General features: G+C 38.9%; 2 protein-coding genes and 2 long non-coding RNA genes across 5 annotated transcripts; 2 read left to right on the forward strand and 2 right to left on the reverse strand.

Moving 5' to 3' along the window:
• Positions 1–6,409: 6,409 nt before the first annotated feature.
• LOC148879638 (putative protein phosphatase 2C 76) lies at positions 6,410–26,157 on the forward strand. The gene is made up of 9 exons (XM_088961238.1): positions 6,410–6,768; positions 6,930–7,256; positions 11,386–11,513; positions 11,929–12,027; positions 12,842–13,000; positions 19,356–19,442; positions 22,137–22,228; positions 25,464–25,538; positions 25,764–26,157. The coding sequence occupies exons 2-9, from the start codon at positions 6,988–6,990 to the stop codon at positions 25,923–25,925; spliced, it is 1,071 nt and encodes a 356-aa protein (XP_088817364.1). The 5' UTR covers positions 6,410–6,768; positions 6,930–6,987; the 3' UTR covers positions 25,926–26,157.
• Positions 26,158–26,924: 767 nt separating this feature from the next.
• Positions 26,925–41,729, reverse strand: LOC148879639 (uncharacterized). 2 transcript variants are annotated; one of them, XM_088961237.1, is made up of 10 exons: positions 41,550–41,729; positions 41,328–41,371; positions 39,573–39,686; positions 38,793–38,957; positions 38,565–38,670; positions 30,576–30,758; positions 29,852–30,017; positions 28,356–28,675; positions 27,956–28,045; positions 26,925–27,222 (listed from the first exon to the last, which is right to left on the reverse strand). In XM_088961237.1, the coding sequence occupies exons 3-10, from the start codon at positions 39,585–39,587 to the stop codon at positions 27,152–27,154; spliced, it is 1,116 nt and encodes a 371-aa protein (XP_088817363.1). In that variant the 5' UTR covers positions 39,588–39,686; positions 41,328–41,371; positions 41,550–41,729; the 3' UTR covers positions 26,925–27,151. The 2 variants fall into 2 exon arrangements, with proteins under 2 accessions (XP_088817363.1, XP_088817362.1); XM_088961236.1 differs by lacking the exon at positions 41,550–41,729 and adding an exon at positions 41,448–41,548.
• Positions 41,730–50,264: 8,535 nt separating this feature from the next.
• Positions 50,265–51,842, forward strand: LOC148879640 (uncharacterized). The gene is made up of 2 exons (XR_016105714.1): positions 50,265–51,258; positions 51,549–51,842. It is a non-coding gene; the product is annotated as an uncharacterized LOC148879640 (long non-coding RNA).
• A 1,301-nt stretch (positions 51,843–53,143) lies between these two features.
• LOC148879641 (uncharacterized) lies at positions 53,144–55,142 on the reverse strand. Its single transcript, XR_016105715.1, has 2 exons — positions 54,873–55,142; positions 53,144–54,790 (listed from the first exon to the last, which is right to left on the reverse strand). It is a non-coding gene; the product is annotated as an uncharacterized LOC148879641 (long non-coding RNA).
• Positions 55,143–72,089: the final 16,947 nt, after the last annotated feature.

Here is a 72,089-nt window from a genome sequence, read left to right on the forward strand (position 1 = left end):
AGCCGCCTTGCATTATGGTTGTCTGATGAACTTACAATTTATCTATAATTTTTGAGGACTTTAGCATGGATTTTTATGCCGCTTTTATTAATTTTTGCCTTAATTTAGCTTAATGCTAAGAATAAGTTCAGGGATAATCAATCCAAGAAAAGGAAGGAAAAAGGCAAGAAAAGAAGGTTCAAAAAGACCAATTTCAGTCCAGCCCGATCGTGGAAACAAGAGAGAGCACTTCAGCCCAAAAAGAGCAAGTGAATTCCTTGAGAAAACCCAAGAAAATAAAGCCTAAGCTATGAGGAGAATTCGGCCCAGCAAGGAAGGCCCATTTTTAGCCCAAATAACAGCCTAGAGTGTAGCCCACATGAGCTCAAAAGCAAGCTAAGTTGTAGCCCAAATAACAGCCCAAAGGGAGCTAGGGGCGGCAACTCCTAGATGTTTCTTGAAGAGAAGGAGGGAGCACTCTAGAAGGTTCATGAGGGGTGTAATACACCCCATTCTAGAGGCTTCAAGAAGGGGCTAGAGCCCCCTTGAAAAACTATATAAGGAGGCCTCTAGGAGGGGAGAAAGTTGTTCAATTGCTTGAGAGGAAGGCTCTCTCACTCTTAGAGGTTCAGCCACCTTGAGAGAAGAGAAGAGAAGAAGGCTAGGCGCAAGGAAGAAGAAGAAGAAGGGCTGAAGGAAGTTCAAGACAAGCAAGCTAGAAGAATAGGTGAGTTCGAATTGAGGGTTTGTGATTCAAAGATCTTTTGTAATAAATCATTTGTAGTTTCATTCTCCTTTGATTTGAATTCAGTTTCTTAGTTACATTTTCTTTCTTCTTTCTCCTTGTTTCCATTCTTCCTTGATGTATTTCAGCTTGTAAAATTTCAGTTCAGCAATCTAATTCTTTTTTATTCATTCAAATGGTCATGCATTGTATTTGAAGTTTCTTGAATAAGGGTGTGATTGTAGAGTAATTCGGCCAACTAACCTTCAAAACTCAGATCTGAATTCTCAGATCTGAGATTGCAAGATCTGAATTGCTTGAAAGAGAATTCAGATCTGCAATTTTCAGATTGGGCGAATTAATCTACAGCTTGGAATTCCTAGAGTGCTTGAGAGAGACTCTAGGAATTCAGATCTACTATTCAAGAACTGAATTGAGTGCAAGGTTAGAGATAACTTGCACAATTCAGTTGGTGATCAATTCAGATTTGAATTGATGCCTTAGAAGTGTTTGAAGAAATGCATGCATGGGGATTAGATTCTTGCTAGAGATAGAAGAACCGTCACTCATGCATAGGATGAACATGCGCTTGAGAGAGGCTGTTCATGACCTTGGGGTTTCACCAAACCAAGGCTCAATCATGATTTATTCGAATGATCCAAATTGATAGATTGCTGAATTCTGAGATTGACATTTACTGCTTACTCTTCTAACCTGATTTGAAGGCAATTGGACCAATGATTTAGATAGATTTTAATTTAGGATTTTTTAGCTTTCATTAGAGTTTTGATTTATTTGTTGATCAGATAAGAAGTGCTCAATTTAGTATTGGTAATTGTTTCCTAAATCCTCGTGGGAACGATACTTCACTCACTACTTTATTACTTGAACGGCTAGTGCACTTGCTAGTGTCACAATGAGCCACACATCATTGTCCCCCTTTAGCACATAAACAACGCCTTCCATTGAGTGGTCTGAGCCAGGAGAGTGCCCCGACCACTGGACTTGAGGTCATGATCCAGTGCTATAGACTTTTGTGGAGCTATCTCATCGGGCAACTCCTAGCTTCTAAGCGCATCAAGGCTTGTCTTGGCCTACCTTGGCCTGGATGCCACACGGGTTTCATCCGCAGTAGAACTACGCCCGTGACAACTAGGCAGCTTGCCACCAGGCAGCTCGGCACTAGGCAACTCACCACTAGGCAGTTCACCACCAGGGAGCTCACCACCAGGCAGTTCACCACCAGAGAGCTCACCATTAAGTTGTTCGCTACAAGGGATCTCACCTCCAGGCAGCACATCAAGGTAGATCACCTCCAGGCAGTTCATCAAGGTAGATCACCACCAAACAACTCATCAAAGTAGCTCACCTCCAGGCAACTCGCCACCAGGGAGCTCCACTTCAGCCTCTGAGTCACCGACCACATGGGAGCAGACGAGATGACGAGGTACTTAGCCAAAAAATTGACACATCACGAAAAAATTGATACGTGACCAGAAACGGTTACGTCATTTGGTGTCGTCTGTGGGAACGCTACAAAAAGCTACGTTCTCCTCCTCTAAAAAGCTAAGTCCTTTTCTTCCAGAAAGCTTAGTCCTCATTTCTTAGAAACTAAAAGCTCTCGCTTTATACTTTCCATTTTTTATGAACAGAAAGACTATGCAAGGAGCTGACTGACTAAGCAACTCTACCAACTTTACTTTCAATTCAGATAAAACCTCATCAGTCCTATTCATGAGGTCCCCTCTACAAAGATGAGCTCTTCATGGCTTTCGTTGGTGTTTCCAACAGACTACATGGGTGCCATTGCTGGTTGAGCCTTCTAATTCTCCCGTGTGATTACCTCGAAGGTCGAGCTCACAGTAGTTTCTTGTAGGAGGGGTGATCGGCATTACGAGGCTGATGTAGCACAATCATAGCTCTAAGGTGCCCATCCGGCGGCCTGTCGCGGCCTTGCGGCTGGGCAGTCTGGCACATGTGCCGACCTTGCACGACCTGGCACAGGCATCGACCTAGCGGCCTAGCCAGGCATGAACTGACGAACTGATAAGAGGCTTCCTTGGCACAAGATCCAGTCGCCTCTTCGACATAGGCAAAATCAAAGTCAAGGAGAGTGGACTACGAGTCAGCCCTAGAGCCTATGGGCTAAAATATTCCATAAGACCCAGTTGCCTCTTCGGCATGGGCAAAATCAAATACCAAGGAAAGTGGACTACGAGTCGCTCCCAGAGCCTAAGGGCCAAAATACCGGACTAGCGAAGAAATCCTCACCATATAAGACCCAGTCGCCTCTTTGGCATGGGCAAAATCAAATACCAAGGAGAGTGGACTACGAGTCGCTCCCAGAGCCTAAGGGTCAAAATACTGAACTAGCGAAGAACTCCTCACCATATAAAACCTAGTCGCCTTTTCGGCATGGGCAAAATCAAGGAGTGGATTGCGAGTTGCTCCCAGAACCTACGGAATTGAATCGACGTTTACGAGCTCATCGAATTATTCATTGCAAGCCAAAAGGAGAAATCTACTCCTTCGTCGAGTTACTTTCGACTCGGCAGTGGGGGGCAAATGATGAGGGCGGATTTGGCCCTCAAATGATATTGTGACACATGGCACCTCAAAACAACTAGGTGACACCCGAAACCACTTTGGCAACAACTTGCCTTTGCCAAGTTGATGGTGTCCCACCTGGCAGCCTTGCGGCCTAGCACAGGCGTGACCTAACCCTGGCGCGAGCTGGCAGCTTGGTACAGGCGCGAGCTGGCAGCCTGGTACAGGCGCGACTTGGCAGCCTGGCACAAGCGTGACCTGGCGGCTTGGCCCAGGTGCAACCCAGCGGCCTACAAGACATGCTCATTGACAAATTTGACATGCATATCCTAACACTCTCATGATCCTTGGAAGTTGGCCCATGTGCCGAACGATCTGGAGGGTGGTCAACGTGCATGGTGGTTACATCCAGAAATCTTGACCCACTTAGACGACTTGACAAAAATCTCGGATATGGTGCGTGAAGCCCATGCCAAACAATGCCTATATAAAGGCACCAACCCCAATGACATGGGGGGCAAGTAAGCATATTCTAGCTCTCATACTTTATGATTTTTGGCTCATAGTCTACTATGAGAGTACTGACTTAAGCATCGAAGCGACCTCACCGGGTTAGCCACCCCGACCTCGTCACCAAGTAGCTCGACACCATGCAACTCACCACTAGGCAGCTCGGCACTAGGCAGTTCACCACTAGAGAGCTCACCACCAGGCAGTTCACCACAAGGTAGCTCACCTCTAGGCAGCTCATCAAGGTAGCTCACCTCCAGGCAACTAGCCACCAAGGAGCTCCACTTCAGCCTCTGAGTCACCGACCACATGGGAGCTGACGAGATGATGAGGTACTTAGCAAAAAAATTGAGACATCACGAAAAAATTGATACGTGACCAGAAACGATTACATCATTTGGTGCTGTCAATGGGGACGCTACAAAATGCTAAGTTCTCCTCCTCTAAAAAGCTAAGTCCTCTTCTTCTAGAATGCTAAGTCCTCATTTGTTAGAAACTAAAAGCTCTCGCTTTATACTTTCCATTTTTTTATGAACTCAAAGATTATGTAGGGAGCTAACAGACTAAACAACTCTACCAACTTTACTTTCAATTCAGATAAAACCTCATCAGTCCTATTAATGAGGTCCCCTCTACAAAGATGAGCTATTCGTGGCTTGCGTGGGAATTGGCAGTCAACAGGCTACATGGGCGCCCTTTCTGGTCGAGCCTTCCAAGGCTCCCGCGTGAGCTGGCAACCCAAAGTTAGTAGTGCTGCCCCTGGAGGTCGAACTCCTAGTAGCTTTTTGTAGGAGTGGGTGACCGGCATTACGAGGCTGATGCAACACAATCATAGCTCTAAGGCGCCCACCCGGTGGCCTAGCGCTGCCTACGTACGGCCTAGCAGCTTGGCACATGCGCCGACCTAGCGGCTTGGCCAGGCGCAAACTAACAAGCTGATAAGAGGCTTCCTCGTCACAAGACCTAGTCTTCTCTTCGGCATGGGCAAAATCAAAGTCAAGGAGAGTGGACTACGAATCGCTCCTAGAGCCTAAGGGCTAAAATATTACATAAGACCCAGTCGCCTCTTCGGCATGGGCAAAATCAAATACCAAGGAAGCTCGTCAATCTAGCTCATCACTAGGCAGCTCGCCACCAAGCATCTCGGCACTAGGTTGTTCGCCAGTAGGCAGTTCACCACCAGGGAACTCACCACCAGGCAGTTCGCCACAAGATAATTCGCCATTAGACAGTTCACCACCAGGAGTTCATCACCAGGCAATTCGCCACAAGGTAGCTCACATACAGGCAACTCATCATGGTAGCTCACCACGAGGCAGCGCATCAAGGTAGCTCACCCCCAAGCAGCTCATCAAGGTAGCTCACCACCAGACAACTCATCAAGGTAGCTCACCTCTAGGCAGATCGCCACTAGGGAGCTCCACTTCAGCCTCTGAGTCACCGACCACATGGGAGCAGAGGAGACGACGAGGTACTTAGCCAAACAATTGACACATCTCGAAAAAATTGATTTGTGACCATAAGCGGTTACATCAGTTACCATCCTCATTTTTATTATAGAAATTGTAGAAATATATAATGGTTATAGAAAAACTAGGGTACAGGGGTTAAGGATGGAGAATAATAAAATTATAAAATATTATATATAATATTATAAAATACAATTAAAAAAACAGTAACTAACGGGGCAATAATAGAAATAGATATATAATTAAAATAATAATGACTAAAGAGGGATAATAATGAAAATAGATGATCGAATTACTCAATAATAAGTGATGCACAATAATGAAAATAGAAAAATCAGGTATTTTGACATAACCATTCTCATTTTTATAAATGGGTACAGACAAATACAGATATTCTTTTTACCTTATACGTACATAACATTTGATGAGTGCTCTGAAGCCAAATCAGCATATACTTCTACGGAATCTATTTTTTTTATGAATTTTGTCGATGATCACATATTGAGATTTGAAAGACGACACAGCAGTGACAGCACCGAACACTATCAAGGTATCAAGTTGAGCTAGATCGGGATCCGGTGGCCATTATTCATTTACGGCTGGAGTGGGGTTGACCGCATTATGTATGGAACGGAGACGGATCGCATATACGTAATTGTGAGATTTGAATGACAAACATTCCATGGAATGGAATGGCGATAAAATCAACAAAAAATCGTATGGTCACGGCGACATGGTCAAAGTTAATAATATATGTCATGTTATATTTTTGGAGCTCCCAACTCGTACATGACACATCTGGGGATATCATAAGAAACGTGCATGCAAAATTAAGGCCGTTCATCATACTTTTCCTGGCCCCACTAACTATCCTCCGGTCGCTTCAATGCTGAATTATTGATGATGATGACGCGAGATCTACCAGGCACCAGCGATTGTTTGGATGTACACGTGAGATAGTTCACGTGAGAATGGAGGGAAGCTCAAACTGGGTGCATGAGCAGTGCCACGTTGCCGTTCTTTTCTAGAGCCAGACAGCTCCCACCCCACAAGAACCAGCGGTGTCTCACTCTTGGCTGTTCATAAATAATGCAGGAGTGACGATCGCATTCTGTTTATTAGGGTTTCGATACCCATTCGATTTTGGTGGTAGGGAGGGCTTTCCCGTTAAATTATGGCTTGTTGGGGCTGATCTGACGGACGATTCCTTGTTTTCGGAGTTCAGATTTCCATCACTTTACTTGAATGCTCGGAGTTCAGATTTCCATCACTTTACTTGAATGCTCGAATTGCGAGAGAGAAGATTCAATGTCTATGGATTCTGACACGGTTATGATTCCCGTTAAATATTGAAGATGTCAGGGGCCGTAGTCGTACGACGATTTTCAGCATTTTAAGAGATCTGATCTGATTCGCTTGTTGAATCGCTGAGTGGCTACATCGGGAACTTATCTGGGAGAATTAGCTCTTAAGATAGATTTCTAAGAAATCGAAGAGTTTTGGAGGGAGGATCCATTCATTTTGTTGTAATCGAACCTGGTAGATCATCTGTATCCATCCATTCAAGTTATTTATCCATTGTTATTATTTTTTACTTTTTTTATTTTCTTTTTCCTTCTAGAGGACTCTTTCTTCTAGGTTTAGCGATTGCTTTACTAGATCGGTTGCTCATGTGGAGGATCTGCGATGTTTTCGTGCAGCTTTAGTGGTTGATGAACACAAAGTTCTGGCATTTTAAGCCAGTGTCATTTGGTTTAGATGTTATGCAACGCTAGCTTAAGGAATATAGTCTTTCAAGGTGGGCATATTCGGAGTTTTTCCAAGGAAGGAGTGAAATTGAAGAGGCATCTTTGGAGGGATTTGCATGCCAACCTGGGAATAACTTATCCTTCTAATCGCAATTTTAGGGGAATTGTAAAGATGATGGTGGATACAGGTGCACCTGCAGAACCAGGATCTGTTGTTGATGTTCTTCCGGAGAAAGAAGGCGTGGAAAACAGTGGCTATGCTAGTGGTGGATGGAGAAGGTACTTCTGATTTATTTTTCCTCCTTTGCTGTAATCTGCATTTTGTGTATTTTTGTGGCTGAGTTGCTTCTGATTCCTCCGTTTTTTTGGGTATTGTTGACATTGTTTCTCATTGTAATATTGTATTGTCATTGTCGTGGAGAATGCAGATGCTTGTAATTTTGGTTCTACTGGTTCTCTTTTCCAGATGCTCAACGGCGCATACTTCCTTCGATTGATGAACGTTGTGTTTGTGTCTCATGATTAAAATAACAATGTTGTCAAATCATTAAGTTTCCATAAAAGGATACACATTATCATCATCATCATCTAAGCCTTGTCTCAACTATATGGGGTCGGCTACATGAATCATGTTTCGCCATTCCCTAATGGTCAGTGCAATATTCATGTTAAATTATGAGTCCTTAATCATTTCTTACTACTTAAAAATGTATGGTCTACCCTTAGCTCTTCTTGTCCCTTCAACTCGTAGCGTTCTAACAGTCTTTAATAATTTGTAACCTGTTTTCCATGAATTTAGCTAAATTTTGTTAAGGGAAAGTAGCTAACATTTTATCTGAAATTGCAATCCAGGTAGTGTGGAAAATTAGAAATCCTTATTGGAACTAATACATGGTTGATGACACTTACTGCAACATTTAAAACACATAATTTTGTTTTTGATCACTTAATCTCTAAGAAGACCGGCCTATTAATAAGCATTATGAGTGTTATACCTCACCTTGAGGCAACTCCCAAGGAAAATGTGATGCGGCTTATACCTGAAAGAGTGAAAGTAGAAGGCACAGTCCGTACAACTTGAGATGTCTCAATTTGTGTGTGTATAATAGAGAACTGGTTATAGTTTAATTTATCTGAATTGCAGGAATGGTATAAATTGTAGGATTTATGAGTCAAATCATAGGATTCAAATAAAAATTGTAAAATTTTTGCAGAAAAGGATTTGGACATAAGATTCAAATTGCAACCCTTGGGATTTGTGATTCAAATCCTGAATTTATCGTATATCATAAGATTTTGACATGCTGTGTATATGAATTTTAATTATATTATATCATGCTATTGAATATGATGAACAACTTACATAAGGTTGGGTTTAGAAACAACAAAAGTGAAGACTTTGGAAGAGTCTAGGGGAAGAGACAAAAATACTCTTTTATTGAGAAGATAAAAAAGATCATAGTTCATTTAAAAAAGCAAATTGACATGCGTATCACCTAGTAATGGATATGCTCTCGAATAAGGCTTTTGAAAGTTCTTGAGTATCACCCAATGACTTGAAAGGCATGCCTAGGCACATAGGTGAGGCCCATTTTAGGGTATGTGCCTTAGGTCCTAGGCACAACACTTTCAAAAGACGCACGCCTAATGTGCCTCAGTCTCTGCCTAGGTGTGCGCCTTTTTAAACTTTTATGTTTTTTTTTCGAACCTAGCGGCTGGGAACCCCTATTTGCTAATGTTGTTCATTCATTCATTCATCACAATAAAATATATTCTTGAAAGGCAATTAAAATTATAAAATCATTATTTTTTGTGCAAGAAGTAAGAATTTAAGACCTTAATGTGGACTTGTTTGGGCTTGCCTCGAGGGGCTTGCTATAAAGGCAGCTCATAGAATTAGGAATGCAATATGTTTTACATCACATTAGTTACTTGAAGTAATGCAATTGAAGAAAAAAGAGATTGTGTGTTTTACATGCTTGAAAATGTTTTATATGTTTGATTTTATTTTTAAATTTTCATTTGAATACATTCATGTTATGTTTATGTATTTTAATTTTAGATAATAGGTTTTTTAAAACATTTATTTTAAATTTTAAGTCTATATTTTTAATAATATTATGTGTTTTTTTATTCTTTTGCATTTTTTGATTTTTTGGCATTTTTTGTATTTTTGCGCCTTGCTTCAAAAAGTTGTGCACCTCGGGTGCAAATTGCCCCTTGCGCTTTTAAAACACTAGTCTCACCTAGTATGCATCGCATAGGATGTTGTCAATTGTCATAGGTTTTAGGTATTTACTTAAGTTAATAGTGAAGGTAGTTTTGCACGTCCTTAACTACCACAAACTCTAGCTATCTAATAGCATATTTTCAAAAACTGAGGTGGAATGTTATCAAAATATGTTGGGTTATTTAAATGTTTGGCAAGAAACCTAAGGTCCTCTTTAGATGCTTAATTAGTATTAGACATTCTTTAGCATATATGGATTTTCTGCAGGGAAATCTGAAGCCACTTTCCCCCTTAAGATAATTAGCATGCATCATGGAACAATCAACTTAGGTTGAAAGTATCAGTATGATTGGACACCACCAGCTAAGGTGTGTTTGAAGCTGAATTTTGATGGTGGTAGTATGGGTAACCCAGGACCACCTGGAATTGAGGGAGTAATAAGGGGTGAAAATGGGGGCTTGCAATGTATTCAGGTCTAACTCTAATAGGGGAAGGAAATACCATTCTTGCAGAGCTATTGGCAGCAGTGTTTGGGGTGCAAAAGGCCAAGGAAATCATAGTTGATAGATTGGCTATTGAGGGTGATTCTAACAAGTAATTATCAGCTGGCTAATGAAGAACAGCAAAGCGAATTGGAACTACAGAAATGAAATCAGATGCCTTAACTGGTTCTCTAGAGATATGCAATTAAAAGTTAAATTACCAAAACCAGCCAACAACTTGGCTGATGGGCTAGCAAAACAAGGGGCTAGTAGGCGATGGTTGTTTTGGGCTCAATTGTAAAAAGGTTGTGTTGGGGTCAGATAGCAGGGGATGTTCTCTAAAAATCCTTTTGAAATGTAACGTTACAACCTCTTGTTGTAGTTAGTTTTTGATTAATTAATGAATCTTTTGCCTTTTGTTAATAATCCAAAAAAGTATCGATATGATACTTCCGATATAGAGCGTATTATATCTTTCAAGGTCACCGATATAATCTATCCTTATGGTTATATTATTTTAATGTTTTTAAATGATAAAAGACATTGTATGACATAAATTGACAAATTGTTAGATCAAAGTAATAAAAATACAGAAGAGTTTCCATTGTTTGAAACTCTTGATACACAATTTTTTCATATCAAGAGTCTCAATACTTTGATCCTTGCAATCAACCAGAGGCAGTCCGGTCAAGTAGTTGCAGTACATATTGGCAGAAGCGGGGAGGGTTGGAACCATTGTTTGAGCTTGATAGTATCCTTGGCATGTGGTCAAGTTGAGACTATTATTTGATTGGTTTGACCTTAAAGAGTGCCTACATGAGCAGGATACCTGGTCTTCTGCCCAATGACTCCTTACCGAACTGGATTTAGTATCATGCTGTTCCTCTTCTTCTTCTGGAAACTAGTACATCTTCAGTTGAGATTCAACTTTTAAATTCATAAAAGCATTTAGAAATATAATAAGAAATTCATAATAGTATAAGTTTGAATTCATTATTATTAATGGAGTTATTAATTATTACTGATCAATATAATCCAAGTGCTTAAAATATTCAGGATTGAGGCTGAGTTAAGGAACATAATAATAAAAGATCCTGTCTGTAATTATAAAAAAAAAGATCCTGTCTGTAGGATGGGTAATGACTAAATGAATGGGGGCCTTGGAGCATGCCTCTTAAGGTTTTTCATGCCCTGCCTTGAATATTAATACTGATAACTTGCACATTTTGTGTTAATTCATGATGTCAAACTGATTGTGATAGGCGTACCATTGCCCAAGGACTTTGCAGATCAGTTGAACCTAGAATTCCAATTGGGTGCTCTCTTCTCTTTCTCTCCTCTCTTTTCTCTTCTTTCCTTTCTTTTTCTTGGGTATGTTAATTTTCTGCTGGTATCTATGTAGCTGTCAGAGCCCAGAGGCATGGGAACATTTTTGAAAGGAAGTCCCTGCTTCGACAGGACAATGATCTAGACTATCTTGCTGGACTAGGTGACAGTACTTGCATGCATTCATATGAAGCATATTCAAGCTATATTTATTTTTATTTCATGACTAGTGTTGGACAGTATTATCTTATGAAGCATGAATCTACTTTGACTCTTACTGAATAATTAAATTTTACCATTCCTACAATGTGCTTTCTCAAATGGAAGGTCAATACGTGGTTGGTCATTCATATTTTGATTGATATGACAGTGAAGATGGAAGGCTCAGCTATGGCTATTCAAGTTTTAGGGGGAAGAGAGCTAGCATGGAGGACTTCTATGATGTCAAAATGTTGAAGATTGATGGTCGAACAGTCTGTCTATTCGGGATATTTGATGGTTAGATATTCTCTTGCTATTAAATTCTGGTTAAATTAGTCTCAAGATTAATTTAATGGTATAGTAATTACATTTTGTACACAGAATAATGGGATACATGGTGCAGACATAAGGATTTTAGCTTGCTATGAGTATGCAATGAGTCTCATATAAACGCTAGAAAATGTGTGTAAGTTACTTAAAAGGAACAAAAAAAAAAAAAGAACCAACCCATAACTAAACCAAGAAGGAAAGACAATTGTTAGTAGATCAAAATCCTCTTGGTGTAACCCTGTATCCTGATATTCTGGGTAATGGTGGTTGCCTTCTCTCTTAAGTGTTAATGGTAATTACCTTTAATCATGCTAATACTATAAATTTTAACTTCAACCTACTAAAAGTAGGGTTTAAGATTGATTATGATATGTCATGACAGGTCATGGTGGTTCTCGTGCTGCTGAGTTTTTGAAGGAACACCTCTTTGAGAATCTCATGAAGCATCCACAGTTTATATCTGATACAAAATTGGCTATAAGTGCGTTCACAATTTTCCAATACCCATCTCTACTAGTTGCTGGATTATACACCTGTTGAAAATCTGGCAATGAGAATGATTTTGTGCAGGGCCCAACACATTTGCCTTGGGATCATATACAGATTTGGAAATTAGATAAGGCAACTTAGAAAAAGTTGGAAAATGGAATTAGAGGAAAAAATCATGTTACTTGTCATACAAAAAAAGTGATGGAAACTAATTAATTGTGTACAAATCTGCTTCATTGCGTGTTTACTGATAATATATTGTCTGTTTATGCAGTGGGCTGTAATCCTTAGGGCCTAGCTCAAAATATGACATTATTAAAAAGATTCTTCTTTGAATTTCTAAAGGTTAATTACTTAATTCTTGAGAAGCTTCCAACAATCTGTCACATTATTAAAAAGATTCTTCTTTGAATTTCTAAAGGTTAATTACTTAATTCTTGAGAAGCTTCCAACAAGCTGTCAGAGAACTTCACTGAAATCTTGATACCAAGCAACATACATTTTGTAGTTATCTCTTTCCTTCATCCTAGAAAGGTTTGAAATTCTTCATAGTTTGCACAAGACTTAGTGCAGCATAGAACATTTTGTTCCATCATCAAAGTTTATAAGCCATGGTCTGAGTGATGGCTTCAGTGCTATGAGGTGGTAAGAGTAGCTGTCAATGGCAGTCTTGCTCATATTTTCTTAACAAATTGATCAGGGAAGTTTTTGGGGCAGATGGTGTGGGCTACTGCACAAAACAGTTTTTAACCCATGAATATGCCTCCGTTCTCATTTTTATTTGGTGACACTGGGCAAACCTGCAGGTGAAACATATCAACAAACTGATAGGGACTTCCTGGAAGCTGAAAGCAATACTTTTAGGGATGATGGTTCTACAGCATCAACAGCGGTTATGGTTGGTAATCGTTTATATGTTGCAAATGTTGGAGATTCACGTACAATAATATCAAAAGCAGGAAAAGGTGCTCCTCACATCTTATTTTTTCATTCCACTAATGGTTTTGATAAAATTTACCTAGAACCTGCTAACAATATAGAATGTCTTGTCATTGAATCAATTACAAGATGGTTTTGATCAGAACTTTAAATGTCTGTTTAGTTCATATTATTGAAAAGATGACGTGGATGAGTAATATCGAAACAAAAATGTTATTTTGATAGGCTTTTGTTTTTTCTTGAGGTATATCATTAGGTGTTATATTTCTTCCAAGAGTCACAACCTATAACAGTAGTAATAGTAATGGAATCATTTCATGACCTTAACTTTTTTGACAAAGTGAAATTTGTTTTGGTTTGACCATGATAATTAATGGGTCAAAAACTCAAAATCAACATAAGGTCCGTTCTTTGGTGGTTTGGTTCTTGCAATGATTTACAATTTCCTTTTAATCATGGTTCACAATTTCCCTGGAATATAGCAAAAATTTCCCTTTCCCAAGGGATGGACTAATAACTTCTCCTGTTAAAGAGCTGGTTTGTCGAGGAAAGGTATGATTGTTTGTAAGGTAGTGCCAGCAGCAGTGGTGTGGTCAATTTGGATGCAAAGAAACAGGAGGCTATTTGAAGTCAAGTTCAGTTCAGAAGAGGTAGTTTTAAAGGGCATATGGGTGGCGACTGGCGACACATAAGTTATTCAAGAATTGTCCTTATAGCTCTTTTTTTGAGCACTGTATTCTTTTTGTATGATTTTGGAACAGAGGTTTTTTGGGATGCACAGAGTTTTTCCTGCCTAGTCCAGTGCCTTACTGGGCAAGCTTTGCATACATTCTCAGCTTTCTTAATGAAATACTTTACCTTTTTTTTCCCCTCTCTAAAAAAAAACTAATAAATGTTATTTGAAAAAAGTTAAGTATTTCAGGAACATTTTCAATATTTATGTGCAAATATTCGAAGTTTTAACAAAAAATATTGGGGAGTATCACTGGTTTATTGAAGATTAAATGAAAACAAATTGGAGCATAGAAAATGAGTTAAATGAAAACAAATTGGAGCATGTCACAGATATGCTGCAATTTTGCGTAAAATAAAAAAGGGTATTTGGAGATGTTGATTCTAAACCTTCCAATCAAATGACTCCACTAAGATACATGGCAAGTTATTGGTCTAACCTTTAACCCCCATAAAGAAGAATCAAATTTCAAGCCTAGACCTAATCTAGATTATTAAAAAAAAAACTCACAATAGGATAGATTAGCAAGACATTTTTATGCATTATTTTACCTCCTATATCATTTGCATATTGATATTTATACTAGTCAAAATATATTCATGTAAGTTATAACATCTAAATATTGTTCTTGATTGCCTTGTTAAAAAGTTTAAGGATTACAAAGAAAAATTATTTTAAATTAAGATACTGTACAAAATAAGGTGTAGACATATTATCATAAGCTATTTTGCTTATAATTTTATTGAGCAGTGAAGGACTTTTATACACCTCAGAGAAGTTTTTGTGGTAATCAAGGATATGAAAGGTATCTATCACATACTAAACACATGGACCCCAAAATACACCAACATCACTTAGGCAGCTATGCAACAATGTGCCCCCTACCATCTAACCTTACCTTGGTCCCTTAAAAGTTAAAACTATGGGTAATTATTTTTTTGAAATTCCAGAGCATGAGTTTCCCTTTAGATCTCTTAAACCTTCTTCACCATTTTCCTTTTCTTTTTGATGGAATTAGATGGGAGATGGGTGAGGAGTTTTTGGAGGTCTAGAGGTTTAGGTTGGAGCTCGACTCCTTCCTGGGGAGCCTCGGGGAGGGGGATTGTAACACTGTGGAGGGAGGATGTGGTGGAAGTAGTGGAAGAATTGATAGGCAGATTCTCAGTTTCCATTAAGTGCAAGAATGTAGAGAATGGGTGTGTATGGGTTTTAACCAATGTTTATGGCCCTAATTCCTATAGAGGGAGGAATGGGATGTGGGAGGAACTATATGCAATCAAGGGGCTATGGGATGGTCCTTGGTGTCTGGGCGGGGATTTTGACGTCATTAGATTCTCTAATGAAACCAGTAATCCCCAATAGGTAATCTCAACAAGCATGAGGAAATTTAATGGTTTTATTGAAGATTGTGATATGAAGGAAATACCTCTGCTGCAAGCCAGGTACACTTGGTCCAACCTTCAGGAAACCCCTTTGTGCTCGAAGTTGGATAGATTCCTATTTAACCTTGCCTGGGAGAATAGTTTGGAAAACTTGGTTGTTAGGGCGTTACCCAGGGTCACCTCCGATCACTGTCCTATCCAAATAGGTATCGAGTCTTTTCCTATAGGACCCAAACCTTTTAGATTTGAAAATATGTGGCTTACCCATCTAGTTTTTGTGAAAAAAGTGAAGAAGTAGTGGGGTGAGGAGGAGAGGGGGGTAAGATGGAAGGGGATCAAGTTCCACAAGAAATTAAAAAGGTTGAGAGCCAAAATAAAAGAGTGGAATAGAGATCAGTTTGGTAGAATTGGGGAGCAAAGATTGTGCCTAATCTCTCGAATAGAGAACTTGGATGTAAAGGAATCTCACAATGGGCTGATCGAGGAGGATAGAGTGTTAAGGAGACAATTAAAAAAGGATTTGGAAGAGGTGTTATTGAGGGAGAAAATAAGTTGGAGACAAAAATCTAGGCACAAGTGGATTAAGGCAGGCGATGGGAACACTAGATTCTTCCATGATTTGGCAAATGGGAGACGAAGAAAGAATTTTGTGACCAAGCTAGAGATAGGAGAGGAGGTGGTTACTAACCATGTTGACATAGCTAGAAAATTTGTGGACCACTTCAAATCGATTCATAGAAGGCCTTTGAGAGAGAGGACAATCATGGAAAGGGTGGATTGGTCAAGAATTGATGGAGTGGCCAGGTGGCTGGAAAGGGATTTCGAGGAAGAAGAGATTAAGAAAGCTGCTTTTATAATGGATAGATCCAAGGCTTCGGGTCCAGATGGCTTTACAATGGGTTTTTATCAAGACTGTTGGGAGGTGTTGAAAGAGGATGTAGCTGAAGTCTTTAAGGAATTTGCAGACAATCACACTATAAGCCCTGGAATTAATGCCACCTTTTTGGCCTTGATACCTAAGAAGAATGATGCCAACCACCCAAAAGATTATAGGCCTATTAGTCTAGTGACAAGCATCTTTAAAATTCTGGCTAAAGTGCTCTCATTGAGAATCAAAACAGTCCTCCCTACCATCATTAGTGAAACCCAGGGGGCTTTCATTCAAGGGCGACAAATAACAGATCCGATCTTAATTGCGAATGAGTGTGTGGAGAAAATGAAAAGGTCTAGTAAGAGAGGATTCATTTGTAAATTGGATCTTGAAAAGGCCTTTGATTTGGTGGACTGGAAGTTTCTATTGGAGGTTATGCAAAACTGTGGACTTGGGGACAAGTGGTGTAGTTGGATCTTTGGGTGTATTAGTACTTGTCACTACTTTATTCTGGTAAATGGTACGGTGAGAGACTTTTTTCTAGCTTGCAGGGGTGTCAGGCAAGGGGGTCCACTTTCACCCTTCCTTTTTACCTTAGTAGCTGATGTGATTAGTAGGATCATTACTAAGACTGACAGCGAAGATGCCATTAGGGGTTGGAGAATAGGGAGACACCAAGTCCCCGTCACCCGCCTTCAGTTTGCAGATGACCTAATGATTTTTTGTGAAGGAGGTATTAGTGAAAAGGTAGCAAACCTAAAGGAGATAATAAAAGAATTTGAAAGTGTCTCTAATTTGAGAATAAATCTGGAAAAGAGCTGCATAGCAGGTATAAATTTGGAGGTAGGGGAGGTCAAGGCTATTGCCGAGTGTCTTGAGTGTTCCACCTCTGCTTGGCCTATGCCATATTTAGGGCTTCCTTTAGGGGCAAATCCTAGGGAGAGTAGATTTTGGACCCCAGTGATAGAAAAGTTTGAGAAGAGATTAGCCTCATGGAAGAGGAACTATATCTCTTTAGGAGGGAGAATTACCCTAATAAGAGCTACCTTTGGCTAACTTACCTACCTATTATTTGTCTGTCTTTAGGATACCAGTTAAGGAAGCCAGGAAACTAGAGAAGTTGATGAGAGACTTCTTATGGGAGCCGGGACAAGAAAAAAAGGATCACTTGGTTAATTGGGAAATTGTGTGCAGAAGTAAAGAAGAGGGCGGCTTGGGAATTGGGAGGGTAATTAGAAAAAATCAAGCTCTGTTAGGGAAATGGTTGTGGAGATGGCCTTTGGAAAGAGAGAGATTGTGGCATGAGGTGGTGGGAAGCATTCATGAGAGGTCAAAGAACGGATGGGATGCTGGTGTATCGAGGCAAGCTAACTTAGCAGCACCGTGGAAGGCTATTCACAACACCCTTCCTCAATTCCTCAATTTTATTAGGTATGAAGTTTGTTCTGGCAACTTTGTTCTTTTTCGGGAGGATATTTAGGTAGGAGACTCACCGTTAAAGGACTTGTTCCCTTCGCTTTTTTCTATTTCTTTGTACAAAAAAGAGGTGGTCTCAAAATTTGTTTCACCTTTGGGAACACCCTTAAATCCTACTAGGGATTTTGGGTTTCGTAGAGGATTTAGGGATGCTGAAATTGAGTCTCTTTCTATTTTGCTTGGTTGTCTTAATCAGGTTTGTTTGGATCCCTCCAAGCCAGATAAGAGAGTTTGGACTCCTAGACCCATTGGAACCTTGTCTTGTGCTTCTTTCTTCAAGTCTATCTCTCAACTTTCTTCTCACCAACCCTTTTGGTCTAAAGAAATTTGGTGCAGGCCAGTCCCCCCAAAAATTATGGCTTTTTGTTGGGAAGTATTCCATGGGAAAGTAAACACTTTAGACAACCTACAAAAGAGAAGACCTTTTCTCTATATTTCTCCTAATTGGTGTATCCTCTGTAGAACTCATGGTGAGGATTGTTACCATCTACTAGTATCTTGTCCCTTTTCTGTAGACCTTTGGGCTTGGCTACTTCCGTTGTTTGGGGGTAGTTGGAGTCTACCAGCAGAAGTTCACATGCTCTTCAACCATTCTACCTTTTATTGGCCTACAAAAATAGGGAGAATTATGTGGAGATGTGCTCGTGCTGCTTTGACTTGGACTCTTTGGGAAGAAAGGAATCTCAGAATTTTTCAAGACAAGGAAAGGAACAACCAAGATTTGAAAGACTGTGTGTTAAACAGGGCAATACATTGGCTGAAGACCTTGGAAATCTTCCATCAATTCTCCTTTAATGACCTTTGGAGAAATTGGTCAGCAATAGCAAGGTGCTCATCTTTAAATGACAAATCAATTACAAGCTGGTCTCCTCCACCCGAATGCTCAGTAAAGTTGAACTTCGATGGAAGCAGCATGGGTAATCCAGGGTTATCCGGAGAGGGGGGTGCTTTGAGAAATGAGAAGGGAGAGATTTTGTTGCTCTACTCAGGTCCCTTGGGAATTGGGAACTCCATCAGGGCAGAACTCTTAGCTGCTGTACAAGGGGTGCAATTTGCAAACCAGCTGGGGGTACAACACCTAATAATCAAGGGGGATTCCAAAGCGGTGGTGGGTTGGTTAAAAAATTCTGAAGAGGCTATGTGGCGATACAAGAATGAAATGAAGAAATTTAGTTGGTTGACAAGGAATATGTTGGTCACTGTATAGTGGGTGGGGAGATCAGCAAATACTTTGTCAGATGTGTTAGCTAAGCAAGGGGTAAATAGGGAAGAATTATTTTGGTCTCAGTTGTGATTATTGTTTTTCTTTCCTAGTTTACTTGTAAGACTCAAGGAGGGGCTGCAGCTTGTGCCTCTCGTTGGGATGATGTATGAACTCACTCTAAAGTTGCTTTTGAATCAATAAATTTATTCTTATTCATAAAAAAAAACAAAATAAAGTTTCTCAAAAAGATAGCTTGGCCATCTTTTTTTATCAATTCTAAAGATCTACTGTAGTCATTAATACATTATCTACTCCTAGCTATTAGAAATGGGTAAAACAATACCAGTTTTGATGTATATGTTAATGTTTAATTGTATAAGGTAGAGGAAGAGGTCTTGCTAGCCTACCGTTGTGAATTGATAGGAAATGTAGTAATGTACTCATAAAATGAAATTCATGGAGTGTGAGTTGGAGATGGATATAAACCAAGTGAGGAAATGTAGGAATAGATTGTAGTAGTTCATTGATTCACTCATCTAAGATGATTATACTTTTAGCAGATATATCTCCCTTGTCCTTTTGCTTTATCTAACTGATTATTGATGAATGATGATTGCTGTTATATGCTCTATTAAAAAAATATTATGTACACTATTAAGGAATATTAAATTTTGACTAAAATTAGTAATGATAGTTTTTATTTCTTGCTTGATAGCCATACCTTTATCCGAAGATCATAAGCCTAATCGAAGTGATGAGAGGAAGAGAATTGAAAGTGCTGGAGGGGTTGTTATGTGGGCAGGTAAACTTCTGGCTTGGACTATTGAAACTTTACCTTTAGCTGAATTGAATGTGTTGAGGCTTGTACTTGCAATGTTACTGTGAAGACATGTACAGAACACCAATAGAAACTGAATCATGTGTGTGCTTACAGTAGTTATGTGATGACTTTTAGCTTGAGATTCTGTGTCTGAAACTTCAACCATTTTTTGTATCTTTTCAGTGTGTGAATTCTGGATTCATTTTCTCCAGAGAAGAGACTTAAGTATGGATACTTGACAACCAAAAAAAAATGTAATAAACCAAAATTCAAGTGTTGTCAAGCTTAAAATGTCACATTTGGATCCAGGAATTCATTGTTGTAGTCTGAGGAGAATAGTATTGGAAAGCTCATTATTTGCTTCATTGCTTATATAGAATAACCTCTGTTTCTTTCAGCCTAAATTGTTCCCAGAACAGCTGCTGGGAACCGTCTTCCAAACACATTTTTCTCTGCTTAGTAGCAGCACCCAAGAAGACAACAGATCATGCACTGAGGCAGGTATGGCCCAGTAAAGGCTTGATGGCTTGATGAAATGGCTCTCTACAGAGCTGCAGCCACTGCACAATGGATGCAGAGATGGTCAGTGTGTTCCTCTCCCTGTCCACACAGATCAAACATCTTGGGTCTTGAATCTGCAAACCCCTTCTCAGCAGGTGGTCTTAGTCAAACATTTTCCTAGAGAAGTCGCCCATAGCAAGAAGTTCAGCTTGGGGGGAGCACTTGACTTACAAATCTGCTTAACTGAGAACTCCCCAGTCCCCATTCTTGTTGCACTACCATCCCCACCCATCCAGATGTCCCTCCCTGACTGTTTTATCATTTTAAAACCTGCAGAAGTTCACAAACAAAGCCCAGGTACTGATCAAAGAAATTCCTATTAAATATATGAACCTACACAATACTTCCAGCCTCATTCACTGCACAATCAGCCACAGAACAATTCTTTTTATCAGCCAGCTGAAAAGTTGAGGAAAAAGAATTTCAAGAGGCCTTTCCGAACACCATGGATCTTTCCAAAAAGAAATATTCAACCATCACCTACCTTATAGCAGATTCCTTCTAAAAACTTGTTATAAAATTTCATGATACCTTTCCACAAGGAAAAGCCATAAAATGAAGTATTTTCAGATGTGCCCACCCGCCCCTTCCTAGGCTATTTTTTTTTGCTGCAATTAAGCCCCTTCACTATCCTTCTTACTCCACCCCAAATCTCCACAACCATTTACCCAGCCGAGCCAAGTTGAAGTTCTTGATTCTTCTTATGCTTAAGCCTCCTTTCCCCATTGGGGCACAAACTTGTTCCCAACTGGCTAAATGAATTTTCTTCTCCTTTCATCCTTTCCACAAGAACTCTCTTTGATATTCAAGGTCATTTACTAAAACACTCCTTGTAGTTTCATGGAATTACTAAAACCTACCTTATAGTTTGAGTTTTACTAAAACACCCCCTATAGTTTGCAACCAATTTACTAAATCGACCTTCCATTAGATGGAAGTGGAAAATTAGAGTTTGACCTTAACATTCCTTCAAACAAATTTAATCTACAGAAAACAAAAATGAAAATGTCATTCTTGTCCCTAGTAAAATGTGGGCAACACTATTCGGTAAAATTTGTTCTGTTTCAAGAAGACACATTGCTGACAAAGAATCCTGGATGCCATTATTCTCTCTTCTTCATTCTGCTGAAGCCAAACATTCTTTGATAGATCTGGAAATCAAACCTTGTTTCTTTCTAGAAGTTTGGTATGCAATTTTAGGGGTACTTTTGGAATAAAAAAGCATGGCCCATGCCCTTAAAACATTTTTTGCTCTGTTTTTATGGTAAGGGCTCATGCCCTTACCATATTTAGACAGAAATACAAAGGATTCTTAACAGAAGGTTGATTAGGTAAATTGGTTGCAAACTATAGGGACTGTTTTGTAAAACGTAAACCATAGGGTGGGTTTTAGTAAATTTGTAAAACTCATGGGGTGTTTCAGTAAATGATCCTATATTCAATTTCTTTGCCACCTTCACTGGAATAGGGAACAAGGAAAAGTAATAGGTTGGGAGGCTAGAAAGAGTGCTTTTTATGAGAGTGGTCCCCCCACACCAATAATGATAACAGCTGATATTATTAAAATATGTCCATGGAATGTAAGTTATAATAATTGATTGTGTAATTTTTTTAAAACATTGGAACAAATGGTGGATCTCCTTGCTTCACACATTGCGGATGTCTATTCTCTAGGCCATTGATTTTTGTGTTTCTTCTAAAGGATGGTTGAACTCTGTTCTTTTTTGTTTCCTTTGACATTATGATGCTGAGAGTTAGGTTAATTGTGATTTTGATGTTGTAATGTTATCATCCTCTCACCAAAGGATAAAGGAGAAGAAACAGAGAAGAAGCTTTCATGATTGCACCATCTCTGATTGAATGAAGTGTGGGATAGGGGATTATTTGTTTCATCGATTCCAAAAAAGGCAGAAAAGTCCACCAGAAATCTTAGGATAGGTTTCTATGAATATCTAAAGGAAACTAAGGTCTGTTAGTTAGATATAACTCATAATATGGGGTTTCAAGTCCTAAAGTTCTCCAATGAGTATTCTATTATTCCTCTTACATTGAAAGGATTAACTTAGGCATTTTGTTTAAAACTTAAATTGATATATTTTTGTTGTGGCTTTTCAGGAACTTGGAGAGTGGGAGGCGTTTTGGCAATGTCCCGTGCTTTTGGCAACCGTTTACTAAAGCAATTTGTAGTGGCAGAACCTGAGATTCAGGTATTTTGGTGGTCCTTGACCCTTGAATAGATCTTGATATTTCTTTCTGTTTGGAGAAACTGCTTTATTTGGTTTCCATGTCCCATTTATGTAATTATTCAATGGCTCCCAAAAGAGAAGAATTGATATATATATATATATATATATCAAAGAATACTAGGAAAATGCAATTAGATGGTGCCAAGGTGTAGGGAGCAGCCTTTGGCACTTTTTTTAAATGAGATTAGAGAGTTCTTTGGTGGACTGATAGTTGATTGGTTGAGGTAAGATGAATGCTTGTTTAGCTTGGCTCTCAGGGTGATGAGTGTTTATGCATTAGTATGCCCTCTTTACTTGAGGTGGTGAATGTTTTTTATTCAGCAGTGTATACCATCTCATGTACTCTCAGCTTTTGAGGTAGTACTACAATTCATTAGCTTTTTCCCCCTAAAAGGAATTCTCTTATAGGCAATCCAAAAACAGGAAATGAGTTCTCTTACAGGGCAATGATGGGCCAGGACATGGACAAATGATATCATCTCTTTCATGTTTGCCCTTTGAAAGGGATATGAGGGAAGGTTGCCTCTTCTTTTTATTAGAGCTCTAAAAATATAAAAATTAGTGGTGAATAGAAAATCAAATTTCGAAGAGATTATTGATGCAGAAGATTCATGGAGATTTCTCCAGTCCTATTTGGTGCTTTTTAAGATTGTTGGTACTGCAGAACTATGAAGTAAAAACCAAGTAGTCATTTGGAAGTTGGTTTAAATCTGAATCAGTGGTATGTTGATGGGCTGCTATTATAAGAAAATTGTATGAGGACCATCCTGTAGTAAACCGAGTTGTCTCTAGTTGATATATAGTATATCTTATTGATAGTGTATAGTTAATTCATTTGTCAAGCTGTAAAGGTGGATTTTGGATGTCATCTGAGTTTGAATCCAACGATTTTGGATGTCATCTGAATTTGATTGGCCTAAACAGGTGGATTTGCTCTTTTTTTTTGGTGAAAGAAATAGATTTCATTAAGAAGAAAAAGCAAACATAGCAGCCTCTTAGCAGAGAAAACAAAAAGGATTTCATTAAGGATTATAAAAAGGAGATTTCAATATCAGAGAAAACAAACACTGATAAAAAAATATATCAGAGAAAACAAACTAAGAAGACTGCAAAAGCAATCAAAATACATCAAATCATGGTTTTTCAATCCAAACACCAGTCTTGATACTTTTGTTTTGAGAAAACAATTTAGCAAAGTCCTTCTGGCATTAAGTTCAACAAATGGCAAGGGAGTTGGGACTTTAGGAAATAGAAGATGACTGATGGTAGTTGATGGCAGACAAACAACAATTGGTGGCACAAATTCAAACTTGAGATGATTCACGGCTTCACTTGGGAACTTGAGATGGGAGATGGCAAACAATGACATGGCAGTTGGTGGTAGATGCTAAAACGGTGAGATGGTGAGACCTTCATGTCGGCAGTAGGTGGTGGCAAATGCAGAGATGTTGAGAGTGGTAAAGCCCTTGAACCTTCATGGTAATAGCGGTAAAGACCGAGTTGCAAGAGGGGAAGGGGCTTTGCACGCGGGTTTGGGACAATGTTTCAAAATGAGGCGTGACGTGAGGTGTAGTTCAGAATGCAAGAGGCATAAGCCTCCTTAAGAGGGGGGGGGGGGGAGGGGTTAGGAAGAGGAAGGGGGGATCCCATTTTTTCTTTATTTTTAATAAAAGTCAAGCCCCCCCCAGCTAAAGAGGCAGGGGGCAAACCACTTTCTTTCTCCTTATCTTTTCTTCCCTTCCCTTTCCTTTTCTTTTATTTCATTCTCTTTTTTTTTTTTTTTTCTTCTCTTCTCTTCTCTTTTCTTTTCTTTTCCTTTTCTTTTTTCTTTGTCTTTTTATATGAGATGTGCATGAGGCGTACACCTCTAGCACGCCTCATGAAAAAAGCGCATAAGGCGTATGCCTCATAGGTGTCAGCACCTCTGGCATACACCTCAGGGCGTTTTGTGAGCAGTGCGCCTCCAGGTGTACGCCTCCCACGCCTTCTAAAACACTGGTTTGGGATAAGGAGCATCTCATATTTAATTGATACTAGTAACTAGGTTGCATGAAGTTAGGGTTAGGGATTGGTTAAGGGTTAATGATGTGATGTCTCAATTGTTGGGGAATGGGAAAAGACTGTTAATTATCCATATAGCCTTTAACTTTCAATAGTATGGAGCATTAAAGAAAATATAAAATTATATTATGTGATTTTAGTAAATGATTGTAAATATATAATATACTTTAATAATGTTATATTCATATATGATCTAATAAATTAATAATATTGTATATAATTATGGAATTGGATTTTTATTGGATCAGGCTGGGGTACTTCCGAATCTTTTTTTTTGTTAAGTTGCTAAAAAACAGAAGACTCTACACCACCAGTGAGAAGAAGTGATTTGTTACAAGTTGAAGAGTCTAGATAAAGCTAGGAGCAGACCACAAAGGGAGCATGGATTGAAGTAGTAATAAATGATTTAACGGTCCATAAATTGACAATGGATATGGCACTGAACAGTGTAATGGCAGTGCAAGATTCATGTAGGAGCCAGACCATAAAGGGCATGGGTTGAAGTAGTTAAGACAAGGCTTAGTTAAGTTGAGGCTCTGCTTCAGTAAGAAAATATTCAATTATGTTCGTCTGACTATCCTTTTATGGCAAAAAAAAAGTTTTTTTATCCATTTCACATCGAAGTGTCATTAGGCTCTGTTTGGAAAGAGTACAAATACATATAAAATAATACAAAATATAAGGTTTTGCATTCTACATATTTGTATTTGTACTCCTTCCAAACTGAGCCATTGGTAAAATTTGCATGGAATTAGACTTTTCTAAAGTTTTTTTAATAAACTAGATGTGCCTGTGTTTGACACGAGTTAAAAATGACTTGCTAGAAGTTTAAAAGATTTCCCCCTTCATAGTTACAAAGCAAGCAATTGTCTGAATGACTGAATGATCGGAAGAATTAGATTGGTCTGTATATAACTGTTCCAAGAGTTGCGTAATCATAGTTCCAGGGTTCATGAGATAACCTGCATAACTGTTTATGCTGATGCTTACAAATTATCAAGACTTAAACAAGTTCAGCCATTTTGACCGTTTTATGTGCATGAATATTGACGAGGTTCTTGCCAGTTAACCATAGCTGTTTATGTGAAACATTTATAAATGTGAACCTCATGTCAAATGATTGTGCGTTTTACAGGAAGAAGAGTTGGATAATGAAATCGAATTATTGGTTCTGGCTACTGATGGGCTTTGGGATGTAGTACCAAATGAGGTCAGTTTCAATCCCTTTAATGTCGAAAATAATCTCCAAAACAACCTAATCCTTTTTCTTATGGGAGACTCAAATTTGAGCTCTTCACAATTTCTTGCTTTTTCTTTATTGACATACAGTGCAAATTCAGATGTGAAAATCCTTTTTATTTGTGTTGTATTTGCCACCGTAATTTTCTAAACGAACAAGCAAGACTTGGGCCTGGTTTTGTGTTGTTACTCTCAGGACGCTGTTAACATTGCGAGAACGGAAGAAGAACCCGAGGCAGCAGCCCGAAAGTTGACAGAGACTGCTTTTACTCGTGGGAGTGCCGACAACATTACTTGCATTGTGGTGAGATTCCACCACGAAAAAACAGAATGTAGTTCGTCGTTGAGAGGGGATTAGAAACAAAATGTTCGATGTTCAGAAATATTAAATGTTCGAAAATTATAGGTGGGAATCTGCCTGTGCATAGTCCGAATCAGCATATTAAAGCCCAAGCTCATCTTATATTGTGTTGCTTTTCCTTTAATTTTTCCCCGGGTGTTATGATGGCAGTAGGGACTGGCAATCTGGCTTTGTCTATAAAATATTGTTGTGTACAACTTCTCTTTCTGATATCATTTGGTTATTCTAATCTGTTTGGTGGATGGTGTATCGTGCACCTACATTCACTATTAGGCTTTTGATTTTTCGTGCTTATTTTTTGACGGGTGTCATTTCTCTATTAGGCAATGAAAACAATTTCCAAAGTACTCCTATTGCTGCTTGGAAGTTGGAAGTTGTCGAACCCTTTTTCCTTAATTATTAATAAAATGGCATTTTATTGCCACCGTCAGGGGGATTTGATGCAATATAGGGATGTAGGGATTCGATAATGACAACATGTCTTATTGGCAGAAGCAGAAACCCGCGATGGGTTGAACTTGAATGCCATCTTTAAAAATAGCTTTGGTTGGGAACGAATAGGCCAATATTTCCGCGATCCATTCGTCTAGCTTTTATGGCAGCCCACTTTCAAATGCCAGTTGCTCAAATTCGGATTCCTACAATGAGCACATCCCTCATTCCAGACAGGAGGGAAATTGAACTAATCTTTAACAAATTTGAGGATCAGGGCAGACCACCTTATTCCCAATGGTGATGTTTGGTTCACCATTAGCTCCAAAGGATCACCGTTCGTTTTCAGGACAAAATTCATCAATCGGCTTTGACAATCTCACGCTTAACTTTTTCTTTGGGCCTTTTATATACAATCCAAATTATAACGGCAGAAAAGACGGTCGTTACCAGGAATGGGCCTTTGTGCATTTGCTGCCACAGTCAAATCTAGGTGACTAGGTGACGCTAAGCATGTTCAAGGTAAATGTGTAATCTCCGACTTAAAACTGGCATAATAAAAAATTCACTGGAAGTCTACCAGTAGTAATGACCATGTTTCCCATCGACCAGCTAGTGTACACTTGAAAACAAATACACAACCTGCTCAAAATGTTCAAATTTGTACTCTATCCACATCGGAGGCTAAATTTTATTCTCTTTACACCAAACATCTTTTGATTAATGGGCCAGTTCTTTGTTTTTACAACACAATCCTATCGTGTAATTTCAGAAGAAAAAAGCACCTCACCTCAGTTAGATTTCTCTTCTTTATCAGATTGGGAACGTGGGCCAGGGGCAGAATCAACGAAGAACTCCTCGACTGAAATCAAGGTCGAGCTATTAGTGATGAAAACCATTTTAACATACATTGAAAAGACTACTATATAGTTTGAATTGAAACTTGAAAATGGGAAAAAGAAAAGAGTATCATACTTTTTTTTTAATAACGGAAGATAGACTACACAACACGGGGGTAGCTCTCCCCCAACAATCACACAAACAAAAAGAAAAGAAGGAACTATCTACAACCCCATTTAGACCCCAACCCATGGCCTGCAATAGCCAACCAATTTGTACCATTTATTTTTGGTTTTAATAAATGGAGTGCTCAAGTCCTAGTTCTCACACAATAAATGGTTTTCTCAAAAAGAGAAAACGAACTAGTGTAAACTGTGGACATCATTTCACAATATAAAGTTGGGTGAATTCATTTCACGGTGCAAACAGGACTGAACTCACCATTCAATAGGGGCCCCAAATAGATTACTACTCATCAGGAAATTAAAGATCACCTATATCAAATCTATAATAGCATTCTATCAATAAAGATAATTGGATCTGGATGGATCACTACAAATTTTTTATTCACCAATATCTAAATGACACCCATTGATTAGCAAATTTCAAGGTGTTCTTTCTATATCGTAATGTAGTTCGGCAGATAACTTGCACAGAAAAAGTTCATATTTCAATGATGGAAAATGATTAACTTGAGGAAAAAATGTATTAACTGGGCAATCAATATTAAACATAAAAAGGAGACAGATTGTTACCTATGTCATCATGTTCTGGGGAGTCAAGCAGAATATCTGAATCAGATGGCAGGAAGGGAGAACCAGGATAGTTACCAAGAGCTCCGAGATCTGTAAACAGTTAAAAAAACATAACATATTTAGAAAATTAAGCAAGATTGAGCATAAGACACTTTTCAGAAGCACAATAAGTCAACATCTCTCTGACCCTGAATCCTAGCCTCTCTTTTCTGACCCTGCCCCACCTCTTTCACAAGGCAGACCAAGTTTGGTTTAAAAAACAAAAAGTAGGGTTGGTTCAGGATAAATCCAATCCTTACTGAACTCAACCTATTGTCATCTCTATTTTTTAGTGTTAGAGGGATAAAAACTGAACATACAAAGTTTTAAATCGACCAATTAAGATCAGGGGCAAGATTACCTCCTAAGTTGGACAAATCAGCTGTAAGATCTGAGAGGCTGAAATTCCAGGGAATCTGAGCCAATGATCCAAGGGGGTCTCTAGAATTTACAGAGCTACTATCTGCTCCTAGTTGCATCCCCATCGAAGTTGCAACATCAGATGTAAATTCTGTGTCCAGTGCTGCTGTGTCTACTATTCCTGATATATCTGAGGGGGTAAAGGGGAAGTGGCCACTAGTTGCTGATGCAGGACTCGAAGCCATCTCCGACATGGATGACATGACACTGCTTGGGGGCATAAGTGGTCCCACATTAGCCGTGTTGCTGTCCATCATGGTACTTCAATAAAGAGAAACAACTGATGTTAGCAAAGCTTATGAATAGACATATACACACAAAAATAAAGAAATCAGTTCAAAAGAAAAACCCAAAAAATGTTTAAAAATGGTGTCAAATATTATCAGGCACCTCACGCCATATTGTTGAGACACTTGAAAGTTATAAAAGAGGGCAATTCCTTGTGAGAGCTTTAGTGTGCACTTAAATCACCAATTTATGAATAACACATAGGATAAAGTGATAAACCATCACATGTGATGATAAAAAAAGTATAGAAGTCCTTTTTCTTAATACAAAAACAGTTAGATCAATCTGGGGACATTTCTTCAAGAAATAAGAGGTGTGTTGGGCTATGCCTAAGTCTGTGAAGGAGCTGTTTATGAGTTGGAGATTGGAGGGTCTTAGCAAGAAAGGCAGATTTGTTTGGAATACTATTCCGCAGGCTGTTCTTTGGTCCATTTGGATGGAAAGATACAATAGAATTTTCTGTAATCAATCAAAAAGTCCAGATGAGATTGTGCAGTGGTGGGGAAGATTTGCTCCTGGGTGTTGGTGAATGAGGAGTTCAAAAGTCAGAATGTTTCTCTCCTACTTTGTACTAAATCATGGATGTTCTTGTAATCTGTTTTGGGCCCAAGAAGATCTAGTTGGCCTGAGTCTTATTGTAATCTGCTTTCTCTCTGAATAAAATTACTTTACCTTTTTTCCAAAAAAAAAAAAAAAAAGAAAAAAACAGTTAGATCAACAGATAAGTAAATTGCTTAGACCTGTTTGTAGTTTGTAGTAAGCTTATTTGCACTTTTATCGATCAATAAGAATATTCCTGAAAAGGGTTGAGCCAACAGCTAACATGAAAACAAAAGACCCATCCAGATCATTTTAGCACCCTACTGAACTGATTTTTTCCCCACTCCAATAGGGGGTGAAGTGAGTTGGCTCCACTACTCTAATAAAGCAAGCCTTATCCTGATATGGTTCTTCCAGCAAAAGATCAGCTAAGAGAGGAATGAATACTTTATATAATCAGCATTTAACAGTAAGAGCACTTGATAAATGAGAATGAAAACTAAATCGATCATAATGAATGCAAACAATATGTTTGAAAAGAAATGCCACTAAAAGGTGGGTGATTAAAAGTCGTTTGATCTACTCAGCTATATGAGGAAAGGTCCTCACTCATTCCCAGAATTCATCCGAATGGGCTGGAAATTGCCTGGTGCTGGGACTCCATTTACCACATGACAGCTGGATATGCCACAACCAATGGAATCATTATGGGGCTGACCTGGAGGTGAAATTTGAGGCTGCTGCAGGACGGGATAGCCCATAGGTAAATTGTTAACTGCACTGCAAACAAGTTGGCATTGAATAAGAATGGTAAAAGAGATCTAAATTCTAAGATACTAGAAAATTGAAATTAATACTTAAATAGAAACTTGAACTACCTAAAATAACTGCAATGACTTTTCAATGATCACAAAATGAAGATTCTTTCCATTTCTTTGCACCAATAAGCATTGATTGAAATCACAACTAAGGTTACTAAACATGAACCAAACTATCTTAACAAGAGCACAAACATGAGAAACAGGAACCAAATTGATGCCAGAATGATTAAAAACCTAATGAAAAAGGGAATCATTAAATGAGAATTTCAATTGGTAAAGTTTGGGCAGTAAATGCATGTAAATCCTGGTGAAAACAATATTTGAGACTTGCCAATATGCAGTTTTAAGTATAATTTTGTGAAGCACAACCATGTAATGCTAACCTGATTACTTTCATGCTTATAGCAAATAGTTTGGAAATTAAGACTTTCTTATCTTTGAAATATAAGGAATACTTCAGAGCTTTCACTTATTTAGCAGACCATGGTGGAAACTTTGACATGAGAACTTACCAGGCATTGGGTGGATTCCATTTTGAAGTGGAGCAAGTGGGAGATTTGGGGGTACAGGGTACTTTATCAGGCTACACTGATGGTCAAGTAAACGATTGAATAAAATGATCTGTTTTTTCAGCTTTAGCCTTACATGATATGCCTTGAAAAAGTCAGCATTTTCTTCTTCCAGTTTCTGCCACACTGAAATAACAAAAAAGAAAATAAAAAGAAATATATTAGACGATTCTGCACTTAGAAAGGTCAGCTGAAGAAGACAATCTTTAGATTCTGGTTTTGGTTATATGGTTTGAAGAGTGTGCCTGCCCCTGCTTTTTTCTATGTGAACATGGTGCTGACAGGCATGGCACGAGAGAACCACAACAGAATGTAATAGTTAAAAAACCAAAAGTTGAGTTAAACCTAAGAATATATCAGTATTATAAACATGCAGTGATCAGCTTTATTCAAATCTGATCATATTTGCTCTCAGCATTAAATTATATATTGAGTGATATTTTATCAGCTGCATATAAACAATGACAATTCTACAGCCCACAACCTCTAGCATGGAAATCACTTGTATTAAGTGCAGGCAAACTGTTGCACATGATGATATCACTACGCGGGCATTGCATGTCAGCCACCATACACAGAAGTGGCCATTAGGCACTCACCCATACTAATCTCATGCACAGCACATGATGCATCAAGTGTTTAATGTGATACAAATATATAACATGTATTATTTTAAAAAAATATTTTGCATGACATATGTAGTCAAATAACTAATAGATGGGCAAAACTATTTCAGCAGTCCATGCCTGAACGCAAGAGACCTGGCAGAGGAAGAGGTAAGAGAGATGGGGGGTCAAGAAAGAAAGACTTCAGAGCTGGAATGACTTTAGCATTTCTATATGCAATATCTAGTGTGCAAGTGGGTTTTATCCTTTTTCTTTTAATAAACGGATTCTACCCTTTATCAAGGATTAAATGATGATGATGATGATGATAATGATGGTTCTACCATTTTTATTGATAACAAAAACTTAACTAGTAGAAAACAATGGGATAAGTTACATATGGTATTGAACATCAAACAGCTCCCACTAAGCAATCAACTGCTTACAGACATTAATACTGTACAGAATAATTAACTCTAGAATATTGGCTCAAGTATAGCTAATTCAAAAGGACCATCCTGACAGGAGACCCTCTGCCAATGAATTGATGGACCTTGCAAGTTGCAATCAATCTGAACGAAACATTCCATCCAGAAACCAAGATTCACCTCTCTCTAGATGAAGTTTCTCAGACCATGGTCAATCCACACAATCTGACATATTTAATAACCATTTAGAAGTCATCTGCTAAAACCGAAGTGAAAGCACCGGTCTGAGATACTGCAAATGTTATGGTTTCCTCCAATAGTTGCGATTGCTCATTATCCCCAAGTGTACCATGATACTTTTTTATTAGTAGATGACCATGATGTCAATCTCCTGTAAAACACCCAACAAAGCTGAACTTCACCACTCCCTGTATTGTGCTTCATGTAATGATTGTCTCAACTTACATTTCTCCCAGCCACCCCACAAAGTGAAGTGCAGCTTTTGAGAAAAGAATTAGGAAACTTGACATATAAGAATATGTAAATCTGGACTCTTAATCAAATCAAAAGCACTATAACCTCCATATGACAATCTATAACCATACATCATTAAAAAATCGCTAATTAAAAATCTAGAAAAAGTCCACAACAGTTAATACAACATAACTAAAAACAAGCAACAATAAAAAGCTTTTTAGAAGTTAGTAGACCAATGTTTAGGCATGCCTTTGCTTTTCTACAATAAAAGTTGGAAAACCACTACTACTGTATAAAACACATAACAATATATACAGGTGACTAAAAAAATAAAAGTAGAAAAAAGAAATACACTCGGATCACACTTGCACATGAGCCCAGGCATGTGCCTAGGCACACCAAGTGAGTGCCTTTTGAAACTGCCATGACTTGGGTTCAAGTGAGGCAGTGCATGAGGCTCCCACCGATGTGGGGTCTAGGGAGGGACAGATGTATGCAGCCTTATCCCTGCATATACAGAGAGGCTGTTTCCAAGTAGGAAAATGCACCTCGCCTGTGTGCCTAGCTGTGCCTTTTAAAATACTGATTTCTCCTCTCAAATATGAATAGCACCTTTAGCACTCTACATGATCATTCCTCTTCTGGTGGGCAATGAGAAGATCCCTAAATAAGCATTGAAAATCAACATGAGGGTTACATTGACATCCAAAGAGGTGCATTAAGCAACAAGTGCAGTGGCATATGCACAATGGATGAAGAGGTCCTTGTACATGATACACATTGGGCGGGGGTAGCTACCTAGTCCTCTTCCTAGATTGGAGCATCTCATATGTATTTATTTTCATTTGCATAATTTCATGGAGGAAGATTCTTGTTCTAGTGTCAAATGATCCATAGAAATGGTTTTGGAAGGACAAACTGGGACCATCAAGAATGTTCATGGAGCATGAGAAATCAGTCCTTCCAAATCAAATGCCCAAAGCCCCCAGTCATTACTATAGGGTATAAGAAAACATCCCTTGAGAAAATCAATTAGGGATGTAGCCACAATGGCATGAGATCCCATGAAGTACCAGATTGGGTGAAGTCAATACAACACAGGTAGGTTTAGTTCAAGGATTGTAAGATGTTGCACAAGAAAGCATTCCCTCAAACATATATCTTCCAAGCAATGTGACCGTTCACCAAGATGAAATCATGCTTGATAAATATGAGAAGTGGGAAGAATGGCCAAAATCAATTTCTTCAGATGCCAAATCACCTTAGTAGAAGCAGCATTACAATGACAACTTGAAACTAAAGGGTCTAGTTGTGCCTATACTTAGACAATATTGCAACATTTGGCACATGGCATGCCACTTCCTGTAGCACCTTGATGATGCTCCAATCCAAAGTCAGGAAAAGCTTTGGTCATGCTACTCATAAAACAAATATCACAGGAAAGCGCACATTCAACAAGGAGTCATACGTTTCTTTTGATAATAGAAGAATGAGGAATCTACCAGTTTTTTCTTATGTCTACTATATTTCAAATTATTTATGTAATTAAATGTTATCCATTGCCAAGATTTTTGCATGTTATTGTGCCAAGCACTTGTAGGCACCTGAGAATGTTTTAGAAGCACAAGGTGCAAGAAAAGCACAAGGACTTGTAGCAAGGTACAACATAATGCACAAATTTTTGAAAAAAAAAAAACAAATAAAAGAATACATAAAAATACAAACCTAAATTTTAAAGCAAATTACAATTTTTTTTTTATCAATAACTGTGAAATGTATTAATTAATATTAAGAAGAATTACAAAGCAAGGGGCCTAAACAATCTTAGGTCCCTATAACAGTCTATGAGCAGCAAATATAATTACAATAAACCCCAAAACAAAGAGTTCCTATTAACCCCTTTGCCTAGCTAAACCATCTGCCAGTGAGTTTGCACTTCTCTTAACCCATTTGTACTGAATTTCAACATCCTTAGTCAGCCACTTAAATTCTCTTTTTTCATTGCTGTACTTCCATATCCTTGAGTTATCCTCTTTTAACCAATTCACCACCACTTCAGAATCTCCTTCAATGATCAGCTTACTGATTTGCAGCTCCTTGGCTCTTCGTACCCCTTCAAGGGCTTCAAGAATCTCAGCCCTCGAGGAGTCTCCTTCCCCAATTGGTCCTGAAAACATAGCTAACAGATTCCCACGTTCATCTCTTATTGCTCCCCATATTCCAGATGGACCTGGATTAGAAATACTGCTGCCATCAAAATTCAGTTTAATAAAGCCGTTAGGTGGAGGACTCCAACAAGAAAGTGATGCCTTCTTAGCTGAAGCTAAATCTGCAATTTCCTTCAAGTTTTTTACCAGCTCATCTACTGAGAAATCTGCAAACAAAACCAAAGTTTTCAGCCAATGTATCACCCTAATATGGATTACCTCCAAAATTACTTCCAAGGTTCTCTCCTTTTCTGAGAATATCCGTGAGTTCCTCTCCTCCCAAACAGTCCAGCATACTGCAGCCCTCATACATCTCCACATAAGATACATCTCCACATGTGAAAGAACCGGAGGGGCTGAGAGACCAAATTCTACTGTTTGTCTTTGTTGGCTCTAAAAAAAACCCTTCAAGAATGGATAGCAAGGATAAGATACAAACAAACTCTGTCTCCCTGATTTCCCTTCTAAAGCCCAAGTTCCAGCTGAACCTAGAAGTTGAGTTAAAAGGAACAAGGAAGGAGGAAACTGGTTCATTTTTAAGAGTGGAAAGAGTGAAAAGACTCGGAAATTGGTCTTTTAAAAGAGAATGGTTCATTTTTAGGATTATTATGAATTTAGAGTCTATGAATATGTATGGACGTTTTACACAAAAGCAATGAAATATATTGAGTTTTCTTCAGCTTATGCTAGCTATGGTGAGTGATTCCCACGCCCTAGAGTGATTCCAGGTATTTTCCCACTTCTTTCTCTCCCTAATTTCTCTCTTCTTCCTTCAAGAAGTCATTACAGTCATTAATAGCCATAAAACTCTGATCGAGAAGACCACTCAACATTTTCTAAGGACTAGAACTGAGTTGGTCCTACATCAGTTGGTATCAGAGCCAAAGTTATAGGCTGTTATCATCATGGCTACATGTAGTGGCAAACAGTATAGGGTCGGTTGACTAATACACAAAGAGATTCATTGATTTCTACCCTTTGCAAGAGAGTTGAAACCCTTGAAGCACAAGTAAAAGAACTTCAAGAAGATAAAAAAGAAGAAATCCAGCAAGAAGCACATCTAATCAATGAAAGGGATGGAGGACGAAACAACAGAGCTGTCCATGAAGATGATAATGGTGAAGATGAAGGATCTGTTAATCTTAGAGGACAACAAAGAGTTGCAAACTGCACAAGGGTACCACCTACACAAGCTAATCGAACCCGAAATGCCCATCTAGGGATTGATCAAGAAACATCGCTCACAAATCTATTTGATGAGATGATGGAACAAGATGAACATGGTGGTTATGTAGATGATATAACCAAGAAGGTAAAGGTGGATGTTTCTGATTTCAATCGAGATTTAGACCCTCAATCCTTTTCGGATTGATTGGCTGCACTAGAGGAATATTTTGACTGGTATGACATGACTAAAGATCAAAGGATCAGATTTGCACGTATGAAGCTTGGTGGTCATGTTAAAGTATGGTGGAGAAGCATGGAGCGACGATTGAAGAATAGAGGTGATGGTCCTATTTCTACATGGTCAGAAATGAAGAAACATTTGAGAGACAAGCACCTCCCAATGTACTTCCAAGATGAGTTATATGAGGAATTGACTAACCTCAAGCAAGGTACACTATCTGTAGTTGAATACATGCGTAAATTTGATGAATTATCTATTAGATGTGATACTACTGAAAGTGAGAGACAAAAGTTGGCTCAACGCAAGAATGGACTACGGGCTGAAATCAAGAAAGAGATGGTAACCACTCGAGACTTTGACTTAGAGGATGCCTACCAAATTGCTGTCAAAATTGAGAAGAGTTTAAAGCAAACAAATACAAGGCAATTTATATCACAAGCCGGGGAGTATGCAGCTTGTAAGCAAGCTGGTGGGGGAAAAACTTCTAGGCCAGCATATTCCAATGCCAGCTCTAATAAGCCTAGTGGGTCTAGACCTTATCAAGGGGCTGACTATACGAGTAAATCAGTTGCTAGTGGTGTTACTTAGAAAAAACAGCCTGATACTAGCTGTTTTAGATGTGGAGGAAAGGGCCATATGGCTTACCAATGTCCTACCAAAAGCCTTAATATCATTTATGAAGATGGCATTGAAGCGGTAGGTGACCCAGGTGATGACTTAGCTGAAGAAGAGGATTATTCCTTCATTGATGATGATGCTTTAGATGAAGACAACAACTATATTGGTGTAGAATTTGAAATTCAGCTAACCTAATTAACCAAACTTTCTATTATTATATGCAATATATAATATATAATATGTAAGATATAGTATATAATATGTAACATATAATATATAATATATAATATATTATATATTTATACATTAATATATAATATAATAAAATTTGATTTCATAATATATATTTTATAATGTATAATATATACAATAAAGTATATATTATTAAAATTCAGTTTTAACCGAAATAACCGAAAACCGAACTGAATTTCGGGTTTTCTATAATTCAGTTTTGATTTGGTTTTAATTTTTTTAGTTCAGTTTTTAAATTTTCGGTTTATTCAGTTTGGTTTTTAACCAAATAAACCGAATGCTCGCCCCTAAGACTTATTCTAGAAAGAAGAAGGCCTTACAACAGGTCCTGATATGGCATAGTGATGGTACTTGGGATTTGGACTGAATTGAACACCAAGGGTAATTTTTGTCATTTTATAATTTTTTCTGTAGGGCCCAATAATAGGATTTGATTGTCTAGTTATAGTTTGTTTATGTTTAAAATTTCAAAGTCATTGCATAAGTAGGATTAGAGTTATTGAGTCTTCTTTGAATTGGAGAAACATGCCAGTTAGTTTTCAGTGGGTTGGCAGGTCAGCAAATGTTTTGGTTGATTTTCATGCTAAACAAGGGGTTTCAAGGGTTTCTTTCTATTGGGCTACTTTGCAAACTGATTTCTGTTTAGTGTGAGTTTTTTGCTTTCATCCTTAAAGAGGAAGTCACATCTCATGCCTCTTCTTAGACTGTTTGTATGCTCACTTTTTATCTATTAATGATAATTTCTTTCATTTATATAAAAAAGGCTTTAAGAAGTCAACTATGGGGGGTTAAGATTTAGATTTTGAACTTAAGAGAGCACTGTGGCTAAAATTTGAACTATTAAGGTCTACTTTATCTCAGACTGGATAGCATAAAGTTCAAGATAAAAATAATTGGCTGCTATTCTGGTTCTAGAAGGGAGTTATTGATTGGATGCTGCTTCTTAAATCCAACCAAAACTTTTGAATTGGTGCTGATGAGTTCTGAATCTATGTTTCATTCAATCTTTTGAATGCCTATACTGATATTATGATTCTAGAAAGGAGTTATTCTTTCTAGAATAGGAATTCTAGCTAGGCAAGGGGTGAATAGGAATTCTATTTTCTGAGCTCAGATGTAATTGTTCTTTTTCTTTTTGGGTGTCTTTCGACATACTTGGGAAGTTAAGATATTTTAGCTCCCCTCTGTAAGCTTATTCTTCTTTAATGAAATTTACTGTTAAAAAAAAGAGTTATTCCTTGCTTGGATGCTGCTTCTTAAACTCAATCAAAGCTTTTGAATTGGTGGTGATTCCTCTAAATAGTTCAACAAAGGTGATGAGTTCTGAATCTAAGTTCCATTCAATCTTTTGAATACCTATTTTGATATAACAAAGCTTAACCTTGGATCCACACAAAGTAAAAAAAACAAGCAACATAATTTAATCAACAAAAGGTCTATGACCCCTTCCAGGTTCAGAAATGTGTATAATTATTTATTTGTGTGCATGGAGTCTTTTTGTTTAGGGGTCAGGAGTCAAGGCTCTAATTGCCCCCTATAAAGGTTTAACACTTAATATCTCAACCAATGTTCAAAGTATCGATACGCCCGATATGCCGGTAGAGGCTTATTCGGTAGCTGTTTCTTTTTTTCAGTTTTTTTTTTCAAATCTGGTTCAGAGGGGTCGGTTTAAGGAACGTCCACCCCCTGAACCGGCTTAGACCCCTGAAACACCCCCTGTAGGGGCGTATCGGGAAGCTCCCGATACGATATGCATCGGTCGATACTTGATATGGCCCAATACGTATTGATACTTTGAACCTTGATCTCAATTAATAAGAACTATGGTGGCTGTGCCTCCATGAGGAATAACTTTGTGATATAAAAACAAACCAAGAACTAAATTCCATACTACCAATAGCTGGTAGCCAAATCCATTGCAACTTAAGTGGACTTACCCAAAGTCGTAAACCCAGGCTCTATTCTTGCTCGATTTAAGAGGGTTTTTACAACTTCATCTTTATTCATATACAACTGTAAGCAACGTTCAATCAAATTCTGGACCTGCAGATATCACACAATATTGTAGAGATTAAAACTAAGAACCTAGATTATGAAAGGAGTTATCCACTTGAAAACCTTTTTGGAAATAACAAACCTTGCCAAGTAATCACGATTTGTCTTACCAGTTCAATATCTTCACGAGAAACCTTCTTACTATCAGTGCTTGAAATGGGTATTGAACCTGAATCTGCTACAGGAGCCTCAGCAGTCGTGTTATTTGGTTGGTCAATTTCAGATTCATGTGACACCTGAGCTGAGGGTTGTATTTCTTGTGTGCCCTGTGAATCCTGAAGGAGTTCTCTTAAACTTAGTTATATACAACCAATTAATGAAGAAAGAAAATTTAGAAAATAACTCTATAAGAGGAGGCAAATTTAGATAAGTGGTGGCTATGAATTTTAACTCTGCCAGTGTGAGCTTGTCTTACACTTCCGGTCTCAAACCCAGATAGAGGGTTGTGCCAGTTGGCAGTTGGCATTTAAAACTTTTACAAAACTTTTATGGTCAAGAAGAGCCTACCCCATATAGTTTGAATAAGGTTTAGATGATGATGTGGTGGTGGCTACGAATGTTTAAGGACAAGATTAGATGCATTGATGGCCCTATGTCAACTGAGTTCCAATTGGTCACACAATTTGGTCAAGACTTGCTGAATTAATTCTAATTTTTCATAACCCTAAATATAAATTAATCTGCAAGTAAGTAGCAACTACAGTTGGAAAGTACTGGATCCTCAATATCAATGCCCAAATGAATGAACATGACCAGTCAGTACCTGGTTTATTCAAGTCTAATATGATCTATTAAAGCTGACTTATTCATGGCAATGGACACACACAAGGACAGAAATGTTGAAGTTGATCAATGTAAAGAAGAGTAGTAAAAAAATATGATATCAGTACCTCTACAGCCTTCATTTCAGAGTTCAGATCACTGAATGTTTGAACATGTTATCTCTTCTCAGTTTGTAAATCAATCAAGATTTACAATTCTCATATGTTTGTAGCAGTTTTCACCTGGAAAGATTAAAAAAAAAAAAATAGGGATTCACATGGAACATGGAAGGAGGATTACTTCATAAATTCAACTAGTAATGTAGAAGCTCCCAGTGATGTGATCATAAATTCTCATATGTATGTATGTATGTAAATAAAGACTTTATCTATCTTGTGAAATTCATTTATCTCGTATCATGTTTTCCATTTGCTGATTGATCGGATTCCACCACATAAGGAAAACAGTGAAAATTTTATGTTTTAGCTACTAGCTGGAAACTGCAAGGTGCCAACCGATTGAATCCTGCCTGCACCTGGGTTGGGGGGTTTATGGGTCTACCTTCTAACCCAACCATAGTTGTCAAGGCGATGCCCAACCATAGTGTCAAGGCGACGCTTAGGCAACAAGCGCTTATGGAGCATCATCTCACTTAATCACCAAGCTAATTTCTACATGGCACTATGAATTTTATATTCTTAATATTTCGAAAATATAACAATAAAATAGACACTACTAAACTAAAATATTCATTTTGTGAGTTTATATACTAATTTCTTTTTATTATTTTCTTATTTGTTAGGGTTCAATCAACACATGTTGGTATATGTTGTCTTGAACCCTCAAAGATATACAAACATGAACCAATAAGCTAGGAAGAACTTATATTTTGTCCAATAAACAATATTATTTTCTTTTCCTTCTTCTTTTCTAGGAAGAAAACAGGGGCTTTGGCCCCAATATTTTCTGAATTTTCTTTTATTTTCTTTTATTTTCCTCATGAATATGTTGGCTTTCTACATTTGAATGAGTTATATATTTTTTTTTATGAAACTTGTAGATAATTATTAATGAATGATGGTTACTAGTTGCTATGAAACTTAGGGAACTACCCTAGACACCACAGGGTTGGCCCCTGTCACACCTAGAATTGCCTTGGCGCCTTGAAAACATTGTTTGGAAATTGAGCTACTGCTCTCAACATCCACCACTGTGACAAGTGAACCTCTTACTTGGGGGTTGTTTTATTTAATGAAAAAAAAAAAACTAGGTTTCAATGGCCAACATTGTTTGGATATTGACCCACTGTTCTCGACATCACTTGGGAAAATGCTCAAATAGGACTAATATTAACCATAGTTCCACCGTTCCACAGGCGCCAACGCGAAGTAGGGAACGCCTATCGCTTGACTCTTTAATATTAGGCCAACTCTTTAACTTTCATAAGAACCAAAAATCATATGCACTTCAAATTTGCAATAATCTTCATCAACTACTAATTTTATATTAAAACATAGAAAATCATGGTATTCATAAGAAATTGATACCGATTACTAATTTACATTATTTAATTTCTTTGTTTGCAGGAAATTTGCAGCCCTTTCAAAACAGGTAAACGGTTGAGACATGACAGATAGAGATAGACAGAAAAAATATAGACAGAGAATGAGAGAGTAACCCTCTTCAGCTTCCAAATGGTTGAAATTAAAGAAGGAAGAGCCCTTTTTAAAAGGAATACAGTCAGAAAATAGAAGAAGAACTAGAAGAATGGATAAGAAGAAGAAGAAGCGGCGTAATCTGCTTCGACGTCGATGAAGAAGAAAGGGGTGGGAGACGAATCCCTTGTTCCAACGTCCGATAAGAAGAAGAAAGAAAAATCATACCTGACATCGCCCTGTCGCGCGTCAGATTTCAAAGTTATCGAACCCTAAAAATTAGCAAGAGAAAAATTATATATAAAAAAAAGACAATAGCAAGAGAAAAGAACAAGTCCGACTCTATACCGGAAAAACTTGCAACCAATGAACCGGTATCATAAAAGTGATAACCAATGACGTGTGGAATTAAATAAATGTTATTTATGGGTAGGGTTTGATTGATCAAACCTATCGATTTCGGATCTCCTGTCAACAAAATTCGAGTTTGGATTGACTCGCAAAGAAGACATCCCATTAACACCCACAGTACATCTCAACCGTAGATTGATAACATCCCTCGTACTTGTCACGAGGAGATATTACTAGTGCATGGTAGGATGTGCTCTGGGGCGCGCTGAATGAGGATTCAATACAAATTCACAAAATTTGTTCCAACATGATGACACCATCCTATTTATGGTGGATCCCATTTTCATGGTGAGATGTTGGTGGAAGAGTATTGGAACGTGTTGTGCTGGTAGAGCACTTCATTAAATTCTATATTGTGGGGCATTTTTATTTTTTATTAATATATAAATTTTATTAATTGAATATATCTAATAATTTTAATAATATGAAAATTTGGGGTCAAATGGATAATTAATTCATGATGTCATAATTAAGTAATAAAAAAATAAAATAAAGTATTAAAAAATTGAATACATCTCTAGTTTTATATATTCATCATTTTAAACAAAATATACATTATAAATAAGAAATATTTTTTATTAATGATGGAAATTAAATACAAAACTAAAAATTAATCCACAAACAAAATTATTTTTCTATTTGGATGGGGTTTAGGGTCAATATTTTAATGTTTTAAGTCAAATAGGTCAATCCATAATGTTATGATTAAATATTATGAATTTTAAGAAAAAAATACAAAAAATTAATAAAAATTACAGAAAATTTTTAAAGCCAGTTGATTATCAAGTACAAAAAGAGAGATAGAAGGAATTTGCTTAAAAAGATGAATAAAGATAAGATGGGGGAAGAATTAAAGTTGGGCGTGAAACTTTCTATCTCAGATATAGGCTAAAGATTATTGCATAGGTTATGGATTGTTAAATATATATATATATATATATATATATATATATATATATATATATATATATATTCTTTTTTGATAAAATGTTATAGATTGTCATATAGGTTATAGATGCGTGGCAATAAGAGAGATAAAAGGGATGGTGCATAAGTTATTAAAATCCATAAGGATAAGATGAGAAATTAAATAAATATAAAGGGTGTTTATAAGTATATGAAGTTGCAACATCATCTCTCCTTAAACCTCTCTCCAATATCACTTACCCCTTCTCAGCTCTCTTTCCTCCCTTGCCCCACCTAGGACTCCCATCTTGCCATTTTAGCATCCCTCTAGGTCCTTGCCAGCCCCGACGTACACGTTTCTAAGAAAGAGCCCCACCCATTCAGGAACGTAATTAATGGAAAAATTGGCAAAAAAAATCAGCCAATATAAATTACTCTTACTTGGTTTCTATTTTTCTATGGAATTACATTCCAGAATATGCACTTCTCATATTAAGCCTTCACTAGGAACATGACAACAGGTACATTCAAGTTTTCTTCTTCTTTTGTACATCAAAACAATGGTGACTTCACCCTTCTTTGGATGTCGGAACAAGGGTTGCACCCTAATGAGGGGTGATTTGGTCCTCCAATGATATCACAACACGCGGCATCATAGAACATTAGAATAACACCTCAGCACCACGTAAGCATATCTCAAGAGCACTTGAGACACCTCGCAACTGCCTTGATGACCTGGATACCACTTTGGTAGGCCGAGCTGCGAACAGCCCGACGAGACATCAGATTGGCATAAGAGGCAACCTACTTCCACCGATCTGACCCGACTTCGGTTAGTGATGCCTGACGTGTTGGGCGACCTCCTCCTTAAGCAGACTATCGACTTCGACTTCCCAGTGTAATCACCATGGTAAGGCGAGAGTTTGGTCAGTCTTTGAAGGTTCGGAGATGGCGGTGGGAAAGAGAGAGGGTGTGGGGAAGAGAGGAGAAGAAAGGAGAGAAGGGAGAGCCTCTTGAGAAACCCTAGATTAGAGTTATATTGCATTGTCTCTTGGGGAAGAATTGCTCTCTCCCTTTTATAGAGAGGAAGTTAAGGAAGAAGTTCTTTCCTGTTAGGAAAAGGGGACCTTTTCTTAGGAAAGAAGATACTTCCTTTAGTTTGACTATTAAGGGATCATTATTAGAGAATCCTATTCCTTCCTGATTCTCTCCGTATGTGACCCTTTTATACTGGCGTGGCGTGGGTGACATCATCGTTTGGTGGGTGTTCTTTTATGGTGCTCGCATGCACAATTTAAAGACACGTGTAATCGGAATTTATTCCCGACCTACTGTGATTCTGCAGTTCTGTGATGATGTCGAGTTTATTGTAGCTTCATGCGTGTTCATCGAAAATCTGTGTGGCTGGGGTTCATCACAAACCCGCGTGTGTCTTAGCTTTATCGCAGATTCGCACTAGCCAAAATTCATCACGACCTATCCCGGGTATGAGTTCATCGCAATTGCGGATCTGCGATGAACTCATCCCAAATGTGCGATGGGTTCTGGATTCATCGCAAGCGTCCGTGTAGTGTTGGTTTACCTTTTGTACTCTGAGGGTCTTAGTGACTACTATATACCTACATTAGCCTCCTACTTATTGGTAAGTGGGAGCTTATTGATAAGTACTTGCCTTTGTATTTGTTTTTAGATGTTGGGGTGAGTTGGTTTGCATGCGTTGACTCTAGGAATTTGCCCTATTTTTGTGATTTTGTGTAAGTGGGATGCGTCTAGTGTCTATAATGGGGACTCCCTACATTCCATGGTTTATCCCACTCATCTTTTGGTGATTTCCTTCTTGTCAATGGTCAATGCTACGCCCTATTAGTGTGTTTTAGCCCCCTAACCGTTGATAGGAAGGAAATTAGCAAAAGACACTAGGAATTACTGTGTGTGATGCTCTTTTCTAGCAATAGGCAAGCTAGTGTTGAGTTTCCATATTTCAGCCCACCATGGTCATTGACATGGAAGGGGGATAACGGGAGAGTGTATGGGATTGCAATATGTATTGCCTTTTTTCTGGTAATAACCAGGTTCGTATGGTGTTTTTTAGCTTTTAGCCCCCTGACCATTGGTAGGAAGGCAGGGAGTGGCTAGAGGTGATCCCGTTACTACTTTGGTGGGCGCAACCCCCCTGTATCTTGATAGAATGTCTTTCATGTATCTTGATAGAATGTCTTCTATCAAGAAACACTCAGGTAAGGCTTTGCTGGGTGTGTTACCTTTTCTGTCCTCTTGGGTGAGTGGGAGGGTGTTGTATGGGTGTCTCGCGGACAGGATACCCAACCTCCTTTTGCTTTAATAGAAGGCGTCGCCAGTATCGCGTCGGGTATCTAAAATATGGGGCAAAGGAAAGCCCCCCATTTATTGTGCGAGATTTTGGACCATGTGCATAGGGAAGTGTATTTGATCCTTTTTGTAGAAGGATGTGAATTCTGTCAAAAATATGTACCATTGCATCATAAATGTGCCAATTTCTAAGTGCTTTTGCGCTAGTGCTTTTATCACGGTGTCAGTGTGCTATTGGCCTTAGCGTATTATGTTCGGGTTTTGATGCATAGTGAATTTAAATGTAGAGGAAAATTTTCTCATTGTATTAGAGCTTCCAGATGAAAGAACCTTCGCAACGACTTTCGAGAGAATTTCTAAGTGCTTTTATCGCGGTGTCAGTGGGCTATTGGCCTTAGCGTATTATGTTCGGGTTTTGATGCATAGTGAATTTAAATGTAGAGGAAATTTTTCTCATTGTATTAGAACTTCCAGATGAAAGAACCTTCGCAATGACTTCCGAGAGAATTTTGTCATTCGTCCAGAATTTTCGATCTTGTAATAAAATTTTATCACATATTAGTTTGTAAGAAAGAGTCTAAATCAATGTTATAGGTAGTATGGTTTAGAAAGTCGCGTGGTCTGTGAATTTTTGTCGCAACTTGTATTAGCGCAAATGTCGAATGATAATCAAATCATTTAAGGTGGGTCGTTTTGTGCACTCCGTCACAAATAAGCATGCTTCATAAGTATTATAGGAGTTAATCATAATCGAACACCATTGCGAGTGTAATCAACAATTAATTGTGAACTACTATAAAAGGAAATCGTGCATGCTCCTTAGTTTGGAGGCTCAATGCAAGTGTTAAATGTTGTTGAGAAGAAAAAAAGTTGCATGTATCCACTAACATTGGAAGGGACCACACAGGAGTTTGTAGGTAACATCGGAAATAATAGGATTCAAGTATTTCAAGGTCAAGCGCCCATTGGACTCTATTGTAACAAGTATTGGCACATGCATAGTCAACTTTATTGCAGGTCAAACAGTGTTATTCAACATATGCAATACTATCAGGTGCGATAACGTTATGTAAAATGAGTACACGATAAATGTGTTCATAGAGAAGAGTTGTCCCGATATCTAAACATTATCAAATGCGAAAGACCAACATATGGCATGAATGAGTTGTGGGGTGAGCATTAAGATCCGTATTTGTAAAGAAGGGAAGTTAAGCTACATTGCAGTTTTTGCCACCGATACAAGGACCGAGGGTTGTCGTGTCTTAGGAAGACAGGGCCCTTCATGGGTGATACAATTGGGGTTCGGTCATAGTATAAATAATTAGCATAAGTTAGAGTTTCATCGCAACCATGTTTGAAAAACGAAGTGTTGTTTTTAACCGAAGTGTTATTGTCAATGCAGGATGGGTGAAGTTTGTCTTCCCCTAGTCTATCGCAGTTAGACGGTGTATCTGTGTTTATAAATTGGATAGGAGTCATACCTGTTGTCGATGAAGCCCCCTAACGGTTACATGGAGGTGTGGCTGCGCTTGGGGTCGTTAGGGCTTTGGTTGTGCCTGGGATTGCTAGGGCTTTGGTCGTGCCTGGGTTTGACAAGGCTTTGTTTGTGCCTACGGTTGCCAGGGCTTTTGTCTGTGCCTGGGCTTGCTAGGGCTTAGTTTGTGCTTGGTGTTCCTAGGGCTTTTGTCTGTGCTTGGGGAAGGGCTTTATTTGTGCTTGGGGTTTCCAGTGCTTTATCTGTGCCTGGGGTTGCTAGGACTTAGTAAAGTGTTTGGGGTTGCCGGGGCCTTCGCATGGAGCATCCGGTATAGAGTGCCCGAGGTTGCTAGGGCTTTGAGCTGTGCCCGGAGTTGCCAAGGCCTTCGCATGGAGCATGTAGTATAGAGTGCCTGGGGTTGTTGGGGCTTTGAGCCGCACCTTATATATCTATATATATATCTATATATAAGAAGTATGGTCAATATTCATCGCATCAATCAAAATGTATTCATTAGCAACAACTATATCATGCTATTCAGAATGTATTAGTGTATCATAACTTCATTGCAAGACTTAGAATACATTGCAAGATATGTAATGAATGCGTCAAAACTCATTTCAAAATTTGTTAATTTAACTTGAAGTCATATTTTTACTGAAAAAAGAAAAATCATGTCTTAAAACTACGCTTTTGAGAAACAACCATAAAATTCTGGAGCTAAATAATAACATATTTTACATATCTTAAAAGATGGCATTAAAAGCATTTTTTTTTGGGAATAACTATTTGAATGGGAAAACCTTACTGAAATAGTGTTTTGTGATAAAAGTGTGCTTTTGGGAAATAATTGTTTGACCTAAATACCGTTTTCAAATGACGTGCTTTGAAGGTTATCTAGAAAACAATATCTTTAGAAAACTCAAAGGTAAAGCCTAAATCATGTAGTTTCAAAGGAATGATTTCAAATCTAGAAAATGAGTAACAATCCACTGGAAGCAAACCTTCCAAGTGATGGTGATTCTAGTGTAAAACCTCGAAACAGATTTTTGTCCTCACGTAAATTCCTAACCACTAGATTCTAAGGTGCAAAACACATTAACAAAACAAAAATGATAGTTTCTATTAATAGTCCCAATGAATAAAAAATAATGATAATTTCTATTTATTGCAAAAGCAAAACAAAGTACATAAGAGCATATATCAATAAGCTACACTAACTCGGTTGATTGAATTAATTGGTTAGAGTCAGATTTGGGTTAGACCCACCCATCAGAGTCACAAGTGGGTAATGGTATAGAGTCACTAATTTTGGGCAGATTATCAACAAAAGTTTGAAAGACTGAGTATTATCAAATCGTAGCATTGGACCGTGATTTAAATATTGATAAGAAAAATAATCAAGAAAATAAATAAAACATCTTTTCAAAGTCTGACAAAAAGAAGCTTCACCAAATTACATAAATAAAACGACATTTCGAAATCGAACAATAAGGTTGTGAGCGTCAGAAAAAAAACACTCGCCACTTGGGCTGAAAATGGAGTCACCACCCATCAGTTTAAGAAATGGAGGTGATGGGACCTTCGAGAGTGATTTTCGAAATGTTTTGTTTTAATAGTGACTCCAAAGCCCAAGGCACCGGTCCAAGCAGTCCGGATAAGATTCGGAAGGGAGAAGGAAGAGGTTAGGCACCCCTTTCCAAGGTCTAGAGGTGGGGTTCACATAGGGGTGAGCAAAAAAAATCGAAAAATCGAACCGACCGAAACCGAACCAAAAAACCGATTAACAGAACCAGTCGATTCGGCGATTTTAAAAAACTGAAGGTACCGGTTCGGTTTTGGTTAACCAATTTAAAAAACCGGTGGTTAACCGAACCGACTGGTATACATGTTTTTATATATATTTTTATATATTTATGTGTATTATATATTATATGTATTTGATATATTATAAATTAATAAATATGCATTATATATAAAAAGTATATATATTTATAATATATTATTTAAAATATAATATTATATATATATTTTTATAATAAATATTATAAAGTAAAAAAATAAAAAAATCGATGAACCGAACTGTTGGTTAACCAAACCAGTCAACCGGTTAGTTAACTGGTTTCGGTTCGATTTTGATTACTGGTTTTCAAAAACCCGTACTACCGGTTCGGTAAAAAAAAAAGGCCCACGGTTCGGTTAGTCGAACCGTGAGCACCCCTAGGTTCACATAGTATCTCAAACAAGGAAACGACAATTGTTTAAGCAAACCTAAAAAAGAAGAGAGAAAACCACAAGAATAGTTATCATAAAAAAAGGTGCCTATTTTGTTTACCTTTTTTATTTTCCTCTTTATCTTTACCTTTATTTTTATTGCTACAATTTTTTTATTTATTTATTTTTTGTTTTCTCACTGCACACTATTTGTTATTTGCTATTTAATTGATCACTAGCCTACTTTTCTCTTCTAACCTTCTCAGACTCTCCAATGTATTTTATCTGCCAAGCTAGTGATTCGGATTCGTAGATTAAATTCGTTATCATACCTTTATTATTTTTCTTAATCACTTATTGTCCATTATTATTGTTGCTGTTATTTTTCTTTTGTTGTAGGATTACACCACTTTCTCTAACCAACATCCCCTTACATCTAGTCTAATCTGCGAACATATTCAATTTATCTCTCTCAGTTATGGTATGAGGCTGAGTAGCATCCTCACTGAGGTTAGCGGGAGATAGGAAAAGAGCTTCATAATTTTCTTTTCTTTATTTATTTGTTTATCGGATCAGATTGCTTTGTCTGAGCCATTGACAAAGTTCAAGTTTCAAAGGAGGAGGAATAATATACTAGAGTTCCTTAATTTTTGGTTGACTAGAACTGACTAACTATCCAAGGTATAAAATTTTAAAACGACTCTAGAAATTTTCTTCCTTAAGTCAGAGGGAGGCTAGGCACATTTACTGAATTAATTTTGTATCTTATTATCTTATAATTGATATTGATTACTGAACTCCTTTTTTTATTATTATCTAAGTTGTGCTCAGTAGGTGTTGATTACTGAATTAATTTTGATGTTTATTATCTTATAATTGATATTGATTACTGAACCCCTTTTTTTATTATTAGCTAAGTTGTGCTCAGTAGGTGTTGATTACTGAATTAATTTTGTAGTTGTGCTCATTTACTGAATTAATTTTGTTGTTTATTATCTTATGATTGATATTGATTACTCAACTTACTGAACCTCTTTTCCTCCATGCTCTTATTCTATTACCTACTTAGCAAGCTAAATGATCTGCTGAATTAATTCTACCCGCTTGTCCTATTCGCTCATTATGTTAATCATCACATGTTTTGTATATATTTGCCATGCCTCTTGTCCCATACATCCGTCATCTTCGTTTTTTTATTCTCTCTCTCTATAGCTGATTCATGATTTCATCTAAATCCCACACACAAACAACCAAGCAACTCTAAACTTTGCAAAATTGGGGCTGGTCCCCTTCTTAGTGGAGTCAACATATCAAGAGAATAAAGTAATAAATTGAAGCATGAGAGAATAGAAATAATTTCTTAAGCAAACAACTGACTAACAGAACCAAGAAACTCACACGTATACAGCCCAATCTGAAACGTAGCATCAACACGAATTACTATCGACGAAACAGATGATTTGGGAGAATAGAAAATTCACCCACCGTTTATTCAGGCAGAGCTTAAGTTTCAGGAAAACAAAACATGCATCATACTACGAAACATATCGCATAATTATCGACAAAATTAACATGAAGTGGGAAATCAACAACGGGTAATAGAATGAGATTCACGGAATGCTTCCTAAATCCCTAAGCAAATACGAGGATTAGAGGATGACGGGATGGGCTGGTTTAGAGGAATTTGCAGATGTTGGGTCCGACAATTGTTAGGATTACAATTAGGATTGAAAGTCTCTTTTTTAATTGTAATTGAATCAGGAGTTTCCGATCCTTGTATACGTAGGAGACTCGAATGTATATATTTGGGTATTGTTAGTGAATAAGATACGATAGTAGAAACCAGAAAAGCTCTGGTTTTTCATGGTATCAGAGCCAGGGCACTCTGGAGATCAACAACGGCAGCAACGATCATTCAGCGGCGGCACTTCGGACCAGTGATCAGCAGCGACTTCGAACTAGTGATCAGTAGCGACTTCGGACCAGTGATCAGTGGCGACAACGTTCTGCGCTGTGGTTTTCAGTCCGACGCTGTGTTTTCAGACCAGCGGCTGCACTTCGGTGATCATTGTCTCCTTCGGAGAACAGTGGCAATACTTCTCTGGTTTCTGAATATGGCCCGTCGGGAACTAGAAAGACAAGCCTGTTCGCTGCCATTGCGTATATCCTCATCTATGACATCGAATTAACGGCTGTGTCGAGTAATTCACAACTGAGGAAGCTCTAGATCTCGACTTTCAGCAAATCGGTGATCGTCGTGGAAGACGTCGATTGTTCTCTTGATCTTTCAGATCAGAAGAAGAAGGAAAGCTTAGAGACAGAGGAGTCACATCGGCAAAGGAAGTAATAGCTGCGGAGCACTGTTAGTCTATCTGGGGTTTTGAACTTCGTCGATGGGCTTTGGTCGTCTTGTGGCAGAGAGAGATCTGTAGAAGTTTCGTTTGGCCGAGACTATTGATCAGACAACTGTCCTAACAAGGGCTCAAGTCTCCGGCGAGTCAACATTCTGCGGCAGCGGAGATCAACTCTTTGTCATTTGTGACGATTTTGCCACCGATTGTGGGTTTTTAGACACAGTAGTCGGTATGGCTGAAAACAAAGAAAAAGAACAGGGTGAACAGATACAAGAAGTAGGGGCAGGAGGAAAAGGTCATGGCGGCCAAGTCAAGGCCCATACAGCCAAAGCCTCTGCGCAAGGCAATGCGTCTCAAGGAGACTCAATTGATGCAACCAAGACTGGGTTAAATGGACTGAGTAGTGAGCAGTGGAACATGTTACTCAAACTTTTGAACACATAGAAAAACGGGAATCAACGACTAAGTGGTAAGCAAAAATTGACAGAATGGATAATAGACACAGGGGCCTCTCATCATATGACAGGAAGCCTCAAGTCGATGAGAGACATAAAGAATGTCATTCCGTGCTCTGTCGGGCTACCAGACGGGAAAGCGACAATAGCAGAGAAAGAAGGCACAGCTGCACTCGACGATCATCTGAAACTGACTAGTGTTTTATATGTGCCTAGTTTGAATTGCAATTTACTTTTCGTATTGCAATTGATTGAGGAATTGAATTGCATTGTCCAGTTCACTAATAAATTCTGTGTGATACAGGACCGCACTACGAGGATATTGATTGGAACGGGTGAGCAGTGAGAGGGACTCTATTATTTTCGGAGCATTGCATCAACAAGAGCAATGAAGACTACAGAAAGCAGGATGAATGGCGATATTTGGCATCGAAGGTTAGGGCATCCTTCTTATAGAATTGCTAAGTTGCTGCCTTTTATTAGTACTAAGAATAGTAATGATGACAGTATTAAGGGTTGTGATGCATGCTTTCGAGCTAAACAATGTCGAGAAAAGTTTGTTTCTAGTAATAATAAAGCATCCGACATTTTTGAGTTAATACATTGTGATTTGTGGGGTCCTTATAGAACTGCAGGTTCTTGTGGTGCTCATTATTTCTTGACCATAGTAGACGATTTTTCTAGGGGCGTTTAGATTTATCTTCTGGTTGATAAGACGAAAGTGGGATGGGTTCTTCGAAATTTTTTTGCTATGGTTCAAAGGCAATTTAACAAATCTGTAAAGGTGATCCGTACTGATAATGGGACTGAGTTTGTATGCTTGGCTAGTTATTTTGCTGAAAGTGGTATTATTCATCAAACCACTTGTGTCGGGACCTCTCAACAAAACGGGAGGGTTGAACGCAAGCACCGCCACATACTCAATGTTGCCCGAACTTTGCGTTTTCAAGCCAGCTTGCCTATTGATTTTTGGGGGGAATGTGTCCTGACCACATGTTATTTGATTAATCGGACACCATCCATTCTGTTGAAGGGAATGACTCCCTATGAAATGTTATTTGGCCGACCTCCTTATGATAATGTGCGAGTTTTTGGTTGCTTAGCATATGCGCACAATCATGGACATGGAGGGGATAAATTTGTTAGTTGAAGCAGACGATGTGTTTTTGTTGGGTACCTTTTGGATAGAAAGGATGGAGCCTGTATGATTTAGAGTCCGTCATGTTCTTTGCATCAAGAGATGTTATTTTTTTAGAGCATGAATTCCCTTATGCACGTAGGGAGGATAAACAACCAAACAAAGCACAAGGCCAATTTCATTGTGGAATAGGTGAGGCAGATGAGGTGTCGGTGCTATCCACTTATTTACCAGGACAAGCAAATGGCGAGATGGAGACTAACCAGTAAGGTGAACTTGCAAAAGAAGGAGTCAGTGTAGAAGAAGGAACCCACGTAGACCCAAATGCCAATACTAGTGAACCCATGCATTCTTCTGACGTCACCACAGAAAATACAAACAAAGACAGTCCTGACGTAAGGGGGATGGCAATGTTGAGCAACAACAACACTCTGATTCTCATTTAGGGCATGGGCATCGACAGAAACAGTAGTCCACAAGGTTAAGAGTCTATGTGCTTCACACCACACAGTGCTTGAGTCCCTCTCCGTGTCCCTTTGCAAGCTCACTCAACTAATCACATCCTGCAGGTAGTCCTTATCCCATAGATAACTATGTGAATTGTAACAATTTTTCTTGTCGACATCGTACTTTCTTGGCAGCTATTACTGCAGGAATTGAACCTACTTCTTTTGCTAAGTCCGTAAAGGATGAAAAATGGAGGGATGCAATGCAGAAAGAAATACAAGCACTTGAGAATAATCAGACATGGACCGTAGAGACTTTGCCATCCGGAAAATGAGCCATAGGATGTAAATGGGTATATCGAATCAAGTACAACACTGATGGGACAATGGAAAGATACAAAGCCCGTCTTGTGATCTTTGGGAACAAGCATGTTGAGGGAATTGATTATAATGAAACTTTTGCCCTAGTTGCAAAAATGGTTACTGTCCGTACATTTCTTGCAGTCGCAGCAGCTAGATATTGGGAGCTTCATCAAATGGATGTACATAATGCATTCTTGCACAGTGACCTTCATGAGGAAGTCTAAATGCGAATGCCTCTTGGTTTTCAGTCAGATAAACCAGGTATGGTGTGTCGGTTGCGAAAATCTTTGTATGGCTTGAAACAAGTGCCGAGATGTTGGTTTGCTAAATTAATCGCAGCCTTGAAGACATATGGGTTTCAACAATCAGGTTCAGATTACTCCCTATTCACCTTTTGTTGAAACATGGTATATGTGCTTGTCCTTGTGTATGTGGACGACATTATCGTGTCAGGTAATGATCATATGGCAATTCATGTCTTCAAGAAATATTTGAGTGACTGCTTCCATATGAAAGACTTGGGACCATTGAAATATTTTCTAGGCATTGAAGTTGCCTGAAACTCAACAAGAAATTTTCTGTCTCAACGAAAGTATGCTCTGGATATTATCGCTGAAGTTAGATTACTTGGTGCAAAACCTGTTCCTTTTTCTATGGAGCAGAATCACAATCTGGCCTTGACAGATGGGCCTCTCTTATCTGATCTTGAGCGATACAGGCGCTTGGTGGGCATGCTTATTTATCTCTTAGCAACTCGTCCTGAGTTGTCTTATTGTGTGCACATTCTGTCCCAATTCATGCAGTAACCGCAAGAAAGACATTGAGAGGCTGCATTGTGAGTGGTGCGCTACTTGAAAGGAAATCCTGGTCAAGGAATTCTCTTGCATTCAGATTGTGACTTGCAGTTATATGCATGGTGTGATTCAGACTGGGCGAGCTATCCTTTGTCCCGATGTTCTCTGTCTGGATGATTTATTCTACTTGGGAAATCACCTATTTCCTGGAAAATTAAGAAGCAACACACTGTGGCTCGTTCTTCAGTGGAAGCAGAGTATCGTTCTATGGCCATGACCACGTGTGAATTAAAATGGCTGAAGGGATTGTTATTGGCTCTTGGAGTTATGCATTCAAACCCAATGCGATTATATTGTGATAATCAGGCAGCCTTGCATATTATAGCAAACCCAGTGTTTCATGAGCGTACGAAACATATTGAAGTTGATTGCCATTTTGTACGTGATGAGATTTAAAATGGTTGCATTCGTCCTGCTTATGTGTTGACTATCGTTCAGTTGGCAGACATTTTTACAAAGGCACTGGGTTGCAAAGAATTTGAGTACTTTCTCCGCAAGTTGGGCATTCACAATCTGCATGCTCCAACTTGAGGGGGGGGGGGTGTTAGGACTACAATTAGGATTGAAAGTCTTTTTGTAATTGTAATTAAATCAGGAGTCTCCGATCCTTGTATACGTAGGATACTCGAATGTATATATTTGGGTATTGTTAGTGAATAAGATACGATAGTAGAAACCAGAGAAGCTCTGATTTTTCAACAATCGTCTCGCTTCCAGCGCCAACATCTCTCTTTAGAAGCTCACTCTATATTGAAACAACCAGCAGAAGTGCATAAGAATGAACGAAGCAGCCAGAAATACAATCGGGCAAAAATAACAAAGCTTACCTATGTTATACGTTGGCCTGAATTTAACAGACGATGAAGGGGAAAACACCGCTTTGTCATGTTCTGTGGATGGCAGTTCAAGTACCGAAGAGATCTGCGAAAATGGCAAAAATAACCACCAAAGATAAAATGAAAGATGGCTCTGAGGACCGAGGGTCGTGTCTATGAAGAACTTCACGCCATTTGATTATATTCTCTTCCGCCGCTAGTGCTATTCGTTGACCAAAGGAGGAAGATGATCTACCCTGTTTCTCCTTTTTTTTTTTTTTTTTGATTCGTTTCACGCCATTCCCTTTTGTAGGTGTCCGTTATTCTTGGCCATGTTGGTAGTTGCAATAATGATGGTGGTAAAAGCCCGATGTAGTTCATCACCCACAACCAAAAAAATTAAAAAAGAAAGAAATTGGTGAAAGAGAGGGAAATATGATCGAAAATAGGGATGGGTAATGATTGAATGAATCAAAGAGGCAGATTAGTCAAATAACTAACTATGGGGCGAATGGCGATTAGACTGCTCCATGTATTCCAATAGCAAGCTTGTTGCTTGTGAAATCACGCCCCTGAAATCCCTTTGACAAAAAGGTTTCTTGTTTTTTTTGAATTCTCGAATGATAAAATAATTGCCGTAACCTTCTCTGAATATCATATCAGAAATATAACCGAAGATTCTAATATAATCACTATGGTAAGGTAGGAGTTTGGTCGGTTTTTGAAGGTCTATAGATGGCGGCGAGAAAGAGAGAGGGTGTGGGAAAGAGAGGAGAAAATGAGAGAAGGGAGAGTGAGAGAGCCTCTTGAGAAACCCTAGATCAGAGTTATACTATGTTGTCTCTTAGGGAAGAATTGCTGTCTCCCTTTTATAGAGAGGAAGTTAGTAAAAAAGTTCTTTCCTGTTAGGAAAATGGAATATTTTCTGTTAGAAAAGGAGATATTTCCTTTATTTTGACTATTAAGAGATCATTATTAGAGAATCCTATTCCTTCCAGATTTTCTCTATATGTGACTCTGTTATACTGACGTGGCATGGGTGATGTCATCGTTTAGCGGGTGCACTTTTATTGAGCTTGCATGCGCAATTTAAAGACGCACGTGTAACTAGCATTTATTCCCAATCTATTGTGATTCTGCGGTTCTGTGATGGTGTCGGGTTCATCGCAGCTTTGTGCGTGTTCAGGTTCATTGGAAATCTGTGTGTGTCCGGGGTTCATTGCAAACCCGCATGTGTCTTAGCTTTATCGCAGATTCGTGCTAGCCAAAGTTCATCGCGACTTGTCTTGGGTATGAGTTCATCGCAATTGTGGATTTGCAATGAACTCATTACAAATGTGCGATGGATTCTAGATTCATTGCAGGCATCTGTGTAGTGTTGGTTTGACATCTTTTGTACTCTAAAGGTCTTAGTGACCACTATGTACTTACACCCGGGATCACGACGCCATGTCAAAAAAGCTGGCTATCACCCCACCCATTTCGGGCGTAACTAGATAAACACTACCCGCTTATGCAGAGTCAACCACTAGGCATGAGACCACCTCCTAACCAGACAGGCTAGAGATCTTGGACGCACTTTGTGATCCCCACAACAGCTTGCTTATACAAAGGCATCCCTTTCAACCCCACAAGATATGTGCGATTTAGCTCTCTAAGCACTCTAGCTTTCTTGCAATCAAATACCACTTCACTAACTTAAGCATTGGAATGCCCACCCCAAATCAAGCAACCTGGACACTCTAATATCTGCCTTCTTTTAGTTTGGCCATGTGACCTACTCAATCCAACGTCCACACTGTCCGCTAATAGGGAGCATCAGATTGTGCACCATAAATTGATGCTATCTGTAGGAAACGCTACACAAAAGCCTAATTTTCGTAGTTTCACTCAAATTTCAAACTTAATGGCATCCACAAGCAACAACCCTGTCAAAAACACCAACAACAACGCTCGTGTTGACGGAGTAGTCACATGTGACAAGACCAGCCCGCCATGCCTAATGAGGTCCCCTTTGTCATTATCGGGCAGTTCATTATGCCCTTGACCCTACCAGGCGTCCCCATCGTGCAGAATCCCAACCTCCCTTTGCCCACCATGAACGTGCCTCTTCCAATGGTCGAGCCCTCTGTGGTTCTCGTTGGAGTTGATGGCCGCCAGTTTTACAAGCTGGTGAAGTTTGTCCTCGGGTTAGACCTGTAGTTGAGAACATAGGAAGGTTATTTTGCAGCAATGGTTGGGATGCAACAACTACAACATCACCAATAGCATCAGGCCATTGGGAAGAACTTGAATCGGAATCAGTAGCTTGGCGACCAAAACCAGAACTAGGTACCAGAGCCACCTTGTCGCCACGTCTAAACCATGTTCCTACCGTGGAATTAACTAGAGTTGTAGCATTTGAAACCACCAGCTCCACTGAGGGGTCCATGAGAAGGCATTGTAAATAGATACCCACACAATGTAGGAAGGAGATGCCTTGCCCCAAATGACAATGAGGAGGCAGAAAAGAAAGAAGAAAAGGAGACGAGCCAAATCACCACCTCATCAGCGCAATGACTTGCACATCACCACTAGCAATCAAGATCCTCATGGCCCCACGACCCAAGGATTTCAAAGCACCCAACCTGGAATCTTACGATGGAACAACCGACCTAGTCGACCGCTTCGACAAATTCCAAGCCTTGACACAATTACATGGGGCCAATGACGGGAGCCTTTGCATGGCCTTTCTGATCACCTTCCGAGGCATAGCTCGAATGTGGTACTCGAGATTGGTCATGGGCTCAACTAAGAGTTGGAGATAGTTTGCCAATCTCTTCACCACCCACTTCACGACGAGCAAGCGGTGTCCAAAGTCTGTGACCTGTCTCCTGAACGTGGTCCAACGATCTGATGAGAATCTATGGGACTACATCAAGCAATTCAACCTAGAGCGACTTCAAATCCCCAACTTTGACTCCACCATACAGCTCACCACAGTAGTCAACGGTGTTCAGCATCTTGACTTGTGTTGGGAGGTCGAGTTGAACCCATCCACCTCTATGGAGGAGTTCCTTAACTAGGCCATGAAGGCCGAAGAAGCACTTGGGTCTTGGTTAGAGCTAAGGGAAAAACGAAAAAGATTAGAGGATGAGCCGGGGAGCAACAAGTAGAGATGGAATAGCAAGTCGCCAAGGTGCAACAGGTCCCCCTGTAATTGGTGTAGTAGGTCGCCACAGAGAAGAAGCAAGTCCCCCTACATGAGCAACAGACCCTCAAGCTGACATTCTTGAACCCCTCCCATTTAGAACCATAACTACACCACACTTAATGCGAAGAGAGGAGAAATCTTGATGGAAATAAAGATAGTTGAGTATGTCAGATGGCCACCCCAGATGAGAGGGGGCACCACCAACATAAACCCAAACAAGTATTGCCACTTCCACTAGGACATCGGCTATGATATAGAGAACTGTCATAACCTCAAGGATGAGATCAAGGAGCTGATCCATCGAGGTTACTTAAAGCAATTTATCAAGCAAGAAGGTTGACACCAACCTGTCAACTATCCAAGAGAACTGCCATAGTCGAGCAGGGACCAGAATAGAGACCAGCCTCCACGTAGACCCACCAATAATTGAGCGTGGCACATTCATGGAGTAATCAACATGATCACGATCAGGTCCATTGTAGCAGGCCGTAGCACATCAACCGGGAAAACTCAATTCGGGAGCTCGTACATGAGGACAAGAACCCTCCAAAGCACCCTTGTGTGGAGGAAGTAATTTACTTCACCGAGGATAGCACTCGTGGGATCCTAGATCCATACAATGATGCCCTTGTAGTCAAATTAATGATAAATGGCTTTGAGGCAAAGCAAATTCTGGTCGACTCTAACAACTCGACAAACATCATCTTCCTAGAGACGTTCGAACGGATGGAGCTAGAGAGGAAGGACCTGCTCCTGGCCAACAACTGACGAGAGAGCTCACCCCATAGAGGACACTGTCTTGGTGTTGGTCTCAGATACCGACCCTGCGAAGATGGTACAGATCGGAGCCCGCCTCAAGGAACCACTATGCTTTGAACTGGTAAGTTTTTTAATTAATAATTTAGATATTTTCGCTTGGTCGGCAACAAAAATGCTTGACATAAACTCCTCTGTCATAACTCATAGACCGAATGTTGACCCTTTAGTTAGACCAGTCTGGCAAAGGAAAAGGAACCTCGTCCAAGAGTGGTGAAGGATAGTGGACGATGAGGTAGTGAAGCTCCTCACAGCAGACTTCGTTAGAGAAGTCTAATACCTGAGCTACATTGCAAACCCTGTGCTTGTAAAAAATGAAGGGATAGGATATCCATCACATGGACGCCCAACGATTGCGGAATAAGGGGGCGAATTTAAAAAATTTTTCTCTCCCTTCAACTGGGGATCGAATTCCCTATTTAGAAAATCATATTTTCAAGGATCATTCTTGAACCATAAACTGAACCAGATCTGACCCAAAAGGAGTAGAGAGAGATAATACCTGACACGGAGAAGCAGTATCTCCTAAAGGAGGTGTTCACGCCCAAGGAAGAATCCAAAATCTACTCCCACTGAAGATGGCGCAGTGCAGGGTGGAGCAGAATCAATAGTGTTCTTCCAAAAGAACTTGATCCTTCGCAAGAATCAACTGGATGGCTTGTGAATACAACTCCAATCAATATTTTCTCTAAAAGATTGGTGTCAAGATCAAATCTTGATTTCTCCCAAGAACTGGAGATCGAACTGCTAGAGGCGGCAACTGCAGGAAGGAGGCGGCAAGAGAGTATTCGCAGGGTGCAGAATTCTCTCTTCTTGTGATCTTAGCTCTAAAGATAAGAGTGTGTTGGTTGCATGTCTAAAGGCTGTCGCCCCCTCCTCCTTTTATAATCTCAAAGGGATCAGCTCCTAATCCCATTAGGAGTTAGAGATCCAAATCATATTTGGATTAGAAGTCCCTTTAAGTGATAAGGGATAACTCTTATCTTATCTGCAGATCAGATCAACCATCTCCTAATCTAATTAGGAGGCTTCCAGATCTAAATCTTATTTAGATCTTGGACTCCCTAAGTGGATAGGGTCCGGGCCCAATCTTATAAGCTAATCCATCTCAGAATTCACCCCTTTAAGTGACTAATCAAATCAGCCCAGTTCGAAATGGGCTTAAGGCCCATTTAAGGTTATGTATTCACTTGGCCTTCCAAACTACTGCCCAGTTGGGCTTCCTTGTATAGCATGGGACCCAAACATTGATATAAACATCAGCCACATGGGTTTGGCCCAGCCTTTGTTACAAGGCCTGGCCGAATACACTGTTATGGACAATGCACCCCCTGACAACCATCTCATGGTCTCTATGAGCCCAATACTTACCCTAAGTGGTCCCTGGGCCAAGCCACCTTGTAACACCTAGGGACCATGGGCAGATGCAAGATTAGCCCATCAGGCATTATCCTCAATGGTCTTACACTTAACCTCTCAGCCCATAATGATCATACACTGCCCGACAAGAGAGGACCTCTCCCTCGGTTGCAAGGAACAGTGTTGCACTCTCTGCTCATATGGATCTCGGGAATTAAAACCTTTTGCAAACCTTTTAGAAATCATATATATATATATATATATATATATATATATATACTTTTATATCTCATATAAAATATATTTTGCAAAACAAATCTCAACGATTGAAATCGACTACCGGCAGTCTTGGTTTCCATTAGTGAGAGTGCATCCCCGATCATTACCTTTGTCCGACAAAGGGGCTGTTCCTGTCACTATGATCACCCACTCAGATGAATTCTTAGACAGTCCCAACATACCCAGGTTTTGACCCCGCTAAAGATCTTATAGATTGGTACATTAAAGACAGCCCAATCCGACACCTAGTGCAGTATCATAATCGAGTCTAGGGGTCGGGTGTAACTTTCCAGTTTTGCCCATCAATCTCCAAGGTCTAGGGCAATACTGAAAATCTGGTCCAGTTCAAAGATTCAATTAATCCTACACTGTATGTGCCTAGGGTATCACCCTGGCAGCTGAGACAGGCCACTCCAACCGACTTGGTGGCACCACAGTGTCAACCTTGTCAGGATAGGTCTCCCCAGACCGACCCACTGGCTGTGAACATTCTAAACTAACACGAGTCTCATTAAGTGTCCAGTTTAAGGGTATTACATAGAAATATGCCAAGGGAACATGAATCAAATATGCACTTTTATTCATTTATAATAAACTCATAAAGTACATCATCTTGATTAAAGCTAAGGGCATACAAAACTGTCTAACAAAAAAGCCAACGACAAGTGGTGCATGTGTGTCGACTACACCAACCTACCTCAACAAAGCCTGCCCAAATGACAACTTCCCATTGCCTAGGATAGATTGCCTAGTAGATGGGACCTTAGGGTTTGAGTTGTTGAGCTTCTTGGATTCTTACTCTAGTTACAACCAAATACAAATGGATCCAACCGACTAGGAAAAAATAACTTTTGTATTTGAAACAGGCTTGTACTATTACGAAGTATGCCCTTTGGTTTAAAAACACTTGGGTCAGCCTGAACAAGTGCATCTTCAGAGTCACATTATGGAAGTTCCTCAGGTACATAGTGAACCGATGTGGTATCGAAACCAACCCGAATAAAACCCAGGCCATCCTAGATATGAGACCCCCTAGGTTAATTAAAAAAGTTTAAAGGCTAACTGGTCGGACAGCCGCCCTAAACCAGTTTTTGTCCAAATTGGTTTGGCAGTGCCTTCCCTTCTTTAAAGAAATAAAAAAGAACTAAGACTTTGAGTGGACCAAAGTGTACCAACTTGCTTTTGACGAGCTGAAAAGGATCTTGAGTTCACTGCCCTTGCTAACTAGGCCTGAATCCAGAGACAAGGTAAAACTAGGGGTGAGTAAAAGAAACCAAAAAACTGAACTGATTGAAACCAAACCAAAAAATCGGTTAACTGAACTAGTTGGTTCGGTTTTGGTTAACCACTTAAAAAACAGGCGGTTAATTGAACCAATTGATATATATACAGTAATATATATTTATATAATATTATATATATGTATTATATTATATATTATATATTTTATTTTTTTTGAAAATCAAATAAACAATTTTGGCACTCTAGCAAAAAATTTCAAGCATTTAGCCCTTTCTTCTTTTTTGTCTCGGTGGTTTTCCTTTCACCAACTTCTTCGAATCAGACTCTTAGTCTCTCACAGTCTCACTCTCTCAAACTCTCAGTTATTTCTTCCCTAATGTATTGATGGCCTTCGGTGCTCTGCCCTCTGACCGAATCTCCAATGACTTTTGACAATTGAGTCACCAACGTTCGAGACTCCGATCAGGTGATCGACTGTGTTTGTCTCACCTCACTCTTTGTTTCGTGTTCTCTCTCTCATACTCTTCTTCTTCTTCCCCAATGGGCCACTTACCAATGGGCAAGCCTTCGACTGGCGTCTGGCATCTCCTCTCAGATTCAGCCTTCACTCTCTCAGATTGGCATCTGGCATCTTCTTTCAAATATGAAATCTAATACCTCATCTCAGTCTCTCTTTAATTCGACACTCACTCGACACTCAGACTCACTGATCTCTCTCAATCTCTTTTCTCTTAGCCTCTTCTCTCTCAGTCTCAGTTACTTATCTCTCTCAATCTCTCTCTCTCTCTCTCTCATTTGATCATCTCTCTCACTCTTAATTCACAGTTCTATCCAGTGTTCACTCTCAACAGAACATCGAAAGGGAAGGTGTAGGACGGGGGGTATGAGGCTAGGTTGGGGGAGTGGTCTCTTTGAAAGATGAAGAGGAGCCTCGAAGGTGAAGGGAAGGCGAAGGCCTTTAGGCGGATGCTTTAGAAAATGAGAGGGTTGTGGATACTCGAGAGTACCAGTGACAAATGCTTAGGATTCAATGAGTTCTAATGTGAGGAGGATCTCTATTTAAGGAGGAAGTCCCTAGATCCTGAAAGGTAGGAGATTAAGATATCCGCTCCATATTGGGGAAGGGAATATTTGATTTACTGTCAATTATTAGGTTCACTACTAAGGTATCACCACATGTTTCATGAGGATCGTCTCAAGGATTGGCTTTCCTTATCCTTGTGATTTCTCATTTCTCACATGTGCTACTACCTTTTTGTGTGTCATAACTAATCCTATGTGGCAACAGTGACATCACCGTTTAGCGATCAGTACTTCGTCAGTTCTATGTGGCAGCTTGCATGTTATAGCAGGCTTGCCGTGGGCTTCAGCCTATTGCTTTCCTATCCTGTTATCCAAAGTGGGCTCGCAGGTTATGAGTTCATCGCACGTTATAGCGGATGCGGCCTTATCACACACTTAGGTGTGTTTTGGTCTCTTGGATGGGTCTTTTTGAGGTTTATTTAGGTTTGGACGTTAACTGAACTTGGTGAGCTGCGGGTTTGTCGCAAAGGTGGCGGTGTACCGCAAGCTCTTCGTAGCATGGGGGTTGATTGTACGCTACTCGTAAGTGCTTTTGTGGTATTACTCTTGGTGCCTAAGTGTTCTTTGATGGTTTGGTGAGCTGTACACACCTACAAAAGTTTTTTTTTTTTTGCTTTTTTTAATATTGAGGGCTTAAAAAAAATAAAAAAACCGAACTGCGGTTAACCAGTCCACCGGTTAACCGGTTGACCGATTAACTAGTTGCATTGGTTCAGTTTTGATTTGGTTAAATTGAAAAGCTGAATAATTTGGTTTGGTCTAGAAAATCACCCCACGGTTCGGTTAAATTAAATTGAAAAACTAAACCGTTCAATTTGGTTCAGAAAATCACCCCATAGTTCACTCTTAATCCACAAAGTGGATAGAGTGCAACGACTTATCTAATATGTCATCAAGGTCCTGCACACCGTCGAAACCAGGTACCCTAACATCGAGAAGCTAGCCTTCTAGTGCTAGTAACTCGCAAACTGCGGCCATACTTCTAGGCACACGTCATCATTGTCCTCACCGATAGACCCTTGAGGCAAGTTTTGCAAAAGCCTGAGGTGTCAAGGAGGCAGACGAGTTGGGCGATCAAGCTCAGCGAATACAACATTCCATTTGAGTCGCATCTTGCAATAAAGCCCCAGGTTCTAATTGACTTCGTCATTGAGTGCACATTGAACACGCCAACCCCTAGGACGATCCCACTAACACCTTAGAGGCTTCAACTAGTGTGGCACTTGTCCTGACCTAGGACGAAGATCCTTGGATCCTCCATGTGGATGATATATCCAACCAAGGAAGAAGCAGTGTTGGACTAATTCTCTACGAACCTAGTGAGGTCAAATTGGACTACACCCTTTGATTTTCATTCCAAGTATCAAATAATAAAGTCGAGTACGAGGGGCTGATATTCGGGTTGTCACTGGCAAAGGAGTTCTGTGCATCTTGTCATTTGTAGCAGTTCACAACTAATGGTGAACCAAGTGAACTGGTAGTATAAGGCCTAAGAGACCACCATGTTGGCCTATCCGGCCAAGGTTAGAGAGCTCATGCTCAACTTGTGCTCTTGGTACATCCAACAAGTTCCGAGGTTTGAGAACATCGAGGCCATTGCACTCTCAAACCTAGCCGGTGCAACAAACACTATGAAGAGGACAGTCTACGTTGAAGACCTGCCACAACCTAACATAGAAAGACTGGTAGAAGAGGTCACTCCCATCTTGGTTGTGGAATCGAACTGGACAGGTCCGCTTGTTGACTATTTGTGCCACGAGACCATACCTATAGAATGCAATGCAGCTCGGAGGGTAGAGCGGCAATCAACTTGTTATGTCATCATTGGCGATAAGGGTGGCCATGAGCCGAGCTCTTCATGAGCTACTCGAGCTCAGCTTAAAGCTCGGTTGTCAAGCTGAGCTCAAACCCAATTTACAAGCTCATTTATTAATCAAGTCAAGCACAAGCCCAATAGACCTCGATTCATGAGGCTCATGGGATGAGATCGAATATATATAATAAAAATATAGAAATTAATATATATATATATATAATAAAAATATAGAAAATAATATATATAATAAAATTATTATAATTCTTAATTTTTAAATATCAAATAAAAATATTTTTATACAACACTTTTTCTCAAATCGAGCTCGAGTTGAGCCAAGCTCTAGCTTACGAGTTTTTGACTCGAGTCGAGCTCGAGCCTTGTACTTCCTTGGCGAGCCGAGCTCAAGCCTAGTACTACCTTGGCGAGTTGAGCTTAAGCCTCATACTATTTGGCTTAGATCGAATCCACCCCTAAATTCAATATTGTGACCTTTGTGGGTCCCTTTGCAAATTTTGGGTAAAAATTGGGAAAATTACAGAGTTTCCTGCAGATTTTGGAAAGCTGATGCGAATTCTAGCTGAGAGAGGGGTGTTTCTGTGAAAAACTGAGCATTGAAGGGCGCCTCCTATCTGCTAAACCCAGATAGGCACCTTTCCTGTGAAATAACTCTCTCTTTGAAGCCTTAGGCGCCTCCCCCTCATCTCTTTATCTCCTAGCTGCCCCCAGCTCTACAAATCCTCACCTTTCACCGAATCAAAAAGTTTGGCTTTTTAATTCTAGGTCGCGTTTGTTCCATGATAAACTAAGGTCTAGGTGGGATGTATCGTTTGTTGTGGAAAAAGTGTTTTCGCATGGTGTAGTTAAAATTGTTGATCTAAAGAATTGTAGCACATTCAAAGTCAATGGTCAAAGACTTAAACCATATGTGGAAGGAGTCTTTGAGAGCAGAAAGATTGAGAATATAGGCTTAAGTGATCCAGAGAGAATGGCGTTTGGCTGAAGACGCTAAACTTAGCATTGGTTGGGAGACAACCCAACATAGTTTTAAGTTGTTTTTGTCTTTAGGATTAGAGTTTTTGTTTCTTTTCTTGATTCGAGACCAGTTGGAAGAGTTTGAACCCTTTGGGAAAACCCTCTTGATTGTTCCCTTTGGCCCAAGTCCCTTTGCAACATTCTAGTCATGCCATTAGGGACAATGGCACTTATGTTGGGGGTGAGGAAAGAGAGAGAAAAATTGAACAAAAAAATAATAATAAGAGTTAAGCCCTTAGAAATGTAGAACTAAAAATTTTACTGCGAAATTTTTAAGTTTTTTCATTAAAAGAGATTCCCAAATAGAAAAAGTTGAGGAAATTGATAGAAGAATATTGCATTTTGTAGAAATTGGTAGTAAGTGATAGGAGTTAAAAGTGGTCTTATTTGAGTATTGTCAAAACCGTTTAGAAATTGGAAAATACTCCCAAGTTTGGCGCTATGAAAATAAGAAGAGAAAGATTGAGAAATTAGACAAAAAATTCTTCAAATTAATAGAGATAGTGGACTACCCTGAACAGTGCTGAATTTTACACAGCAAAAAAAAAAAAAAGAGAGAATAAAAGGTCAATGGACACCCTAGACTTAGTAACTTGGTCTCTTCACCTAAGTTAAGTGTCGAGATGTGTGTCAAATGGGAAAGGGAATGCCAAAGACACTTACCTAACACTTAGTAACCAAGTCTCTCCACTTAAGTCAAGTGTCGAGATTCGCGTCAAACGATGGAAGATAGCAATAAAAAGGTGTGTGCATATCAAGTTCAGGGGTAGAAATCCTCTATCAGAAATAATAAGAGGAATACCTGCCTGATTTTAAAAATCAATCTCAGCTTATCGAGATAGTCTGCAAATGGAAGGCTATATAAGATTTTTAAGCCAAGTTTCTATAATGTTCAAAGCAAGATGTTTTTACCCGTTAAACCCAATACTGATCTATACAAAGTTTGAGAATTCTAGAATCAGGATACTTGGCTAATTTTGTTAGGGATGATCTTGCAATGTGAATGATCTCTTTACTCAGTGTAATTTTAAGGCTGCATTGCTAAGGGAATAGCAATGGTAAGTTGGGGGGTGTGATAACTTTGTATTTTAATGCCTTAAGGGCAACATTTTAGGGGTATTTTAGACCTTAGACTAGCTAATTTGTACCCTTTCCGGTTAAATTCAAATTGTGACCTCTAAGGGTCCTTGTGCAAATTCTGGGTAAAACTGGGAAAATTATAGTTTCCTGCAGATTTTGGGAAGATGGTGTGAATTCCAGTTGAGAGAGGGTATGTTTCTGTGAAAAAATGATCACAAGAGGGCGCCTCCTATCTGCTAAACCTAGATAGGCGCCTTTCCTGTGAAATAACTCTCTCTTTGGTGCCCTAGGCGCCTCCCCCTCATATCTTTATCTCCTAGCCACCCCTAGCTCTACAAATACCCACCTTTCATTGCAACCTCTCTATAATCTCAACCATCTAAGCCTTAGCAGCCCCTCATACCCTTGGATTTCTCCATAGGCAGCATTGATAACTTGTATTTTGATGCCTTAAGGGCATCATTTCAGGCGTATTTTAGGCCTTAGAATAATCAAAATGTTCATTTCCCCAGCTAATTTCAATATTGTGACCTCTGAGGGTCTCTATGCAAATCTTATGGAAAACTGGGGAAGTTTCATGGTTGAAATGCAGTTTTTGGGAAGCTGGTGTAAATGCCAGCTGAGAGAGGGGGTGTTTTTGTGAAAAATTGAGCACAGGAGGGAGCCTCCTATCTGCTAAACCCCGAATGGCTCCCCTCCTACTGTATTAGCATACTCCTCTCTCCGTAGCAAACCCTAGGGCGCCTTTTCATCCTTACCAAACCCTAGCCGCCCCTAGCTGCTTAATCTCCACCTTCAATCTCTTTTAATCTTAACCGTTCATTCTAGGGCACTCTCTTTTTAGCTTTCTAACCCTAGGGTGCCACTTAACTTCTAATCCTCACCATTCAGCCTTTAGCCACTAGATATCAGCCCTCCATTCCATTCTCTATCACAGCCATCCACCCTAGGGCACCACCCACTCCTTGTAATCTCCACCTTTCAGCCCTAGGCGCCTAAATCTCTACCATTCAATTCTGAGTGCCCAAATCTTAGCCCTACATAATATTGGGCATCCCATCCTTCTCTTCTCAGCCTTAGGATCACCTTAGGACAATCCTGACCCTCCATTCTAAACCTTAGGGTGCCCATATTTTTGCTAAAACCTAACTGTCGCCCGCCTCTTTCTCTCTAATCCCACTTTTATCCACCATTCTTTATAAAAAGGACCAAAGGGCTCTTGAGAAATGGTTGGATTCCACCCCCAAGTAAGACAAAAGGTTGATCTTGAGAAGTTCAAGGGTAGAGGAAGAGGAGAACACCTAGGCAAGAGGAGGGGTTCCTGCTTGCAGTTCGCCTAGCCACTACTGCCACCTCTAGATTCGGATCCCAACCAGTTTACTTTCGTTTTAGATTTATTTTCCATTCTTTAATTTCTAGTTCTTATTTTTCCTTTATGCAATTTACTTTTATCTACTTTAATTTTTTGTTTTCTTTTCTGTAGATTTGGGATTTGGCCAGGTAAGACGAAAGGCCTAGCTCGAGGAGTTCAAGGGTCAAAGGAGAGATCCAGAGATTGCTACCTCTGACCGAGTTGCAGACTTTTCATTTAGTTTCTTTTATTTATTTATTTTTCTGCACTTTTCACTTTTAGCATCGTTAGAATTTTATTTTAATGGATTCCGGTTTAATTAATTAAAGTTTTGTGTTTTTGCAACTTCCCATCGTGTTATTTTGTTTGGATTAAAGTACGTAGTGATTTTTCCCTCGCTTCCCTATGGATACAACCCCTTTCTCACCACTAACTACATTTGTAGTTATTTTTAGAATTGAAAAAAAAAATATAAATGTTGAAACTAGTGTTCCAAAGTGGTTAATGACACATTTCCGAAGACACCAAGTTTTTGGCGCCGTTATTGGAGAAGCAACGGAGAAAAAAATTTATTTGCTTTGTTTGGATTTGTTTCATTATTTTTTTGTTTTCATTTGATTACTTGATCTATAATCCCATTTTAATTCTTGTTTCACTTTAATTTTGCAGGACGTAATAGCGAAAGGTGGGGTACCGGAGCATTGCTGGACTACGAAAGAAAAAGAGAAGAGAAGAGAAGAGAAGATAAATTGGATTATGTTTTAGGTGTAGTCATTCCATTTTATTTTTGTTTTTATTTTTGAATTCTTTTTTGGTAAAATAGTGATTTTCAAATTTTTAGTTATTTTTTTATATAGATCCGATTTATTTTATTATTTTTTTAGTATTATTTTTCTTTCATTTTATTCTTAGATCTATTTTTTTCTCTTTATTTAAATTTGTTGAGCGAATTTCTGTTTCATTAGGTTCATTTTTTTTAAATTCACTTTGTTTATTTTATTTTATTTTTTTGCAGCATAATCTTCTTTTTTTTTATTTTCAGTTTAATCCTTAGAGTAACAATTTTTCTTGTTAGAATTTATTTTTGTAGTTGTTAATGTTTTTTTAGCGTAATTAATTCTTTTATTTTTTGTTTGCTATAATTATTTGTTGCTTTATTTAATTTCCCTTTAATTAGTTAATTAATTGAATAAGTATTTGTTAATTAATATTTTAATTTTTTTACATTTGCATTCCAACATTTAGGATTTGATATGCTAGAGCATGCATCATATAGGATTATTTAATTGTTGAAGTTATGTTGTTAGTTGTGAATGTGTTAGGTTTTCTTTTATTTTTTATCTTAATTGTTCCTTTTACTGAATTAGTTTTATTATATTATTTTATGTTAAATTTCTGAATTGCATATTAGAAATAATTGTTCATGCATTATAATTAATTGCACTTATTTTGTTTATTGTGTTTTCTTTTTGTTAATCCATTTAAGGGCAATCCAACTTAAATAAGATAAGGTGGGGATTTCATCACCTTTCCTTGGCCAAAAAATCACCATCCTTCATGTGCGATTCACCCTAAACCCTAATTTAAAATTTGAATAGCAAGATCCTTTAGGGAGCCTCACATTTGGTTCAAAAGTGTACTGAATCTTAAGGAAACTTGTGATTACTTTCCATAACCGACAGTTGGTGTCTAAGGAAAGAAGTTAAACGGCTAAGACTGAGCGGGTTTTGTGGTTACTTAATTAGGTCATTGCGAGAGCAAGGGGAGCCTTCCACATCTCCACCTCTTACTTGGCTAACCAAAGGAAGCGACGTAATTCCAAGTGAACCTAAGAGGATTCACATTGGTTGAACCACTAGTTTAGGAAACCTTAGGTCAGCCCGTAGATTGTGTGTTGGAATTTCTTGCATTAAAAAAATTTAAAAATTCAAATTTGTATTTAAATTTCAAAATCTAAACTTGAATTTAAATTTCAAATTTCAAAAACAAAAGAGAAAATAAAAAAAATAAAAAAAGAACAAAAATTTGAAAATTGAGTTTAAGTTTCGAAATCTAAATTGGAAATTCAAATTCAAAATTTAAATTTCAAATTTCAAAAGAAAAGAAGAAAGAGGGGGGTTAAAATAAAATAAGATAAAATGAATTCATTGGCCGGAGTTTGTGGAATGGGAAACTACTTCCAACCTCAGCCATTGATAGTTTGGAACCATGTGTCTCAACAACTGGATAGGATTAATGGATGGCCCAAAGACTTTATCAAGTCTTTGCATTTTGTCAATACAGTGGCCCATACCCAACCATGTCATCCTATCCAACATGTTCCTTCTGTGCAAGCCCGGGCCCATCATGTTAGCCAGTGCCCTGTGGTGGGCCCTTGTCAACCAGTCATTCCAGACCAAGTACATGTGGACAATAGATTTTTCCAACCCAATGCTAACCCGTTCTTTCACCCATATAACCCTGGGTGGGAAAATTAGCCCAACTTCACTTATAGGGCCCAAGTCCAAGAAGCCCCGTACCAAATGTGTACTCTCAATGGTTTGAAACCCAGATTCACTAGGAGTACAATGATTACCCTAGGACTTAACCGGCTCAACCATATCAATGCTACACACAGTCCCAACAACAATACCATCCATCTAACTCCATGGCCTAGCAATTTCAGAGGCCACAAGTGCAAAGTCAATTCCAACAACTGTACCCTAAGAACCAACCGGTCCAACCTTATCAGGCTTATCCACAACCTCCTTAGACCTATATAGTTGATGACCAACTCATGCAGCTGATTCTAAATTAGCAGCAGTTCATAAATAGATTAGAGAGCCAAATAGGACAGCTAGCCGAAGCCAAGGCAATGAGAGAAGTAGGGCAACTACCGAATCAACCGGTTGCGAATTCAAGGAATCAACCACCGGGTTTTCCTCCACAGCAAATTCAACCACCACTTAAGAACCTTCATTTTGAAAATACCAAGGCTATTACAACCTTAAGGAGTGGGAGGATTTTAGAGAACCCGTATGAGAAAAAGAGAGTTAGTGAAGAAGAAAAGGAGCAAGAAGACCCTAAGTTGGGGGGAGGGGGAAGAAGAAGGAAAGGAAAATTTAGAAGAAAAGCCTACAGTGAACCGACCTGTGGTCCCCTTTCCAACTGCACTCATAGCCAAACCGTTACAAAAGAAGAAAGAGATGTGCAATGAGGAGATCAAGGAATTATTCAAACAAGTCCATATTAACTTCCCTTTCTTTGATGCAATCCAACATGTTCTGGCCTACACCAAGTTTCTAAAAGAGCTGTGCACTCAAAAGAGGGAGCCACGATTGGCCCCACAAAAAGTGATGCTCTCGGCAGATGTTAGTGCGGTCCTCCTGAACCAACTTCCCCAAAAAATGAAAGACTTGGGTGCTCCTCTCATAAGTTGTGTCATCTCTAAAATCACATTCGATCAGGCTCTATTGGATCTTGGGGCTAGTGTAAATCTGCTTTCATCCATCATCTATGAAAGGTTCAGGATCAGTGAGTTAAAACCTACACTGGTAATTCTGTAACTCGTTGATCGATTAGTCAAAACTCCTCGAGGTGTTATCAAGGACGTCATTGTTAGGATATATGATTGTTATTTTCCAGTAGTTTTTGTTGTCGTAGACATGACACCAACTAAGGAACTGAACCATAACCCGATAATCTTAGGACATCAGTTTCTAGCAATGGCCAATGCGAACATCAACTATAAATTTGGAGAAATGGACATTTCATTTGGGGAGAAGAAAGTCCAGTTAAATGTATTTAGTGCCACTAAGTATACAAACCTAGGGGAAGATGAGTTCAGGGTAGAAACAATCTTTTAGATGTCCTATCTACCCCTTGGTTAGCCCAATCTGAGCCCTGTATGTGTGAGGAAGAAAGCGAGTCTGGGAGTGTAAAAGAGAGAAGTACGTGAATGTGTCCGGCTGAAGACGTTAAACTTAACGCTGGTTGGGA

This window comes from Nelumbo lutea, chromosome 1 (genome assembly GCF_056320005.1).
Source record: "Nelumbo lutea isolate HS-2025 chromosome 1, American lotus-T2T, whole genome shotgun sequence".
Taxonomy (NCBI): Eukaryota; Viridiplantae; Streptophyta; class Magnoliopsida; order Proteales; family Nelumbonaceae; genus Nelumbo; species Nelumbo lutea.

What these genes read in the sequence shown, in the direction of transcription:
- LOC148879638 (XM_088961238.1), top strand. Translation starts at nt 6,988, where the DNA reads ATGTTATGCAACGCTAGCTTAAGGAATATAGTCTTTCAAGGTGGGCAT. An exon ending in AATATCAAAAGCAGGAAAAG is followed by an intron (nt 13,001 to 19,355) that starts GTGCTCCTCACA and finishes CTTGCTTGATAG; the next exon opens with CCATACCTTTATCCGAAGAT. An exon ending in GGGATGTAGTACCAAATGAG is followed by an intron (nt 25,539 to 25,763) that starts GTCAGTTTCAAT and finishes TGTTACTCTCAG; the next exon opens with GACGCTGTTAACATTGCGAG.
- LOC148879639 (XM_088961237.1), bottom strand. An exon ending in GCCTGGGTTTACGACTTTGG is followed by an intron (nt 30,759 to 38,564) that starts GTAAGTCCACTT and finishes TTGTTATTTCAG; the next exon opens with TGTGGCAGAAACTGGAAGAA. An exon ending in TGGAATCCACCCAATGCCTG is followed by an intron (nt 30,018 to 30,575) that starts GTAAGTTCTCAT and finishes TTTGCAGTGCAG; the next exon opens with TTAACAATTTACCTATGGGC.